The 72,089-nt window shown below is 34.9% G+C and overlaps 1 protein-coding gene across 1 annotated transcript; it reads left to right on the forward strand.

The window, feature by feature from the left end:
* The first annotated feature begins 31,239 nt into the window (after positions 1-31,239).
* LOC149175858 (uncharacterized) lies at positions 31,240-31,716 on the forward strand. Its single transcript, XM_089421264.1, has one exon. The coding sequence runs from the start codon at positions 31,240-31,242 to the stop codon at positions 31,714-31,716; it is 477 nt and encodes a 158-aa protein (XP_089277390.1).
* The last annotated feature ends 40,373 nt before the right edge of the window (positions 31,717-72,089 follow it).

Here is a 72,089-nt window from a genome sequence, read left to right on the forward strand (position 1 = left end):
TATGGAGGTAAAGCCACACCTTACCTCCAACACAAAATTTATAATCATGCTTGTGTTATTCATGTATGGATTTATTCTATTGTTTGCTTCTCAAATTTCTCATATACCTTCATATCTATCTCCTAATATTCTCCATAAATGTTATTTCCTTCTTCTCATATCCTTGCAACTCTAATTCATCTTGTTGTTGTCCATACACAATTCAAAATAATGAAGGAGGTAAACAATTAAAGAAAGTCTCAAAATCTATTTTTTTAGTGGAAAAATGAAGTGAATCATGGTGTGAATGGTGCACATACACCAACTACTTGTCCCAAGTCCTTAGGTGCTTTCTATTGTGCCCTCTCAAGAACTATACCAATGTATGGTTGGAACCTTACATTTTTTCATTAATACAGAGATGAAACCTAGTAGAATAACTTATCTTGGCATCCATTCTCTCTCAAAGTGTTTAGGAACTACCCAAAAACCTGTTATCTAGATAAGATATGATGGAGCTTGGAAATTCAAAATGTACCCAAACATGACTGAAGAATAAATCAACTGCCTCTCGTCTAAATATTTTGTTCTTGCATGGAATGAGCACAAACATCTTGCTAAAGCTATATACCATGACAAACAAGTAGTCATGGCCATTGTGAGACATAAATGAACCTCCAAAAAATTCCATGGAGATGCTCTCCCAAGGCTTGCTTGGTACTAACAATGACATATATATCTCAATATCTCTATTGTTTGGCTTTATAGTGCTACAAAGAACACATCCTATAACAAATATTACCATCTATTCTTGCATCATTGGCTAGTACACATATCTTTTAAAATTTTCCAATCTCTTCATTAATCCATAATGTGCAACAATCCTGGAAGTTTGAATTTACCTCGTCACTTGAAGCCTTCTATTATAATATATGCACAACTTGTAAAACCTACACATCAAGATATCTTAGAGGTGATATTCATTTCTTTCCATGGTAATGACTAGTCTCACCTTTAGTTTCTTGTAGACTCTAAAATCTTCATCTCCCTCATAGAATTCACGTACTAGTTCATGAATGAAGGGATACAACTCCATTGTGACTCTAGCTACTACAATCTCCTTCAATAGGAGAAACGAAAGAATATTAACTTTATTGTTTGTGGCTCCTCTCTAATATGATATTAGTATATGGAATAGTTGCATGAATTTGAATCACTTCTAGTGTCTCACTTATTGCATCTTTCTTTGAATTTATACGTACCATACATATTGATGGTTAACGTGTATAATGACCTCTTTCCCTATGTTAATGTGCTTACACTTCTTTTTAATTTGCATAACCACATATATCTATTTATCATACATGATGGATCAGTCCACGATCAATCCAAGTATTGGTCCATGAAACAACTATGGTTGATAACACACAAGTCTTCCTTGTTGCATAAACATTCCCCTTAATGCATATCCACTATAGTTTGTCTCTAGTTCAATTGGTAATTGTAAATTGGACATGGATAGGACCAACATATTGTTGATATTCCTCTTTAGGAATTTGAGAGATAATCATTGTGTCTTACCCTAATGGAATTTATTTCCCTTAGTTGTCATGACATGTAATAATGTTGTTATTGCTAGAAAATTTGCAATGAACTCCCTCAAGTATTGAGATATTGCCATAAAACATATAACACCTGTCAAGTTGGTGAGAATAGGCTAGTGGCTAATGGTTTGTGATATTATCTAGATCCACCCTTATCTCTCCTCCATTGATCATGTGTCTAAGATAAATCAACAAATCCTTCCTAAACTCACACTTCTTCAAATTTCAATCAATTGATTATTTTTTAATGTCTCTAACACTTGCATCACATGTGAGATGTGTTATTTCCAAGTATTATTCAATATTAGTATGTCATCCAAATACAATATTACAAATAAGTCAATACAATAATTCAGTACATCATTCCTCAATCTAATGAAAGTTGTAGATGCTTTAGATCAACTAAAAGTCATCAACAACCACTTGTACAAACATAATATTTTCATGGATGTTGTTTTCCACTTGTATTCTACTTCAATTATGACTTGATGGTAAGCTAATTTTAGGTTTGGCTTGGAGAAGAACTTGTATTGTTGTATTTATCCCAAAATGACATCTATCCTTGTTAGAGGATATCTATTGTTGATGATGACTTTGTTTATGGTCCTTCTTTGGTACCATAGTGATGGGCAAGTCACATGATGACATGTTGAGATTAATGACTCCTTGCTCCAACAACTAATATAATTGCTTCTTCACTTGATGATATATAAACTATCATGGATATTCCACTAGAATAGTTCACTACAATAACTCTTTTAATTGAAATCTTATATTTTGCATAATTATTTTCCTTAAGTTCCAAATTAATTAAGTATTAGCTATGTTCAAATTATAAATAATTCATTTAAGAAATGGAAAGAACATGCAAAAAAAACACCATCCACACAAATGAGCACATATTTATCCTATGAAACCCAATCTGGGGGGAAATCTAGCTAGAAGGTGAGGCTTATGCTCTTCTCTCTTTGCATCAGTTATAAAAATGCACACACAAAGAAATGTGAACTCTTATGGAGTTAGGTTTTAATAAAATGGCTTGGACTATTGCTACAAGATCATATTAATCCTCTGTTATGTTATGAAAATACCACTCATACATTTTTTTCTCAACTATAGAATAAGTATAATGTGAAATAATGGAACCCCTAGTCCTTTTAGTTGCTTGGTGTTTATAATAGCGCAATAGCCATCTACGGTTATGGGTTTGGGTTTTTATACCTTAAATGTGATAATGTTTTAGACATTCTAGAATATTATTTAAATTATTCACATGGCTATCTCCAAATGTGTGAGTAAAGGGGGCTAAAGTGGGATCCACTCATATCGCAATGGTCAACTTATAAGAGACATAAATTTTGCATACAAGCATTGGTTAAGGTGATTTTTACACCATTGGAAGGGTATTTGAGTTTAGAACAAATTCATGGGGGTGATAGCTATTCTCAAAAACTTTTGACCTAAAAAAATTCCATTTGATGCTTCAAAATGGCTTTGAAAGGTTTCAAACCCTAATTTTTCAAACTGCAACTTACCACTAAAATGAGCCCTACAAGCCAACCCCTTTAGTTTTTCAATGAAAAAAGTATTGATATGGATGATAAATTATACGATGATCCTATTTGGATAAATTTATCTATTTCAGTGATGGACTACCTATACAATCTAATGTTTGGCAGTGGCAACACTAGCAATCACTAAATCTCATACTCAACCTATTTATTGGGTGGCAACCTTGAGGTCCTTGGAAAAAATCCTTGTGGGAATCAATCAATTTTTGTAGTTGCCATTGTTGCTAGCCACTACATACTTCCAAGGATTCCTTCATCTACAACTAACTACCTTCTCCTTGCTACTTTCCTTCTTGCAAAAACAATAAGACAACCTTCTTATGTTACCAATGATTCTCTTGGTCTAATGAGCACTTATGAAAGAAAGTTTGGATTTGTCCTTTTGTGCATATAGGGCAGATACATTTCCATCCTTGAAAATCCTATAATAATGTTCTCTCCTCTTGAATATGGTAACTCTCACATGCAATTATGGGCACCACAAGACACCACCACACATGTCCAACAAAACCACAATTGCTACCACTTCTTCCATAGTGAATTTCTAGTTGAGGGAAAACTTGAAATTTCATTATTTATCCACTCTCAATATTGTGTCCGTCTTACCCAACATGGGGGGTATGGTTATGGATGGTCATGGGCCTCTAAGCCAAGCTTCTAAACCAACTCTACAAGGATAAAACTATTGTGAATGTGGATTGTGAGCAATCTACCTTACTTTGTTTCGTGTGGATCTTGATCCAAAACAACTCTACTATCTCCTTCTCTTACTCGTGATTGAAACCAACTAGTGTTACTTCTTTCTCAAGAGTAGTAAAATCAAATTTTCTAAGCTGCATAAGGCATAATGCAAAATGAAACTAGATATATTCAAGTTGTTTTGGCTCCTTTTTTTCATATTTAGTATTCAATAAAGTATAAATTCCAATATTGAAAGGAAAAGAAGGCCATATTTTATTTGAATTCATAATCAAAGAATGATTGATCCCTATAAACACCATTTGGAATGCTATTTCTCTTAATGTCAATGAGTCTAGAACACACATTGGCATCAAAAGAGGAGCTAATGCATATCCAGAAAATTTGACATAGGATCAATTTTCTCCCAAGAACCAATCTCCAATCTCCTTGATGGAATCCCTAGCTTCCTCAGTAAGTCTAGGAGCTAGTTGATTAAAAACAATATATAGAGAGGTATCATGAAATTATCATGAATTTCATAAAATTTCTTATTATACTTGTGGCTCTAGAGTATTGAAGAATGTTGGGTATGTGTTATATTCTTTATGTGACTAGGACCAAGTGTTGTTATGCTGTGTCAGGTGCAACAAGGGGGTTGCAGAGGGGGTGAAAGCCACTCGATTTTTTTTAGGTGGACCCAAGGATGGGGGGTGGATCCAAGGATGGTGGGTGGACCCACCCATGGTTTTGAGTATGGTTTTGGGCATCATGATTTTTCCCATGGTATTTTGTAGATCCCGTCAAAGGAACTATGGTTATGTTCTAATCCAGGGTTAATGGATTGTGGGTTTATGAATGCTTTGGCATGTATATAATGTATTGTAACATTGGAAAGAATATAATGAAAAATAAATTTGGTTTTCGCAATTTTGGGTTCTAGCAGAAAAATCTCTATGTTTAGTTTCTATTCTTTCCGTTGTATATTTTCTGTTTTTATTAAGAATTTGTTTGCAGGTAATTTCTATACATGGTTAACACCTTCAAAGAATACACATGCATAGTTGTCTCGAAAGGAGACCAATGCCATTTCACAAGTGTAAAATGATTTCTCATGCAAACAACATTAACTAGTTAGGCAAACATGAAAAATATCAACACCAAAACTAGGTGGTGGTTCTAGTGATTTATTTACAACTCGCTAAATACTTGAAGATGAAATTTGAGCCCAATTTTAGATTGAACCATTTTCAACAATCTAATGAGTAATAGGTACCCATTCTAACCTAAAGAGTTGAGAATTCTTTTCACCATATAATCTACATAGCATGGTCGCTACTAATATATAGAATTCTTTGAGATGTTGGATTGGATATAGTCTAATTGACTTTTCCTTAAATGAAATAGAGTCATACTACCAATATTTTACTAGGTCAACCATATCCAAATGTTCATCTTTAAATTATTCTAATAATCTCTTATTTAGATTGATTTCTAATGGCCGTAGTTTATGCATAGATGTTATACCCTCATGTCTAAATGATTCTACAAATTGATGGGATGCGTTCACTATTGTAGGTATTCTAAGATCAACACATGCACAAATCTAGTTTACCATGTCATAATAGGGAACAATTGTAGGTCATGTAGCTATTTAATGAGGATTTTATTTTTGACATGCATATATGCCTCCTTATACACATCAACATCTTCAAGAAAATCTTCAGTTATAATTTTTTTTTTTGAATTTGGTCCCAATATGAGCATCATTTGTGTCATATGTTGTAGCTTGTGTCTGAGAAGAAAGAAACAATACGGTTTTTGTATTTATCAAGTTTCTTATTTTCCACATCCTCAAATTTAATTTACTTTCTTTTGGTTTTCTTAGACATCTTGCCTACATAAACCACATCTGCAGAGAAAAAATACAAAACTTCAAATAAATTTCAAAGAGGGATTTTTTGAAAATTGTTTCTCACTAGATTTCATTAAAGCATTAATCAGTTTTTGATATTGCCTAATTATTGGAAAAACTATGAACACAACAAATTATCACTCTTTTCAGAGGAATTAATAGAAAAACAAGGGTTTCCTAAAATGACTAAGTGCAGGGGTGAATGGACCTTCGGCTATTTCACTAAGCACCATTAATTTCCCATGCTATGAATTTAATTCATTTTGGTAAGAATTTAAATAAGCATGGTGAATGAATGTTTTAAACCAAAAACCAATGGAAAGACTCAATAGCTTTATCACATTGAAAATCCATGCTACCGAAATTAGAAATAAGTGAAGGTTTAAAACTTGACCATAGCCACTATTGGATATCTGCTATTTGAATGGACAAGATATAGCTAAATGGAAGTTAATTAAATTCTTGAATCCAGTTGAGACTTCGGTTACAAGGTAGGACAGTTATAATTTGTTGGGAGCAAGCATCTGATATCTGGATATCACTTTAGGGAGAAAATGTGGATTTATCCTAGTCGAATATTTGGCATCTGGATTGAAATAGACCAGGAACTAAGTGGATAACCAAATTCCAAATCCATATAACATGTCAAATTACCACATCCGATTACCATGTCATATGATTTATATTAATTTATGTGATATCTACACTTTCACATTTACGGTATCTAGTGTAAATTATATGCAGGAATTAAAGTTTTGTTGTGGAATCTAGAATATGGAAGAAAAACTTTTATAAAAGAATGATAATCCCATTAAAATAAAACCTAGATATAGATGATGAGGGTTCAAATATCTAAAATATTCAAACAGTTCACTTAAATATTTTTTCTAGATCCAAGTATAGGCAACTATGAATCATGGTAAAGTTAACTTGGGATATGCAGATCCAGATACCTAAACTTCAAAATATTTAAAATAAACATATTAAAATAAGCCTCGGATCTGCATGACTAGAATTTGGATACCCAGGATTTAGTTAGAACATAGTATAAAGAGTAATCTAAATATAGATCACAAGAATCTAAATACTTGGAATGCAAGTAAATGAATATAATACATGATGATAAGGATCCCAGATATGGATATTATAGATTATAATAAGGTATTAATTTTTTTTTTTAATGGATTTATAGATGACAAGAATATGAATACTTGGAATGAAAGTAAATGAATTGCATTATGATAAGGATCCCAAATATGGATATTATAGATTATACTAAGGTATTTCTTTTATGGATTTTTAATGGATTGTTTCTAATCAAAAGGAAGACATTGTCAATAAATCTAAAAATAAAAGTAAAAGACAACAAATAGTAGGGGTGCCAATATTTTATGAAAATATAATAAAATAATCAGAATTGTTGTAGAGGCCCTAACAACGTGGAAGCAATTTTATGAATATATGTTACATTAGTGTGGAAATTCAAGTAGAATGAGTTTTAAGGAGGTATATACAATTGTGTAGAATGAGTTTTAATAAGGTAGATACAATTGTGTTGGATAAGGGTGACATTTATATAGAATTTTATGGTAAGGATTAAATGCCATGTATTCTTGCAATTTTTGGAATATATGATGAGATATATATTATTTATATGATCTAATCAAAATAAATAATTGAATGGTGTATATTTAATCATATGTTCCATTGAATATAAGACTACTATATAGTGAACTATAGTTCTTAATTAAATGTAATTATTTTGATGATTATTGTTCACTAAGACCATATTTGTTCTATCCAAATATAAGAAAAAAAGATAATGAATTAATTGATTTGATTTTTTTTCCTTGATTAAAAAAATTAGAAAACAACGTTATGAAGTTTTTGGTACATGGAACAGCTCTATCAATGCATATAAAGTACATTTGGATACCTTGAAGCCTCCCATAAACGAGACTTGATCATCTCGCTTGTTGAGAGACAAAGAGAGATTTTGGTAAACATAAGAAAGTAGCAACTACTCTATTTTAGATTTACATTGGTATAGAAACATCTCGCCATACTATGGAAGTATTATTTAACTAAGCCAAAAGTGAGGGGTATATATTATGCTAAAGCAATATAGGGCTCACACCTACCCCCATATGTTTTTGCAACTACAAGTTCAACAAAAACAATCACAAACACGTGCATGTCATAGTATATATAATTTTAATATGCTCTAGCTAAATTTCATCTTCCTTATAAATTCAATATATTTAAAAGTTACAAAGAAAGACCCAAGAATTAGCACCTTACGCACCCAACACATAAATGAGGAAAGGGTGGAAGGGGCACCTTCCATACCAAACATGAAAAGAGAATAGGATGTGTCACCTCTATGAAGATGCCACTCGAAAAGGGAAAAGGTCAACTTAACCTTTACAAACATGCCACCCAGACTCACCATTATTTCTTTGCTAACAATTTAAACTCTTTGCATAAATTCTCTATATAGATATCATAATTTGTAGATATGCCCAATTTTTTTGGTTGAAATCCCTCCTATAATTTTCTTGCAAGATTTTATATTTTTTTCCATTCCAATGGCTCATTTCAACATGTTTTTATGTTATATATTCATTATCATGCCTTGTTCTTTCTACTACAGGAACCTCACATAGTTGGTAAGTGAATTGCACTTCCTTTTGCATAATAACACATGCATAAGAAGGTGGAGGTAGAGATAATGAGAAATATGGATTAAAATAAAGCACAAGCTTTATGCACTCAAAACAATCCCTCAAAAGGTTCTCTCATCTCTTTAGAGTATCACTATGCATGCAATCACATTGTCACCCATGCCTTCATAGCCATGGAAACATCCATGTATCCCTCAAACATATGGGTATATATCTACATTGGTATGCATACCAAGATATATATTAATGGCTATATTGGATATGCATTGACAAACAATAGGAGTGTCTATACTAGTGTATTACCTCCCAAATTTGTACTAAAAGATATTCAAGGACTTGAATAAAGTGAACCCTAGAGGCCATTAGGAAGGATGTCCACCTTCACCTCAACAACTCTTCCTCTAAATTTAAGCATGCTCTACTCTGGCATAAAGTGGGGGGACTAGAAAATGCAATTATTTATGCTATTCTTTAGAAATATAGAGACAATGGATTTCCAAGGCTGATGGCTATCCAATTGTGTGATGGAGTCAGGAACAACAATCAAAAGGGTTTGAATAGTATGGAAGGAGGTGTATTTAGGTTGTTATGAACGTTCTCAAGCTTAAAAATGAACCTATTTTATATAAAAAAAAATTAGGGAGAGCCCTTCCAAAGAGGCTCCTCACAAAGTAAAAATGTGCAACCATGAATAATTAAAGGAAAAACACATATACAACCAAAAATGAAGTATAGAAAAGTAGGAAGACTTCTTTATTGAATGAACAACCAAAACGCACCATTCTTCAAGTATGACTCCACCACAACATTATGAGAGCCTAGACTTTGCCTTCAAAGAGTTTAAAAGAGGTGACAATGATATTCTAATCCATGGAAAATGTCCTTCAACATAGGCTACATATAGTTAGGGATTTCTTTAGGTGATTTAAGGCGTATTAAACCCATAGAACTCCACTTAGAGAGTTATCTAAACCCTATTTCTCCTCACACAAAGTGTAAATGATGTTCCATTTAGTTTTCTTTTAGGTAGTAGTTCAAAATATTTACTTGGGACCTCTTTTTCCTTTGCATAGGTGCACTTTATAGATGTCGTCTTTCAATTCTTTAGAGTATTAGTTCTTTGTTTAGGGGCTTGAACAATGTAAACCATGCCACATGCCTCAATCTCAAAAACATAGAACATGCCTCAAACAAATTCCCCTGACCAAATGTCTCAAGGGTATAATATGCCTCCAAATAACAAAATATGTTGCATAATGAGTAATGCACCATAAAGTCACTATAATATGCTTTAAATGGATTCTTAAAAAAATGATCTCTCCTACAACATGGTAGACTTATGATCAAGCAACAAAAATGCTCCCTTGAAGTGGAATGTTCCTTATCAAGTGACCTTTGAATGAACAAGTGCTTCCACCCCACATGGCCTCATCCAATCTAGGGTTTCGTCTTCCATCATATTTTCTTTTGTGACATGTCATGCATCAGTGAAACCTCCAAGGTAGGGAATTTTTCTCCTTTGGACATTGTATTTCCAAATGCCATACTACAAACCTCTTATAATGTAGGGCGTTCTTTCTTTTGGCCATATTTGACTCCTTAACTCACAATAAATCATGTTGTAAACCTCTAATATGGTAGGGTGTTCTATTCTAGGGCTCTCTTCCTCAATTATGCTAAGTGTGCCATAATGAATCCTCTAGTGCAACATTCCTTTGGAAAGTATCCATCAACTTGTAACTACTAGTGAACTCTAATGGTCTTTTTTTGTGCTTGCTGAGAGAGAAAAAAACCCATCGAAATGTGAAACAACCCTTGCATTTTCAAGGTGTAACAATAGTGTATATATATGATCTTAGGTATATATACTACTATATTAAATTCTTAATTAATTTTATCCTGGGTGGTTAAGAGGAATGATTGTTATCCTCTCTACCCACTCTCAATTCCTATAAGTGACATGATGAACTTTATTATAATAGTTTTGAGCCTTGATATTCAATCTGAGTAGTCCTTCGAAGACCAAAACATATATAATCTTCATATAGAATATAAACATATTTTTCATGAAAAAAATACTACTTTATTAAATTTGATATACACATTTGATATATCTATATATATTACTACTTTTCTAACATTAAGAAATATATAGATAACATACGAATATATATAGTTGACATTGATGATATTAATGACATCTTATATATCATCCTATCATTACATGCTCTATAATGGTTGTTGTTATTGTTTTTTTTTTGAGAATCCAAGTTAATAAGTGTTTTATGAATATTATCCCATTATAAATTATATATATTTCGACTCTCGAAGGAACTACTTTTCTACTCTATAATTTCAAAAAACATGAAGTGAGAGCCATTCCATTCCAAAGGAATCATAAGAGGGAGATCTTCTATTTTTATAAGAAACAAGTGGAAAACACGCAAAGCATTAAAGAAGATTAATTGGTGCAAGGCACCATTACTTCCCTTCTACAATAATTTTGAGATAAACTCTTATTAGTTTCCAAGTACTGTGAACTATACATTTAATCCTAACAATTGGTGCTATCAAAATTATGTAGAAAAGAGCAAAAACATGGGAAGTTCCCGAGTAATGTGAGTTTCACATTTAATCCTAACAATGGGTGTTAATTGAAATTAAGAGGAAAAGAGCAAAGGCATGAGAAACGATGCTTGGTTGGTAGCAATGTGGTGGTTAGCATACTTGTGACAACCACTTCTATAACTGTGAATTCTAGATTAAATGCATGAGAAGGTTTCACCTAAACACATGGTAGGGTAGGTAATAATATGTTAATGCATTTGCAAATCAAAACCATCCATGAAGTAGTTTAGGATAGAGGTTGACATTTTTGTAATAATCATTACTATTTAAACTGGTACATGTAAATCCAAATGTGTATCTAATTTTCATGATCGATTGACACTAGTAATACATGACTTTATGGCTAACATTATATATGTAGTTTAATAATGAGGTGCAATGAATTTTTGTCTCGTGGCATGCATAACATTTAATAATTTTGAATAATGTCATGATTGAATGGTGTTATGTGAACTATTCCATGTGCACAATTGGTTATCTGAAATTTTGAATTAGTTGTGTATTACCTAAATTCTAAATGATGACTAAATTTGTTATTTTGAATGAATTATGGAATAGTTAATAAACAAAACATATAATGTTAGATAGTGAATCATTTGTATGGGCATTTATAAATTTGAATGATCTTATGTTATTATTAAATAATAAATGAAATATGACATTTTAATAAGTGAGTATTATATATTGATATAAGTTTATGGTTATGTAAGGTGTGATTTGATATAATTTAGGTTGAAAAGCTAAAGATGATATGTATCTTATAGGGCCCTTATTTATGATGGATTTTTATTAAGACTTATAAATATGGGTTGAGAACATATTAATACTTTCATTAAATATATATTAGTTAACATATATATATAAGGTTAGAAAATTTTTAAGATGCTTGGGATTGCAAATCCTTATGAGATGTTGAATAAAAGTAGAGCCTTGATGCAATGTTGCACATTTTAATATTTGTTGTGATCACTCCTATGATGAGTTGTAGAACCATCTCACGAGGCATGACTTATAAAGACTAGTATGAATAGAGGGAACCTTGTCATGGCAAAAAATATTATTTGAGTGATTGGAGGGGAATACATAGGTCTACAAATGATAATAGATTTGATAGACCATTTGAACACTAGGAGGAGGATGACTAAGGGTTGCAAATGATATCATTTTGGCACTTAGGGGTAGGAGGAGGATGACTAAAGGTTGCAAATGATATCACTTTGGCACTTAGGGGAGGATAATTAGAGGCTACAAAGATATGAGATTGAAATGATCATCTAGGCTACATTAGAAGGATAATTGGGTTGCAAATGATAATAGATTTAATGAATACTAACTCATGATGTTAATGCACTTGTTTTATTATTGCTGATTTTGTATATTTTGATGGTGTGATTGCACAAGCATTTTGTATTATGAAAAGCATGTAGATTAAGATTAATTGTTGATAAGTATTAGTATATTTGGCAACATACACATGATAGCTAAAATGGAGTGGCCTCATATGTACACCATTGTAAGAACAATTAAATAAACAAATATAGTATGGATTACTAGAGTAGAATTATTTATTATGTCGTAAAACATGGATTTCTATTGGAGTAATTGTATAATGTTTGGGAAAATGGAACTATTTAATAAATATCTTAGTATAAAAATTATAGTTTTAAATTACGATAATATGTTAATAAATAAAAATAAGTAAATAAAACTATCATATCTTAAAATAATATAAGATAAGATAAATTTATTAAAGAGTATTCAACTTAATTAATATTAATTGGGGATTAACGCATGTAGCCCACTTAGTATGTGATAAACTTTCATATTAAATAAATAATTTTCCAATAATGGAAATGAAAAAGGGAAGGGGGAGCTAACCAAGGATCTTCTTCTCTCTTGGTTTGGTCTTGTTAGTTAGGAAAGTAACTTTCTGGGTGTGCTTATCATATCTGGTCTATTAAAAACGAAGGAATCACGTACTCGATGTCAATGAATCAAATCCATACAACTATTAGGGATTGACTAGCTAAGAGGGAGATACAGACTAGTAAAAGTTTAGTAATGACATTTAGCTTAATAAACTAATTGGAAGAGATGAAAGGTTGGTATAATTTTGATAAAATTAGGTTTGAGGGTTGAAGGGTTTGGTTCGTTGGAGAGTTTTTATGCTCTACCAATTGCTCATTAACTTATTATATTCATTAAAATATATTTGATATCGATTATTTCAAAAAACAAATAAGTGGAAACCATAGGATTCTTGTTATTTGAAGTATTTTGGTTCACAACTTTATAATAAATTGTTAATTCATTGAATACATTATAAAAATATATATATGAAAATGATGGAGTTAAAACATTTGTTTAAATTTTTATTTATGATGGAAATTAATTAATTTATATATAAATATTGCAAGCTTTTAATTATAGTAAATTGATAAATTTTATTAAAAACATTTAGTTAACATCTCAAATTTAAATTAAACGTAATCATAATATTTTTTTTTTAAAAACACCTTTACATTTTTTAAATTCATCTTCCTAATTACATGCATTAAATGAATTTATTTATATATAACAATATATAACACCCCAATGATTTTTTTTTATATGACAATATCTAACAATGCACTATAAATGGTAAGAGAGAGTCAATAAAAGGATACAACTATCAAACATCATGGAAAATATAATAGAGTCTACCTTTTCAACGTCCCTATAATTGCAAGAACATTTAAGTGAAATCTGAGACTTAAGTGCTCAAAATATTTTAATTATTGTTTATTAATAATATTTTAATTATTGATTTATGAAGTGTAAACTAGTTAGTTTTTGTGGGGTTTTATCTTCACAAATTTTAGGTTCAACTTTCATGGGAGGGGTTGAGGATACAAGTCACTTTGGTGGAATTAAAACTATCCCAAGGGGTGCCTAAGCTCAACCAAGCTTCATACATTCTTGGTGATAAGCATCCCATTGTGAGTTGGTTGTTTTTCTTCCATCCAATAAGCAGGTTGACCCTAACCTAAGTTCAACCTAATCACAAATAAAAACCCAAATTTTTTTCCCCAAAATTTCACTAATTAAACATGGCATGAATTTGGCTTTAGGAAAAAAAGAGCTTGGAACATTTGTTTTATTAGATGAATGGAAATAATATTCATATAGAAGGATAAAGGCTGTAAATGAGGAACCCATTATGGAACCTATACTTTGACTAGACATGATCCAAGCTGATACGATTATATGGAAAAGAATTATATAGAGAGTAAGTTTGTCCAACATTTCAGGTGGATACTCCACCCATCATCATGGACAATAAAGCATTGTTTCTAGTGCAAAATTACAATTGTTTGCATAGTAATAAACCTTTAGTTTATATATATATAACCTAATGTTTATTCCATATATATATATATATATATATATATATATATATATATATATATATATATAACCTAATGTTTATTCCAATAGATTAAACCATATTTCATATATATATAATTTAAATTATGGTAATATAAATATTTTAGAAGTAACTTGGTAATAATTTATTTTATTTTTTTTTGGCTTAAGTAGAGAAATTAAAAATATAAAAATTAAATTCTATTTCACGGTTATTTATGCATGATTATTATTTAAATAAATGTGGTGTAGAGGATTTATTCTCAATGATTACTCATATTTCTCTTTTACTACATTAAAACTAGGTAAATGTGTTGCATCCTCCCTTAAAACACCATCAAAACCTTGAATAGCCTTAAAGGTGATATCTATCATTTAACCATTGTAACTCTTTTTCCTTAATATGATGCAAAGTTGTATTTCTACCTTCTTCCACAATGCCCATGTGAATAGTGATAAGTTCATTAGTGTGCTAGTATGAGTCCCACGTAAGGGAGTATATGGTGTTCTAATTCCTAGTGAAACATGTATCAGCCACAATGTTGCCCAATTATTCATTTGCCTTGGAGCTTCTATTGGCTCTTCTCATAAAATTTCTCCTCTAGCTTGAACCTGTGTCTAATTAAAGCCTTTGTAAAACCTCTTGGCTTCAATTTGCTTTTGAACCAACCTAGAAGGACTATTGCTGGGATTTGGCAATGGTTTGTGGGTTGGTGAGTAACCATTATTCTCTTATAAGACCTTTCTTATATCCTTTTTCCAAATTTATTGTGTTCTCTTTCCTATAAGCATGACCTCACTTCTCATTTGAGCTCTATGGTGGTTCATACACCAAGATGAGCACCTTATAATTCATAATATATAGTTTTCTCGAAATGTTACTCTCCCTTTCACTTTCTCTATCAACTACAAAACTTAAAGCCAAAGCTACCTAAGAGGCCATATTATATCAAAAGTTGATTATTATTATGAAAAGAAGTAACGTAAAGAGTGACCCTCCCACTATTATAAACTAAACTAAATAAAAAGCCTTATCAAAATCTTCATTACTAAGCATAAGTGTGTTATCAATTTCTCCTATTCCAAAAATTTTGAGCAACATCTTACCATGCTCTTTCCTATTCCAAAAAGTTTGAACAACATCTTATTATGATCTCCCTTTATCCCCTTTATCACCTATATGTGAGGAATGCCTAAAAAATAATTCATGTACCTAAATTTCACTACATTCATCCTGTCATGTGACTAACCCTCTATATATATAATATATAATAATAATATGATGGACTATGTCCAAATAACTTAGATGTGCATATTACTTCCCAAATGATAAACTTATTGCATGACAAGCTACAACACAACAAACATTCTGATATTCATACGAATGACAACAAAATTTGGAAGGAAAACTCATTTTCAAGGGAATATACTCCAACTATGGTTATCCTATCGCTATATGGATTTCTCAAACACGTTGCTTAACATTAGAGAAACTATAGAATTAAAAACACACGAATACGATGTCCCGACCAAGAAGATATACATAAATCATGAGGACGGTTACCAACTCTTTTTAAAATAATAAATACAATTATTTAGGGATCCATAAGTCAAGGACGTGACTATGTACCTTCTTAGAGAAAAATACTACTTACCTTTAAAACAAATATATTGACGATTCTCATTTCTAAAAAAAATTGTAGATAAATGTTATTTAAATACATATATATCAAGAAAAAGACTGCTTACCTTATCCATAAACAGTATATTTATGATTTTTAAAAGTTATTATTTAAAAATATACATAGATCAAGAGGAAGATGACTATATCATCAATAAATAAATAAATATTTTTAGAACATAAAATAGAACTTCTTCAATTTTTTAATATTATATATAAGTTTGTACAGGGTTTAGTTTGGATGAGATTTTAGGTTATTTTGAGTGTGTTTAAGGTTAATGCATAATCTTAATAATAATATTTTATTAGTAAATAAATTATTCTTAAATAGTAAGCTTATTCTCCATTTAAACTATACTTTACCTCTATATAAAATTTGATTATGATTATATATATATATATATTTTTTGTTTATATATAATTTTTTAATGAATAGTATTTATGATATTTAGAAAATTTTGTAGTAACATGTTTTACGTATTATATATATATATATATATATATATATATATATATATATATATATATATAGTTTAACATGTGTTTCTTTTTAAGTGGTTACGGGTTAAAAATCAAAAAATAGAGTAAGTATATTTTTGTTAGACTTAGCCATCAAATTATTGCGTGGAAGTGAATCCCTTGTCCCACAAACAAAAAAACCTTATACACCATTTTAATATCTAACTTAATCTTTACCTTAGAATTAAATAATCATAATAAAAGATATAAACAAATTGTAATAAAAATATTTTTCCAATAATTTAAATAGCTAAAAATAAATTCTTATTTAATATATTTTCTATTTAATAAAACTATATATTTCAATACTAATTATATAATAAACTCAATCAAAGATTCCACATTATTTTTTAACGATAGTAGAATAATACAAACTCTTTACTGCCTCTCATTACGTGATTATCCCCGATTTACTTCGATATCCCACTCTTTAATTATGAAAATATGCTAAGCGAGATCCCTCCCATATTAGTATGTCATTCTATGTTCACTTGTACAACAAGGGAGCCATTGTTGTAGCAGTAGTCCCTATCGGGGTTGAGAAACTCTAGTTGTTTGAGTTGCCAATGTATTCAGTAGCCTCACTCAGGAATTGACCTGTCCAATGTATTCAGCAGCCTCAACAAGTTGTAGCAGGCGGTTCCACAAAAACCAGGACTAACTAAAATAGGTTCTGAGTAATGATTGTCGTGTATGATGCGTATACATTGTAATAAGAGATTGAAATTAACTCAGTTTAACAACTTTTGAAGTCATCATTTTTAAAATTACTGTACAAATTTCAAAAGAAAAAATATATGTAAACCCATGTGAGCAATTTGTGTTATTTTTCACCAAAAGGGAGGTGTTGTTTTCTTTTCGAAATACCCGAAAAGAATATACAATTATGATCGATCTTGTCCCGTTCTACGTTTTCTCTTATAAATAAATATTGTGCCGAGAATCTAAAGAACAATCATCCTTGCCCATTGTGATAATATATTGATTTGAAATGCAAAGTCATGGATGCAGTTAAAATACACTAATATGCATGCAACCAAAGACAAATACATTGGCAATCCACCTGAACCTACAACACTACATAAACATGTGGCGTCAATCAACGGAAAACTTGTTGGTAAGAATTCGGGGGCTTGCATGAAGCCCACGTGCCCCCTCTAGCCGGTGTCGAGTGCAGGTGTTTCTAGCATGCGCAAGCTTGCAAGAAGATCGGCAAGCCTAAATGGTGGAAATTCAGGGCCAAGAGTTCAAACTCTCACCGAACTGTAGCAGAAAGATCTAGATTCTTGGGTAAGAATCACGCTATGATATCACCTACCGCTTGAGGTTGTCTCATGGATGGTACACAGTGAAATACATCCACATTTAGAGGTGAATTTTATGGCAGAACAAGACCAGTCCCAGTCGCATCACTGCTAACCATTTCCATATCGAGGAAGCATTACCAACTTCATTATATTACGAGTTTCTGTCGAGCGGAACTTCTTTTGGAAAACTATCTTTAAGAACTCTGTTTTGCCATCATTTTTTACTGTAAAAAGCCAGTCCCTAGGTTCCAATCTTGATCCGCTGTAGTTCTGAGACATTTACAACAAATATCCATGATTGCAGGTTCTAGTAATGTTTGCGAAAGAAATGCAAACATCCGGCCTGACGTTGTCCGAGCTAGATGCCGATGCAGTGGACTGCTGTAGCTGCTTCGCATTTCTGAGAAAGTCGAAGAAGGAGCTAAAGGCTGATTGCCATTTTTATGGCAGTGATTTCTCGCAAGTTAGGTTGTCCAGCGGCCTCTTCGGGTATTTCGGCAGTTCGTTTCGAAAAGATAGTCTATCGAGCGGCCCCTTCGGGTATTCCAACAGTTCGTTTCGAAAAGACGGTATGCTGAGCCTCTATGGCTCTTTGTTGAATTATTCAGATAACGGAGTGCAGCAGGACTGTAAGGCTTTGAAGACATCACCCGCGACTTCGAACGCAGTTAATTGTAGAGAGATCCCCGTGAAGGAAACCCATAGGGTTGTTCATACCCCATAGGGTTGTTAATTGTGCGCATGGAAGGCATTACATGATTTCATCTATGTCCCGTTCATTTGAGTCTTCAGTATTTTATCCTGATCGGTTGCAAGAAAAAGTATCAGTGAAAAACTTGTCCTCGCTCTGTAGCTATGATTTCTGAAATTTTTACAGTGTTTTACTATCAAGTTAAAACATAGTGTTTGTGCAGTAAAAATGAGAAATGAATTTACAGAACATGGCACAAAAAAATGCTATTGTTTATATATTCATGAAGGTAGATAACATTTACAAAACATAAACTAGAGGGTTCAACTCCATACACCATGATAAAACTGGAAATTTTACAGAGATTTAGAGCTTCTCTATTTTTGGGGTTTTGAAATTTATTGCTTGGTAAGCTTGACTGAGCCCTGTCGAATAAATATTTTGTTTCAGTTTATGCAGAACTTAAGGGAGGAAATGCCAGAAAATGCATAAAAACATTCAGAAATTTATGGAGAAACATTAAAAAATTTACTAAAAAAAAATGTATAGTTGCATTGAATAATAAAGCTCAGAAATTTAGGGATGGTCATGAATATAAAGCATAAGCTTACCCACATGTTTTTCTCCTTTTTGATGCAGTTGGAAGAATCAGAATAACATGCTTTAGACCTGAACTTTGCCTGGTGCTTGGAATACCAGGCTTTAGACCTGAACTTTGTCTAGTGCTTGCAATAGCAGGCTTTAGATGTGAACTTTTCCGCTTCAGCGCTTCTTCTACAGGTGAGTCTGTAGAAATCCAATAATATCATCTGCAATAAATAGACACAGTTAAAGCACAGACACTGTTAAAGTACATAAAATGGATGCATTTAAAGCACAAGAAATTAAAGAACGAACTCGATGCATTTTCCATTGAGTTTTTGAGTAAGATTTTGGTAAATTCACCTTGAAGTTGCGGCATTAAATTTACACTTGAATAGGGTTTGCAACATGTTATTCATCGTTGTCTACAGGTAGAGGAATATCATAGAACAAGAGAGAAATATATCTCAAATATTACAATCAAAGCAAAATACTAAATTGCCTAATAAAGGAACAAAGATCATTTCAATAAACGTGCCTAGAACAGAGATCATTTCAATGAATTTTCATCCCGGCAGCCTGAACAAACCTGAGTGGAAGCTAACATGCAATGGAATGAAGAGCGGAAGAACAACATGTTTGCAATGCAATGAAGAGGGGAAGAGGGTGTAAGAGGGTGGTCGAATGAAGTTGGCAGTTGTAAACAATCCTGGCAGCCAGCAGTGACAAGTGTAAGCTTGTAAGCTCGACGGGTTTATGCAATGTTGTCTCAACAACTTTGAAAACTTTGCTTCGACCTTTGTTTCAAAAAATTTAAATAAAATAACTTGCCCCAACCTTTAGATTAAAAACTTAGGATAAAATAGCTTTTGAAAACTTTGCTTCGACCTTCGTTTCAAAAACTTTAAATAAAAGAACTTGCCCCAACCGTCAGTTAAAAAACTTAGGATAAAATAGCTTCCCCTCGCTAAAAATAGCATTGGGGCACATGAAGCCTGCAATAAGAGGCTAAATTCAGAAGTTTGGTTAAAATTTTCATAACGCAAAATTGTTAGCAATAAACTTTGGTTAAGCACTGAAAATTTACAGTCAACTGATGAATTAATAGGTGGTCAACGTTCGATCGAACGCTATAGTCCCTGCTATGCTGGAGGCAGGGACTAATAACCCCAAAGATACATATAATACTAACAATTAAATACATTTGTGAACTAAGATATGTGTGGGGAGAGTTAATTAGCAGTTCTGCTTCGAGATCCATCCCTAAAGTGGCATACTTAGGGATGAGTAAATTAATAGATAAATAAATCCAAATCCAATATGTCTATAATATATGAGAAACTAGTTATAATTTTGCTAGTGGTTAAATAAATGTACTTTTGGGAAGCATATATATAATATAAGGAAGATATATTAATAATATTGGTGATGATATTGGCATCATATCTATTGAGATCATGTAACATTGAGAAGCCGAGTCAACTTTGTTTTTCATATATATATATAACTTTGTTTTTTATCTTTTAAATAAAAAGAATATATATATATATATATATATATATATATATATATATATATATATATATATATATATATATATATATATATATATATATATATATATATATATATATATATATATATATATATATATGATGATGATGATGATGATGATGATGATGATGATGGTTAACGTCCACTCAGACCAAATTGGTCTATCGGACCTACAATTTTCTTAATTTTTACTTGTCTGGCTCCTCGTCTTTCTTGGCGAGATTGGTGTTGTAGCTTTCTTTCTTTTCTCTACGGTCTTCCAACTTCCTTTGTCTTGCATCTCCTTCATCTCTTCTGGTTCTTGGGACATTGGTGTCTTAGCTTCGCGATCTATTGTGTTCGTTCTTTTGAAAATAGTTAGAGAAGAAGTTTGGTTTAGGAGATCTGCTTTGCTGTTAAATGAAGATTTATTTTCTGCGGTATTCAAATCCTCATAACTGTTGATTTGTTGGGGCAGGCTTTCTCCTTGCTTGTTTTGAGAGTTGTTTCCTTCTTCCTTGATTTCTTGTGACTCATTTTCTCGAGAATATTCTTCTTCTTTGATGACAGTGTAGTGTTCTTTTTGTGCTCCTTCCCACCATGTAGATCTGTGGTGGTTTTTTCTAGCAAAATTTTTCTCAGAGGCTTTTGGGCAATTTTTGGCTAGATGCCCCGTCTCAAAGCACGATCGACATCTGAAGAGGACACTTTCATAATCAAGCTTCTGGTTCCACACATAGTCTTTACTTGTTAGGTTTATTTCAGCTGGGAATCCGGCGCTGAAATCCATTTCCACACAGATGCGTGCATAGGTGGTTCTGGCATATTCCTCTGTTTCTGGGCACCTGCAGTAAAATTTAAATTATAGTTATGACGATTTATTAAAATTATTAGTTTGATTAATATGTTATTTAATAGATTGCCTAATAGTTTTTTTGATTTATTGAGGACGTCTGAGGGTATGGCGACTTAGGGTTTCTGCAGAACCTGCAACGACAGACCTGAGTAGACTTCTGCAATACTGTCATACCACCAGCAATACGAAAGGCAGCACATGACAAGAAGCAGCGCGAGCAACATGAATACCCCCCAGGGGGAGGACGCTGCGCCTCCCCCCAACGCAAATGATTCTCCTCAGAGGCGTGAGGAAGGAACTAGTTCAGCTGATCAAAATGGAGACAGAGAGAAGATAGATCCACAAGATGCCAAGGTGAACGACAGGGAGAACCCCCAGGTCACCTCAAACACCTGTAGACCGGTCGCTGCTGAACGCCCAAAAATAGAGCTCCCAAGTCATCAGATCAATGCTCAGATCCAGTACATGAGAGATCATGCATTGATAGGCAAATTCATAGGTATGTGGCCAACAGAGAAAGCATTGCATGGCTAGATAGCAGCGAAGTGGAAGCCGAAAGGACACATAACGTTGCAGCTAGGACCTAAAGGGTTCTTCACGGCCATCTTTAACTGCTTGGAGGACCGAAACAGAGTACTAGATGGCGGCCCCTATTTTTTCAACACAGCTGGCCTATATTTGAGGGGATGGGTGGAGCGCTTTAATCCAGACAAAGAAGATCTCAGCTGGGTGCCAGTCTGGATCCATCTCTACTCACTCCCAATGGAATACTAGGATGAAGAGACATTACAAACCATAGGAAATGGTCTCGGTGAATTTGTCAAAATGGCAGAGGAAACAAAACTCTGAAGATATACCTCCTTCGCCCGCATTTGCGTTTATATGCACCTTAGCAAGGCACTTCCGGATGCGGTAAGTATTTTTCATGACGATGTTGAATGGGTTCAGTTAATTGATTATGAACATGTGCCGTTCAGATGCAGGAGATGCCATGCACTGGGTCACCTATTTCGGGACTATCCTCTAAACCAGAAACCCTCGAATACCACTGCCTTTGAGGAGCCGGATCTGACTGGCTTCACTAAAGTTTCCAATCATAGGAAAAATCACAAGAAACCTGCTACAATCCCTAAGAAGCCTCAAGCCAGTTCATCAAAACCCTCTACGAGCAATAGTTTTGAAGTGCTAGCCCGACAAGAAATACACAACCCTGAGCCCCTTGTCCCATCTGAGAAGGATCCCATGATGAACAAACAACCTGCACATTCTGATCCCAAAAAAATCCCAGAAGAACCATTACCCACAGATCCTTCCTCCACGGCTCTGCGCACAGTCCCAACCTGGTACTCGCAAGGAATGGAGGTAGACAACTCGCAGCCTGACCTTTCTAGGGCAACAGAAACAACAGAAGACATAAGTGATACACAACATATGGAAGAAGAACCAGAAAGCATAGACATTGGGGATTTGGACATTCTTGGTCTAGAGCAGGCATGCAAAACAAAAAATTATGATAAAATCCCAGAGCGACAGTTGGAGAATCTGGAAGTAATTCTCTCCAGAGCTCAAAGGAAAAAATCCCTAGGTATTCAAACTGGAGGTCTGTGGGATGGGAAAAGCATAATCAAAGATAACAAAAAGAGAGGGAGGAAAACGGATCTTCAACGCACCATCCGCATTGGGGAAATGCTAGTGGAGTCAGGCAGGTACTCCAAGCTCACAAAGTATTACAACTCTCTCTCCAACCTTCCATCATGAAGCTAATCTCATGGAACATCAGGGGGCTCAATAGCCCTGGGAAATGCAGACTGATTAAGAACATGATAAAGCAAGAGAAACCCCAAATTCTCTTTCTACAGGAAACTAAATGCAACTCCATCTCTCTAGATCGAATTGTTGCAAAAGTCTGGCCGGGTAGTATAGCAGCAGCAGTAGATGCTTCTGGCGCCTCAGGAGGCTTGGCAATCATCTGGGATGCACGCACCATCGAGCTCAACAACATTCATGCAAACAAGCATTTCCTTCAAGCTACTTTCCACATTACAGGCACCAGTATACATGGTCACTGTTGGGCCTCAAAATAGTCCCTATTTTCACTCCATTATTCACCAATATTTTCACATTTTACCTTCATGTCACCTCCATTCCACCTCCATATCGTTCCATTTACCTCATTATTGGATTATAACTATGCTTTTCCAAAGTTTATTAATTCTTAACATTTTTAAGTGAATTTATGGCTAAACTTTAGAAAATAAAATGCTTATACTTATACCTAACAATTAGCATGAGTTTGTTGACATGTGTAGGCACAAAGGAAGCTTCCAGGGCATCTTTATGTGGCCATGAATGATCAAATTCGAATTTGAAAAGATAAGCTTCATGGAGGAGATCATGGAGGATAGGGTTATGTGTCATCATTGGTTGAGAAATATGTGGGTCAAAGGAGAGAATTGTGGGTCTACATTTATGAGGTTGTTATCTTAGTTTTTGTATAAATAGGAGCACCTCCTCCATTCCAAAGGGGAGGACTCTTAGAGCATTGTATCCAATTGATGATGGAATAGAATAAGGCTTCATTTTTCATATATTTCCATTATGTAGTTTTAGAATGTAGGATATGAATTTATGTAGTTTTAGATATAAGTTTTCTTAATATAGTATATGGAATAATTTGTCTTGTTCTTAAGAGAATTGAGCTCACTCTAAAAGGATGAGAGAAACATGTTATTTCATATTAGATCTTGTTTCATTTCATTGTTTAGATGTTTAAGGATTTGATTGGTGAATGAGTTTTGAATTAAAATCTTATCAGCATGTGAGAGAACAACCAAGGGTCTAAGTTAGACTCTCTCTCCATTTGATTTGCATGATAACTAAAATTCATTCTTTTGCTTTTATGTTTCAAGTATCATATGAGGAGATACCAAGAGTCTAAGTTAGGCTCTCTCTCCAATGATTTATATGGTAATTGAAATTCATTCTTTTGTGCTTTTATGTTTCAAGTCATTTACTTTCTTATGCTTATGAATGAATCTTAGTTTAGTTTGGATTAGTACATGAGAGGACAAACAAAAGACTAAGTTAGTCTTTCTCTCTTTGAATCTAAACGACAATTAAAGTTCATTCTCTTGTCTTTATTTCAAGTTTTTTTGATTTTATCAATGGTTTCTCTATGATACTGTAGGGAAGGACAACCAGGACCTCCTAAGTTAGGAGCCTCTTCCTTTGCATATTATATTGAATCGTAAATGATTTAGTTAGACATAGAGTTAGTTGCCTAGTCCTGCATATATATTGTTGGCACCATCACAAGCTCACGAGTTTCCCTAGTTGATAATTAATGAATCAATTTAAGTCCAATAAATTGCCCAACATTTTGGCGCCGTTGCCAGGGATGGTGCTAAGGGATTAGGCATTAGAAATTTAATTTAATACTAGTATTTTTCTTTAGACACAATAACTTGTGAGACCTGGTGACAACAGGATCTTCACAAAGAAAGTTTAAGTTTGAAGTTTTCTGATGGTTTAGAGTTTAGTTAGTTTTAAATTTCGTCTTTTCAAAAACACCCCCCTGCATAGATAAACACAAATCAAGCGATGAGTATGCTCTCTTCCTGCGCTTCGTGCGATCAGGAAGATCAGAAAATCCATTGATTTGGTTCAAATAAAAAAACTCTTGTTGGAGAGCTAATTTGCAAAAAGACAATAAAGAATTTTGTGAAAAAAACATCTTTAAAAGTTTTAGATGAAATTTAGTTTTTTAATTTTAGATTTTTAACCAATAAAAAATTAGTTTTTAATTTTAGATTTAAAAAAAAAATATATAAAAAATTAGTTTTTTTAGTTTTTAATTTTAGATGTAAAAGAAATCCACAATATCTAAAAAAAAATTTAGTTTTTTTAGATATTGGAAAAAACTAATCATTTTTGTTGTTTTTTTGGATATTTAAAAAAAAAAACCAAAACAAAATATATCATTGAATGGATATTGAATAGCGTTGAATGGACACTGAATAGTGTTTTCACATTGAATGGATGTTACAACATTACACATTGGATGCTCAATCGTCCCTACAACACGGAAAATGAACATTCGACCTGGGGAACTTGATATTGAATGCAAGGTTGGACCAGTGAGACCTACTATCGCTATCCCTCAGCCCCACAATAGCTATCAGATACTTCAACACGTGGGAAGGTAGAGAAAGAGGTTGCATAAGCCCAAGGGTGTAGGTTATTGAACAATGTTGGACGATGGACAATGTTACAAATTGTGTGTTAAAATATATAGCGTGCATCAAATGCAGCATATACAGTTCATTAATGCAGTGTCGATCGGTTTTATTTTGTTGAAGCAAAGGTTATTTCTCTCAACCATGAAAACAAGTGAAAACTAGGAGTAATGCAGTCTCAACTAAGAACAAGAACATGCTAATCATCAGTTTCTCTATCGAATCATTCTCACATGGGGTAATTAAAGATTAAAAAAATCCAAAACAAAGACTTGTTCAACGATTCCTCCAACACAAAATCTCTTAGAAATGATTTCATCGAAGGGGATTTGCCTAACGATGAAGATTTGATATCAGAGTCGTTGATGATCTTGCAGTTCTCTGAAGTTTCAAATGTTGATATTGGTGCATTTTGAGCCATATTTAGTCTATTTTGCCTTCCATCCGATTTTTTTAAGAGAGGGGCTTTAGAACATCGCATTGGTGCCCCAACGCCGAGCCCATCGCCACATTGGTGTCCAGATGCCGCAGAGCAGTGCCGCGGCTCTGTATGATTACGGGGTTTCCCTGCAAAACATGGGGAGCTCGATCGATTCCAGCGATTCAGTCACGGCTCGCTGGCTTCAGTCCGCTAGTCTGCAACATCTGGCCCCTATGGCGTCTATGGGCATGGATCACCGTCTCCTACCGAATCTGTTAATGCAGGGTTACGGGGCACAAACATTGGCTCTTGGATCTGCATGCCATGGATGACACATAGTTGTTTAGTGAGCATGCAATTTCAGAACCTTTTGAAACATCACCATTTCTCCCAATGGTTGAGAAGGATTCTGGTACAACGATTGATATTGGAAAGCAACTAAAGGCACCAATGGATAATTCTTTCAAATCATAGTTGGTTGACAAAGAGCCGAGTGGAAAGGAGAGCAATTTGGCAAAGATTAAAGTTGTGGTTCGGAAAAGACCTTTGAATAAAAGGAAGTTGGCGACGGCGGCAATGAGAATCTGAGATGGCCGTAACGTGGGTTGTCGACGACGATGTTGCGGCGCTGTTGGCAGACCTAACGAACTTGGACTCTCTCATTTCGGATGGCTGCCAGAAGCTTGCACCCAATGCCTTCCTCACGCTTTGTTGTGTACCACCGCCACGCCTTTCGATGTTCTGGCTGATTCGATTCATGGTGATCGGTGGATCAAGTGCTTCAGCGGAACCGGCCACATCAATATACATCGACGATAAAACCTCCATATCCCTTCACCCGCCAACATGCACGTTTTGTTTGGATTTTGTTTCCATTTTTAGTTTAACTTGGTTTTGTATTTATTGTAATATTTAACGGTTGGATTTCTTTTAACTTGGTTTTGTATATTTTTAGTAATAATTCTTAATTTTTTTTGATTTACATTTATATGTTTTTAGATTTGTATATATTTAGTTATAATCGGTTAACGATTGATTTGTTTTGATTTACATATTTTAATTATGATTCTATTAATATATTAATATGATTAACTATATTCATATATTAATACATTAATATATTATGATTATATTAATATATTAATTATATTAATATATTAATACAATTATATTAATTATATTAACCGTATTAATATATTATTATGATTATATTAATATATTAATAAATTAATAGGATTGTATACTAAAAAAATGTTTATTTTTAAAAAAGAAAAAAGAAAAAACAAAAAGAGCTAACTTTAATTTAGTAATAGTTTTTTTATTAGGTTTTAACAAATAAAATTTTGTTCGTTTTTCATTTAAAAATACAAAAATATAAAAAATATAAAAAATTTCACTTAAATAATGAATTAAAAATCTATGTTTTTAATTTATTGTTTAATGAAACATCTAAAAAATTATGTTTTCATTTAAAAAAAAAAAAAAAAAAAAATCTAAAATTTTTTCACAAAATTCACAGATTCGAAAAATGGAATACTTGGAAACAAATTTTAAAAATCGATTGAGAGGATTCTTTCGATAGCTTCAAAATTGGCTCTTTGTGTCAGTTAACTCATGAAATGCTTTTATGTGACATATTAATATGCAGAAAGGTGCCCATACTTCTAATGTCAATCTTTTTGCGGAGCACATTTCATGACTTATCTGACAGGGAGTATTATTTTACATGGTTGTTTTTAAGAATGGATTGAAATTGATATCATGAATTAAGTTACTTTCAACGCTTTGATTTTCTTCGCTCTGTTTTATTTGGTACGGAATTTTTGCGTAAGAATCATGAAGGATATGCGCAATTCTTCTTGAGCACACTTATGTTTTCTTTGTACCAAGTTTTTTTACAGGTTACAGGATAATCAAGTGATCATAAGGAGATTACATTATGTGCACAATTGGTCTTCCAAAGACTAATTCATGAAAAAAATTCTCAAGACAAATCCATCTCCACAACCACTACCTTCCACCTCCCTTTCTGAAAAGATTTTGAATCCCACCAATTGTACATCCATAAAGCATGACATTTCCATATCCATTTTTCACAGCAAGAGTTCTTAATCATCCAACATACATTTCCTTACATTCATTTCTTACAAGCTTATTGTCATTTCCATTGTCTTCACCATTCCTCTTCATTTCCACCAATAAAACTCTGCTTGAGTCAAAGTCCTAGAGTCTATGTATCATTGAAAAAACACCTAGAGGCTTGCATGCCTTAATGGCAAGTACTCTTGCCAATGAAAAATGGGAGTACATTAATATCCCTTGTTCGTTGGATCTTGTAGGTGACTCGACTACGACAAATTTATTCGTACCTACAAAGATGTGTTAGGCATCCTGACTCCCATTGGAATCAATGGTGGGAGCTCTTGTGTTGGCTAGGGGCATTCATTAACGGCCACTAAGTCAACAACTTCTTGCTATGTTTGACATCGACACATTTAATCACATAGTAAGATTTGTGCCATCGAGCGTTGAAGACTTGAAGACCCATATTTTGTAGCAGATGAAGCCAATTTCCATTCATTGTATTTCCATTCATTGTATACATTGTATTTCACTTGAGGACAAGTGAATAAATAAGTCTGGGAGGAAAAGGTAACTTCTATATTTTGTATACCTTCCAAGCCTTATATATTTTCAACCATGTTCAGCAGACTCCTCAGATTTTTCATCCAGCAGCCGATACAATAACACAGATTCATCTTTCATCCATAGCTTGAAGAAGAAGATTTAGAGCAGAATTGTGGTAGCTGCACATGCATGATTCATGCATGATTTTTCCAACCAAGTAAAGAAGACCATGAACAAAATTTCTTGCAGCCACACGTGCACAGCTCTCATCCATTTTGGAAGGTTAAGTTAAGGTATGATATTTTCTAACTTTTAACCATTAAATTCCTTGAAAAGTTAGAATAATAATTTTTGGAAAAACTTCACTTCCTTTTTCCTTGCTTTCCCCATTTCACATAATTTCCCAAATCATCCGTTTAAGGGGAAGGATACATCCACATTCATATATCACATTCATATAACATCCACATTCATATATCACATTCTTAACCCCACTTACCTTCAAGCTATATTCACTATTACATGAGCATACAAATAGCTTTGTCAAAAGTATTTAAAAGTTAATTGGATGCTAACAGAATCATGGTTGTTACACAAGAACCAACCATGATGCATTCCAAAAAAAATACTCTGATATAAAAAGCACATTATCATTATGCAAAGGTCATACATTGAATGCAACAAACAAAATATGGTTGAAACACAAGAACCAACCAAGTTGTAATTCATCAAAAATGCTTTGCAAAAGTTAAGTAAATGATATCATGCAGAGTTCGAGCCAAAGCTCAAGTACCAAAACGTAATGTAATAGATTGCATGAGGACATGTAATACCATTGATTGCATGAGGACATGCAATATCTTGAGTTTGGGGGAGATGTTGGGCCTCAAAATAGTCCCTATTTTCACTCCATTATTCACCAATATTTTCACATTTTACCTTCATGTCACCTCCATTCCACCTCCATATCGTTCCATTTACCTCATTATTGGATTATAACTATGCTTTTCCAAAGTTTATTAATTCTTAACATTTTTAAGTGAATTTATGGCTAAACTTTAGAAAATAAAATGCTTATACTTATACCTAACAATTAGCATGAGTTTGTTGACATGTGTAGGCACAAAGGAAGCTTCCAGGGCATCTTTATGTGGCCATGAATGATCAAATTCGAATTTGAAAAGATAAGCTTCATGGAGGAGATCATGGAGGATAGGGTTATGTGTCATCATTGGTTGAGAAATATGTGGGTCAAAGGAGAGAATAGTGGGTCTACATTTATGAGGTTGTTATCTTAGTTTTTGTATAAATAGGAGCACCTCCTCCATTCCAAAGGGGAGGACTCTTAGAGCATTGTATCCAATTGATGATGGAATAGAATAAGGCTTCATTTTTCATATATTTCCATTATGTAGTTTTAGAATGTAGGATATGAATTTATGTAGTTTTAGATATAAGTTTTCTTAATATAGTATATGGAATAATTTGTCTTGTTCTTAAGAGAATTGAGCTCACTCTAAAAGGATGAGAGAAACATGTTATTTCATATTAGATCTTGTTTCATTTCATTGTTTAGATGTTTAAGGATTTGATTGGTGAATGAGTTTTGAATTAAAATCTTATCAGCATGTGAGAGAACAACCAAGGGTCTAAGTTAGACTCTCTCTCCATTTGATTTGCATGATAATTAAAATTCATTCTTTTGCTTTTATGTTTCAAGTATCATATGAGGAGATACCAAGAGTCTAAGTTAGGCTCTCTCTCCAATGATTTATATGGTAATTGAAATTCATTCTTTTGTGCTTTTATGTTTCAAGTCATTTACTTTCTTATGCTTATGAATGAATCTTAGTTTAGTTTGGATTAGTACATGAGAGGACAAACAAAAGACTAAGTTAGTCTTTCTCTCTTTGAATCTAAACGACAATTAAAGTTCATTCTCTTGTCTTTATTTCAAGTTTTTTTGGTTTTATCAATGATTTCTCTATGATACTGTAGGGAAGGACAACCAGGACCTCCTAAGTTAGGAGCCTCTTCCCTTGCATATTATATTGAATCGTAAATGATTTAGTTAGACATAGAGTTAGTTGCCTAGTCCTGCATATATATTGTTGGCACCATCACAAGCTCACGAGTTTCCCTGGTTGATAATTAATGAAGCAATTTAAGTCCAATAAATTGCCCAACAGTCACATAACCAATGTGTATTTTCCCCAGGAAGTTATGCATAAGGTAGAACTTCTGAATACCCTTTCCTCAATCAATACTGATAGGTCTCATCCACTCTGGATCACTGGGGGCGACTTCAACATGATAACCAAGATGGAAGAAAAGCGAGGAGGAAGGAATAAGCTGGACAAGGAAAGTAACAATCTAAAAGATTACATTCAAAGCAATTGGCTTATTGACATTCCATTCAACAATGGCCTTTTTACCTGGAATAACAAAAGAGCTGGTTCGCACCAAATTGTGTCTCGCCTGGATAGATTCCTAATCTCTGACAATGCAATCCACTTAGGGGGAGACCTTTCAGCTTCAATCCTGCCGCTGACAGGCTCAGACCATTGGCCAATTTCTCTCCAATGGTCTCGACCAGGAAATGCTACCCACAGGCCATTTCGCTTCGAGGCTTTTTGGATGACACATCCAGATTTTGTCAATCTGGTAAATTCGGAATGGATCAACTTCTCTTCGCCAAATGGTACAAGCATGTTCAAATTTCAGCAGAAGCTTAAATACCTCAAGAGTAAAATAAAACAATGGAACCATTCTTCGTTTGGTAACATTTTCCAGGCTTAGACTGCTCTAGATCAAGAGATGAAACAGTTGTAGCAACGGATCATCACAGAGGGAAGATCAGAGGAACTTTCGGAACAGGAAAAGTCTCTTGAAACTCAGATCTCAGAGAGGGCCAAACAAGAAGAAATGCTCTGGAGGCAAAAATCAAGAATCAGGTGGCTAAAGGAAGGGGAAAAAAATACAAAAATTTTCACCGTTCCACTATTCAACGCTGAATGAATAACAATATTACTCACATCCAAAATGAGTAGGGGGTAAAAGTGGAAAAACATGAAGAAATCGAGCTCGAACTTCTCAACTACTTTAAGCAAGCTCATCAAGAACCACAGGTGGACAAAATGCAAGCTATAGGAAAAATCACAGAGAACATCCCCAAACTCATCACAGAAGAGCACAACCACCTCTTACTCAAGTCGATCGACTTAAAGGAAGTGGAAAATGCAGTTCATCAACTAAAAGAAGGCAAGGCGCCGGGGCCAGACGATTTACCTCCAACTTTTTCCATAATTTCTGGGAGCTAATTAAATTGGAAGTCTGGCAGATTGTTGAGGAATCAAGAACCATGAGGTGGATGCTTCCAGCTATGAATGCCACATTCATAGCCCTTATCCCAAAGGAAGCTCATTCTAACACCCCTGACAAATTTCAGCCCATTGCCCTGTGCAACGTCATCTACAAGATAGTTTCCAAAATCGTAGCTTCAAGACTTAAATCGCTGCTACCACTTCTCATTTCGCTGGAGCAGTCAGGATATGTAGAAGGCAGGCAGATTACGGACGACATAATCCTCACTCACGAAATCATCCACTCCCTGAAGCACTCCAAGAAATCAGGTATGCTACTTAAAATCGACCTCTCAAAAGCCTTTGACAGTTTAAGTTGGATGTATATTCAAAAGACCCTATCTGCCTTTGGTTTCTCCCCAACTTGGATTCGCTGGGTCATGAGTCTCATCTCTTCCTCTTTTTTCTCAATTTTGATCAATGGTATCCCCTCATCTCCTTTCCAGCCTTCCCGGGGTATCAGACAGGGGGACCCTCTTTCCCCCTTCCTCTTTGTGTTAATGGCGGAAGGTCTTGGCCGCAGTATTAAAGCTGCTCTGTTTTCCCAGAAACTAAGAGGCCTGTCATTTCCTAACACTCCAGCCTTCACTCATCAACAATTTGTGGATGACAATATGCTTTTTGGTCACCCTTCAGTCCAGGAAGCTCGACAATTCAATTCACTATTGATGGACTTTTCGGAGGCCTCTGGCACAAAGATAAACAAGGCCAAATCTCAAATCTTCTTTTTTCATACCCCCGCTGTCACCCAAGCTTCTATAGCTTGTATTCTTGGATTCTCAATTGCTGTTCTCCCTTCCAAGTATCTTGGCGCTCCTATGACTGACTCAGCTATGAAACACTCCTCTTGGAGAATGCTCTTAGAAAAACTGGAGGCTCGATTATCTTCCTGGACTCATAGGGCTCTCAATATGGCCAGTCGCCTTGTCTTAATCAAGGCGGTTCTGCAATCCATGCTGCTGTATCTCTTCTCAATCCTAGCTGCACCCAAATGGGTTCTAAAAGAGATCAAACACCTACAGAGATCCTTCCTGTGGGGCAACTCAGATCAAAAATGCAAATGGGCCCTAGTCAATTGGGACACAGTTTGCCTACCAAAGCTTGTTGGTGGAATGGGTCTGAGGGATCCTTACCACAACAATATGGCTATGGGTGCCCGCATCTGGTGGAAATGGCTTACTATTCCATCCACCCCTTGGGCATCCCTATGGACTGCAAAGTATGCCAATAGTCGACCCACCGAATAATTAATCCGAATTTCATAAGTCAACCTAGGTTCTCTAATCTAGAATGTGGCCAAGCAACACAAGCTCTTAATTTAGTAGCATAGCTTTTGGGAAGTGAAGAACAACAATATAACAAGGTTCTGGGACAACTCTTGGCAGCAGCAACCCAAAAAAAAGGATTTGATCTTACCTCATCAAATCCCGGAACAGGAAATTCAAACCTATAATACTGTCAAGCACTTCTGGCTTCCTTCCACATTGCAAGGGCACAGACAATGGTGTAGCACGGACCACATAATAAGACATGGAATGGACTCAGCTCAATAGATTCTCAGTACTGAATTAGCAAAGAGAAGAATACAATACTCAGAGGAAAAGGATATTCTTAGATGGGGCTATAAAGAAAAATGATCCTTCACAACTAAGGAGGCCTATCACATCATCATGAAGGAACACATTGTCAAGGACCCTCTCTAGAATAAAAAATGGGACCCAAAGATTTGGCCGAAAGTCTTGACCTTTCTTTAGCTCTTATGTCACAATAGAATCCTTACTTGGGACAATCTCAGGAAGAGGAGTTTCCAAGGCCCCTCCATTTGTCCCAACTGCAAGCAAGAAGAGGAAACCACTCAGCATCTTATGAACTCTTGTCCATTAGCACACAAGCTCTGGGAAAAGGTCATCTTTAGATGCCAAAAGGATGGAATGACACAAGGAGATACAGTTTCCACTGTTTGCAACTGGGCAAGGAACCCATTCAAGAGCAAGTTGTTAAACTCCTTATGGAAGCTTATACTGGGTTTTCTCATGTGGACACTATGGAAGGAGAGAAACCGGTGAATCTTCAAGGACCAATCTATGCCCTTGGAATCTCTATGGAATACAGTATGTCAAAATATCAAGGAAACACTACTTCTTCAAACATGGTCTAAGGAAGACTTTCCCTCTCTCCCGTTGGAACGAACCATATGGACAAATTGGAATCTGCAGTGGAACCAAGAAATGATAATCAACGGAAAAAATCAAGCAAGAAGCAGGACACCAGATAAGTGGATTCCTCCTCCCTGTCACATGTTCCAGCTAAAATTTGATGGAGCCTCGAAAGGAAATCCAGGAAAGGATGGATTTGGAGGAATATTCAGAGATCATAAGGGAACTCCTATTATAACCTACTTAGGCTCAACTAGATGGGACACCAAAAACTTGGCAGAGTTAGAAGGATTATGGCAGGGACTCATTATAGCCCAAAAATAGGGTATATTCCCGCTTGTTATAGAGGGAGACTCACAAATTCTCATAAATATGATCACCAAAATGTTGCAGGGAACAACCTCAAGTAAGGTGAGCAACAACAGGATAATGGAGAGTCGAATAAAACATATCGAAATCTAGCTCTCCTCCCACAAAGTGATCAATCTCAAGCACATACGCTGGGAGGGAAACAAAGTAGCTGACCTATTGGAAAATATAGGAGTGGAAAGCAGAACAGATCTCCATACAGGTACACTCTCTACTCTAGCCACTGAACAACAGATGTTGGAATATCAGGAATTGGTAAAGAATGAAATGGCTCAAGAGGAAGAAGCGCACCCGGAGGCGGGTGATCTCCAAGAACATTAATGGCCACCCAATGGATTGCCGACGATCGCAGAATGGGGAGACCAAAGGGCAAGGCCTTTACATATAGCAATATGCGATTACGAACAGATCGCATTGCAATATCGCATCGGCGGAAACCAAGGGGTGGAGCCTTTACTTATAGAAATATGCGATTGCGATCAGATCGCATCACAATATCGCATCGGTGGAAACCACAATATCAGTCCTACATGTATCGTTATTGGTGGCATACTTTAACGTACATGTGTCATCATCCTTAAGTTTATCTCCCTTCAAGTGGACTTATCTATTTATTCTATCATGGCTCTGATTTATTGTAAAATGTCTTGCCTGCGACGCTCTTCACTTCAAGCTTGAATATGGAGTTAATTCTCTTGTCTTACAATGGGTTCTCGACATCATTTCTCTACCTTGGAGTGAATACCATGAAGATTTGGGTTTATTTGATTTATATTGGCTCGTGCGAGGCTCCTAGAATCAATTATTTATGAAACTCCTGGGACTTGCAGCCTCCACACTTGCTCCTCCTAGTTTTTGAAGTTAATTGTGTGATTTATTTTGTCTTAAGTAGTGAGGATTCAACCCTTTCGCTCATACAATTCTCATCTCTTCTCTCTTTTACTGAGGGTCTAAATTAATTTGAGTTAGGATTTAGTGATTCAAGCTCTTGAACTAGGATGGCTAGTAGATCTTGGAATCAACTTAGGCTTTAGTTACTTCAATTGTTAATCTCGAAGATATCATTGAGTAGCAAAGGCGCTCTTTCCAACTCTTCGTGGAAGCTAAGTTATTAGCTCACCATGCAGATATGGAAGACTCTTTGAATAGGTTAAGAGAGGAAGTTTGACAGTTCAATGCTCATGTGGTTGTGTTGTAAGTCTCAACCTCCCATGGTGAGAGAATCATAGATGGTGGTATGGACTCTGATGTTCATGCGGAAAGAAGGAGATCCTGGCATGCTAGGGGTTCAAAAGCGATTAACCATGGACCATTGTGAATCCTATACCTTGTTCCTTGAGGTATTTTTGGCTTGTTGCATCTAGACTATGGTTTTCCCCTATCAATGCGTAAATTTTTTCTTCTACTTGGGACCTTTTGTAGATTTTACAGTGGACATATTTTTTTGTTTTAAAAGGTTAGTTAGTCTAGGAGGTAGTAAACACTTTGTTTACTCTATTGAAGATTTTCTTTTTCTATCAGAAAATCAATGTAAGGGTTTTGGGCCCATATCCAATTTTTATTAATACAACAACCCTTACCCGTTATATTGAAAAAAAATAGAAAGAGAACAAGTATATTGCAGCCTCAAATATAAAGGTGAATTAGATTCTTCACATTCCTCTAGAATATGCTTTGAGTCCTAATGGTGTTTAGTAAGAAGAAATATTTTTCATTAACTTGGTGTAGCTCCTTTTGAATACTGCTTAGAAGGGTATTGCTTTCATTTAATGTTGAGCCCATATGATAAGATATCATTTATTTTATTTGTGAATATAAGTCAAGGGTCATATGATACTTAGTAGTTCTATTTTGGGAAAATATTGTATCTATGATGATGTATGACAATTCATTATCTATATTCATATTGTTGGTGGCATCATTGTGGCCTTAAACCTTATTTTCTAATCTTTCTAATTTTTTGCATTGTGATGGTTTTGTGTCTACTTGGAAAATCCCAAGTTATGCAAAGTTCCTCCAAATTATGACCTCCAACATAAATAATTTTGGGCATGGAATCCTTCAAATCCCTTTATTTAAGGGTTCTTGTCAGTCAATTCAATTATGTTAGAATTTTGTTACATTAATTTGTCAATTCAAGTTTGTAAACTTATGTAGTGTAAAGCCAAATATATGTAAAGACTTAGCTTCTAATTCTATCAAATGTAATTTGGCATGAAAGAAAATATCAATCTATGAAAGTGATTGAAATATAATCTATGAAAGCGAGTAAATTGAGATGAAATGAAATTCTATTCTATGAAAGCAAGTAAACCTAATCTATTTGAATATGATCATGGATCTAAAACATTTATAGATCCTCATCCATGCAAAAATTCAACTGATTTTGAAAAACAAACTTTTAAAAATCTTTAAATATAATTATTTGAAGTCTTTAACAATTTGATCCTTGTTTAGTCGGAAGTTCTATACACTCAGTCTACATCATATTGAAACACTGCAAGTAATTGAATTCACATTGCAAGAAATAAGTCTAAGTGATCATTGATTTACGTATAAATTCTTATTGGTGGAGTTTTTAAAGTGCTTGATTGATAAATGTAAAAGAAAACCAAGAATTGGTTAAGAAATAGATTATATAAATCAATGTTGTAATGAAAATAGAGCACTACTGTAAAATTGAGTACTTAAATCGATGCTAAGAAATCAAGCAAGCAAGAAATAAATAATAAAGAAAACTATACTACAAAAGAACAATGTCACACATCTTGTACAGGGGGTCATCTTGGAGGTCACACAAACCTTAAGAAAACATAGAAACTAACTTTAAATAGAATCAGGTATGCATATACATACGATGAAACGCAAGCTCAACTTTACGTAATTATATTATAGAGAAATATGTTGTACAATAATTCAAAACTTAAAGTCTTGTCTCTCTCGCTCTCCTAAGCGAGATCAATACATAGAGCTTATGAAATAAAAATCTTCAAAGTTTAAATGCTACAAATCATAATAAAAATTGATGACTAAGTCCTTTATCGCTATCATTGAGATTCATAGTTTATGACTCAGCTCATTTGTGAGTGTTTATGAACACGCAGTCAATGAAATGATATTTCTTGGTGTTTTATAATGCTCAATTATGTGAAGATATCTTGATCTCTTGATGCTTGACACAATGCCATGCCACAATCCTCCAATACTTTGCCTCTACATTATGCCACACGAATGGTTGCTACATTAACTAGGACTTTGACTCTGTCATCATGATGACAAATTTGCTTCTTTAGTGCACCAAGTAGGTAAATAACCATCATGGTATCTTTTTCCATCTGTCCCTATGCTTGGTTTGGTTGAGTTTCTCCTAGAGATGCGTCAACCGATGAATTTGCTACAGGTTCATAGAGGAGCTACGTAATTTGTTAATTTATGCAATTATCACATATTAACCTATTTTTATAAAGAAAACATATAAAACTAGAAAATAATGGACACATTACCTTTGAAGATCCTTTGTGTAATCTTTTGTATCTTTGATGGAATATATACATGTGGATTGTGACAAGGATATGTAGAAAGGATAATTATGGAGGCATATAAGAGGTGGAAATGGCAAAAATTATGGTAGTGAGTTGACAAAAAAGATGCTAACTTCTCATCACATGATTTCCCCACACTTAAGATTTTGCATGCCCACATGCACTTGACAAAATTTTCAATTTTGTTTCATCTTCTATATAGGAGTACAGATCCGATAGCCTGAATAAGGATATCCAATCTATTTTGAATGCCTTTCCTCTTCATTGTGAATGACCATCTTGACTTCGTCATGAGCATCTTGGAATTCACATTTTTTTTTTTTTGATTGTAATGCCCTGTTGGCCTTCTTCAATTCAGAGTTATTATGAGACCAATGATAAATTTTCTAAAGCATTTGTGATTTTGTTCCTTGAGGGTTTCATTTTCACTTTTAATATGTCTTTCTAAGACATCGAGCTTTGTATTTCTTCCTTCAATGATTTTATTATATCCTCTTCCAAAGAAACATTAAAAGGTAAATCATAATGTATTGGACCATGGACTAGAGATGTTTTCATACCATCAGTAATTGACCATGGACTTGAGATGTTGGTATACCATAATCAAGAGAATATTCAAGAAAGTGAGAGAAAGTTTGTTTGACCTTATCATTTTGAGATTCTTGTTCCAAATAGCTGATGTAATCACAAACCTTTTGGTAAACCCCATCAACCTCTGGACTTTCTTCTCCTCGCTTTGATGGTGATGATATAAGATTAGACACTTCTCAGATTTTTATTATTTTTGGTGAAACATGGCTAATCTTATTACCCTCTTTTGTCATACCTTTGGTTATCCTTCTGTACCTTTCTTTTGCATTCAAAATCAATTATTTCCTTATAATTTTTCCTCTTGTTACCCTTTTTCTCTGGAGTCTTTTTGATAACTGCATCATGCTCTGTTTTCTCTACAAGGGTTTTGTCATTTATCTTCACTGATTGTTTTCTTTACTTTATACTTAGTCTTTTTCTAAGTCTTGATTTGTCATTTTGTTCTTGTAGCTCATTCCTTGACTTTCTTACGGTTTGATGATTCATCTTGTTCTACGGAGTCAAGAATTGGGGCTTCATCAATCTCAAGGACATTCATAGATTCCAGTTTTGAGATTTCTATATGCTTTTTGGGTTCCACAAGTGTAATTTCCACTGATTCATAGGTTGGCATTTCCATTACTTCCGCATTCTTTGCAAGCTTAGGGTTTGGAGCTTCTATAATAGAAACCCTAGCTCGCTTGTGTCTCTATTTAGAGCCTTGGTTACTTATTTCTTCAGGTGATTCTTTAAAAGGAAATCCTCCCAGTTATCATTTTGAAGCCTTAATTCTCCCTCAACCAAAAATTTTATAAGACCAAAATGATAAAGACTTTTGTATATATATTTTGAATTCCTTTGTATGTTAAAGGCCATTTTTCTGAGACTACTAATAAAATAATAAGCTAGGTTAATTTCTCCACCTTTATAAAAATGCATAAGAACCCTAATTTGGTAGAAGAAAGCCATGTCAAACCTTCCTTCACATGTAATGAATTTATGGAGAATCCACATGGCTTATGATAGATGTTGAGGTGGCTCTTAAGGGGTAAATATTAAAATGAGTATAACTTTGTGCCCAAAGCTCATAATGAAATGAAATTTATATTGTTGGAAATATTTTGATGAGAAGAAGAATATGGTGGTATTAGAAATATGATTTTAGATGATGGAAGAAAGAGGAAAATTTGGAAACCCCATCTTCATAATAAACTTTAAACGTTTGGTCTAGTTAAATTTGACAACCCTAATACAACATTAGGAGGTTTAATGTTCTACACATACTATGTCCCATGTACTTAGAGTTGATTTAGTGGAGTTTGCATCCATTCAAACATATCTTTTTTTTTTTTTTTTTTATATTAAGCATTGTGTTAGAATTGCCTTTGATTTCTTATAGAATCGTAATGTGTGAACTTTCTTGTATTATTTTGTTTCCTAAGATATGATGTTTTTATTTATTGTTAAAACCTTTTGAATTCCACTGAATGATCTTCCTTCCAACTATTAGGGGGTGTATTAGAGACTTGTTTGAGTAGGCCTTCGTTTGAGATGAGGTGATCTAAAGGGATTATATGTCTTGGATCTTTTTCTTATTACTCTTCCTTCTCAATTTTCACTTCTTCTTTCCCTTATTTTCCTAGGTATGAGAGGGATTGTGTTGATTTTAGGTCCATGTGACTACCTTGTACCAAAGGTTTATGTTCCCCTTTGGCCATTTTTTCATCACCTCTTTGTAGAATTATGTGGCTTTATTTATGAGGAGGCTCCCGAGATATTCCTACTCAAATTGTTCATGGAGTAGTGTTATGCTCATGTATACCATGTTTGTGTCTTCTTAATTATAATTAGCATCTTCATCTACCTCCCTAAAGGATGTTTTATTATTGTTGTCTTTCCCTTCAGTATCCTATATATGTATGGAAGTTAATTATTCTACTTCTTCTGCTTTCTAAACCATCTAATTGACTTGGGCTAGGTTTTCTTACCTTCCTCTTGAATTTGACTTGTAGGGGTGATATCTTTCTCTTGTGTTTTGGTTACAACTACTGCCCCTTATTAGATAGCTTCCTTTTAAACAGGGGTTGTTTTCTAATTGAAGGATATAAAAACTAATATTTTCTTTTGGGGTCTCTAACTCTAGGATATGGATTTTATTTTTGTTGATCTTTTGATCTCCCTAGGATTGTTGGAAACCTTGCTCTTCCTTTCTATTCAATGATTTATCTTTATTGATGGTCGCTTTTTTGGGGTAGTCTAGGAACAAATGGCTATGCTCATGGTGCTTTGTAAAAAGGAATAATATGTGATCATAGTCAACTATCCAGATCCATTCAACATCTTGGTAGTTTATTCCAATGGAATATAGGGGAACCCTTTGAGACACTTGTAATGTAGATGTTGGAAGAGGAGGTTTACCTTCCATGTTTTAATACTTTAGAGGTTCTATAATACAAAATTAGTGTGTTTCCAATGCCATAAATTGTTTCTTGATCCCAAAGTTCATGTGGTTTCAAGTACATGCAAATCTAGGTTACTGTTTCAGTGGAGTCTTCTTTTTTAGGACTAAAGTGTTGTCAAATATTGTAGGTGGAGGTCAACATAGCTACAAAAATACGGGTCATTCTCAAAGATGTGTTATCTATACTCTATGTTGGTGAATATTACCATGAAGTATCCTTTTGAGTCTAGTTTAATTTCTATGACTCCCTTGAGATTCCATCAAGTTTTGACCCACCAAGTTAGGCCCTTCGCCATTGGCTAGATACTTCAAAACATTTAAATCAAAATTATCACTCGTGTTGGATGTAGTTTCCAAGACATGCACAATTACTTCATAGTAAATATTTTCAACTATTTTTCACTAAAAACTTGTTGGTTCTCTTTTCCTATAATTTTTTGGGTTGTGAGGGTAGAGGATCCACATGCTGATATTACGACGGTTGCTTCCTTTTTGTAGAAAATTTCTATAAATCTAGCTCTGATACCATGTAGAAAAATTTCTACAAATCTAGCTCTGATACCATGTAGAAAACCCTGTAGATTCACAAGTTCATGTAATCTTCTAAAACAAGAGACAAGAATCTACTTCTACTCTTTACAACGGAAGCCCATAAAGATCGAGCAAAACAATAATCAACAAGAGGAAGAACATCAATGGTGCATAACGCAATAAATATCCGGGGAAAGCCACAGCTCAAAACCCCACTATATGTATTGCATTAATAAGAAAATAAAGATGAGATTACAATGCTTGTTCTCACAAGAACAATCCCAACACTTAGTAAAATCAATCTCCAACTCATACGCAAACTCTTGGCCAACACTTAGCCAATTCTCCTGCTCTCCAAGTCCCTATTTCCTTGTGCCCTTGGTCAAATAATTTGGATGAATCAATATGATCTGCTCAACCTTGAGCTTAACCTGCACAAGTATTTACTATCCTCCACCTAATGACTTCCTTTGGCCAATACTTAGCCATATTTATAAGCCTCCAAGCTTCTAATTCTTTGCACAATTCCTGAGAAAATTAGCCCGTATTTAAAGGGAAATTCCTCATCCATAACTACGCAATCCAAAATTAGGTCCTTCTCTGATTGCATGCATGATATTTACAACTCAGTAAATCATACAACTGATAGTAGACTGTCCTTGCACTTTAGTTTCAACTAGGTCTTTCTCAGAATCGACATGCATGAGTTTCTGATGAGGGAATCTTCAGTTAACTAAGTAGCACTAGTGAATGCATTAGTGCATCAACTGATTGTTAATTATCTATTAGTTCCACAAATAGTTTGGAACTATTTTAACTGAACTTAAATAAGTAAATTGAGTTATCTAATTACAACTCAACTCACAATTAACTCATCTTGAACCCCTAAAATTTAGGGAGAACATATACATGACTTGAGAAAGACTTCCAACTCGAAATTCCCAAGTTAATTAAACTTAATTAACTATTTACAAGTTGTTATGAGAATAGAATTCAATTTTAATTCTCAGTTTACAAATTAAACTAGAATTTATGGATTCTATTTTTAACATTTCTTGTTGCTATTTTCAACACTTTTATGACCTTACCACTCCCATTTTGGAGGCCAACCCAATTGGATATTAGGTTGGTGTTATTAAAACCCTAAACCTTCAATTGCTAAAGTTAGCTCTCCATTCCTTCCCAAATTTTTAGTCACTATGAGTTGATTAATATATAAATGTTTATTTATGGATTTATAAAAAAAATCTGGTTTTATAAATTTAACATTATTTTCCTATTTTTTTAATAGTTAGTTATACCTTATATACAAAAACACCATGCAAATTGAGTATTAAGCCAATTTATCAAAAACTTAAAATTGTCATTACTAAGATTAACACCTTATTCCTTCCCACTTTTTAATGTTTAATCACTATATATTAGTTAATATATATTTATCTATTTATAAATTATAAAAAATATTTTTATTATTAATCATTAAATTATTTTAATTTTAATTATATTTTTAATTTTTAAAATTTAAAATTTATTTATAAATTATAAATAATATTTTATTTATAATTTTATACCAATAACCTAAAATATAATATAGGTTTATTAAAACTTATTTGTTATTATTTTAAAATTTATATGGATAATATTAAATACTTCGCCTACGAAATCCCATATTATTTGTTAAAATTATAAAGGAGAAACACATGTATTTCATTTATAAAATATTGATTAACAAATTTTATAAAACTACACCCACCATGGAAATTCTGATGTAAGAAGAAAGCAATCTCGAATATAACCTTAATAATGCTTTGAATTAGAAAATCTTAAACAACATTGTACACATAATAATTTATTAATAAAATTAATTACTAAAAAAATGTCTTAAAAGTATAGCTTACATCTACAATCATATTTTCATATCTTATTTACTTGTATTATTTCTTCCATATATCTGAGATGGCATGATTTCATACACACATATAATTGTTTTTAACTCAGATGAGTTTAGGTTTGATGTTTTTTTTTTATAAATTATCATGAATGGGTAACTCGTTAAAGTATTTTAATCAAAGTTTAAATTCAAATTTTCAAATTATCAATATAATAATATGCAAACTAAATATATCAATAATTATAATTTAAAATCATATATCTATATCTATATATATAAACAATATAAAATTGTTTTAATAGAGATGAGTTTAATTTTAGATATTTTTAGTTTTTTTATTTTTATTTTTTTAAATTATTATGAATGAATAACTTGTTAAAGTATTTTGAGTAAGATTTAAATTTAAACTTTCGAATTATCAATATAATAATATGCAAACTAAATATACCAATAACTATAATTTAACATGAGTCGAAATGTCCCAAACTCCATGACAGAATTCTTTCCTATGGATCACTTACTCTTCAAGCCTTATTATAATGGACCAACATGTCTCAAGAATTGAATCTTGATAGAGATGATCTCAAACAATTTTCCCCTCCATCTGAGCTAAACCCAAGGGATTAGATTTGGGCCAACTTCAATATTAAATGCAGTCCACTTATAAAATATTGTGACAAAGATTATATAAAATTTGATGAAATATTAAGACACCGTGTAACAATTTTAAAATTCCTTATAAGTGTTTTCCACCATCATTTTCTTTTATAAATCATTAATCAAAATGAAACTTTTCCCAAACCAGCTCCTATAAACTTCATAAATATATTATTTTTTATAAATATATTCTTTCTTCCATATATCTAAAATGAAAAAATGTCGATTTCTTAAATCTCTAATTTCTCTCTTTTATTTATTTATATAAATATTCTTTCTCCATACATCATTATGGGTCATGTTATAAAAAAATATCTCATAATATTTCTTCATACATCATTTTAGAGGTCTATTGTTACAGCTCACATGTGAAAGAAACTAAACAGAAGACCAAAAAAAATGATTTATTCCCTAGAGGAAATAAAGAGATTTGATTAATAAACGTATTTCAGAAATGAAAATCACTATCACTATATCTTTGAAAGAGTCATTACAGCTTCGGAGTGCTAAAAAAAAATTTATTTATTCCCTAAAGGAAATAAAAAGATTTGACTAATAAACTTATCTGAGAAATGAAAATCACTATCACTATATTTTTGAAAGAGTCGTTACAGCGAGTGCTAACTTACGCAAGGGGAGGAATCAATATCTTCCCACGTACAGCCAACCATTTAATATAGCTTATAATCTCCACGAAATTATTGATTAATTTGACCGTAAAAGGTCATGAAAATGACCAGTAAAAGGGTGTGCTGCTCAATCAAATGATCATTATTTATTTATTTAATATATTTATTTTTATATTAATTTTTTTTTTTAATTTTTAATTTAATTTTATGATTAAATAAAAATGATGTTTATTATTATTTTAAAATATAAATATATTAAATATTATAAATAATAAAAATATATTTAAATATTATTATTTTTAATTTTAAATTATTAATTATATATATAGAGTTGAGATATATGAAATTTTGAAAATGATTATAAAACATTATATAATTTATTCATAAGAAAATAAAATTAGTAATAATTATTAAAGATAAATAGAAACAATAATAATAATATTTGTTTTTAATATATTAATAAATTAATATCATAATTTAAATATTATTGTACAAATACAGGCGTTATTTGAAATTATGTTCTCTATATTGCTTTCTATTTAAGCCTTTGCCATGGTCTGTCTCTCCATCTAGTCCTCATGATGAACCACACTGGTTGGATATGATTTCTACCGAAAGACTTTGCTTAATTCTTTATGGGTCACAAAAGCTTGAATATAGACAATATTATAATTTGTAAATATTCAAGTTGTCTTTAGTGTGATTTTTTGGAGTTTTCTGGTAGATTTTTCTGGCCTAATTTCTCTAAAATCCCGCAGGAATTTATTGAAATCACAAGCTTGATGGGTAATCCCTGCAGAATAGAACTGCCCTAGAGGTTTTTCAGGGTGCTGAAAACAAGTTTGATGGGTAAACCCTGTAGAACAGAGGTGCCCTAAAGGTTTTTTAGGATGTTGAATCCATATATATAGTCAAAAAATTAGTTTAGATAACACAAATCAAGGTTTCACCTTAATTTTTTCCACTAGATTCAGACACCAAAAACTTCGAAAAAATCACACTAAAAACAACTCCGTAAATATTTGGTGTGAAAAAACCTTTCCTTAATTCTAAATGATAATTTGTAAATTCTACAAATTATAAGTAAGATTAGTGAGGATTCGAATTGAAGTGGCACTATCCTAATGAACCTTAGGATGTTAATATTATATTTGATAATGTTGATCATTGTCGAATCATTTTTAATTTTTTCTCTCGCAGTTTTAATTAATTTTAATATATTTTTAATTATAGTTATATATTATATTAAATTTGAAAAAAATTATATATTTATATCTATATAATTATTTGTGTATTATAATTATATATTTATATCACTCGATGCAATGAGTGTTAAGAGAACTATTCAAAAATCATGAGAAATTAGTCAGTTACGACTACCTCTCATGGAAATGGTCATAGATGAATGACTTACTTAACGCAGTTGAATCCCAAAAAATAATGTCTAATATAATTAAAGTATTAAATAATAATAATAAAATATAATATTGATTCAATTAAAAATATAATTAAAATAATAAATAATTCAATTTTATTTTATTTAAAAAATCATAATATTTGTATATGACAATTAATATTGACAAGACTAAAGTTATGATCATTAAATACAAAAAATATCACTCATGGCAGTTTTGTCTATGATAACCATTGTTTAGAGCAGGTTTCTTCTTACAAATATTTGGGTATTGACTTTCCTCATCAGCTCAACTGGAATTATAGCATCGAGAAAAAGATTATTGGAGGCTGGAAAGCTTATTATGAGCTTGAAAATAATTGTAAGTCGGTCGATCTTTGCATTTGGAGTAAAAAAATGTTCCTCTTTGAGACTCTCGTCACCCCTGTTGTCTTATACAAATGTGAAGTTTGGGGTTGCAATATATCCAGAGAGTCGTGGAGAAAGATTGAGATGATTCAAAAGCAATTCATAACCTACAACCTAAAGATCAAGGGAAATACTCCCTATCCTATCCTCTTGATCAAAGTTGGTTTGTTCCCCATTGAAAATACATCTATGTTTAGATATATGATGTATAAGAAGAAGCTTTACAACATGGAATCCAATAGGATTCCTAACATTTCTTTTAACTTTAGTCAAAATCCCCACCTTCGCCTCAAGCGCGGGTAGCATAAGGATGCCCAGTCTTAGCTCAACCATTGGGGGATTAAGGAGGAGATCATCATGGGAAGCAAGATAGTGTCAAAGATACTATTACCTCCCATTTTAAGGACAAGTTGTGGGATGATAAGGAGATGGAGGGTAAAAGGAAGCTAAGATACTATAAGGAGGTGATCAACCCCACCCTTGATATTCAGAATTATCTCTTTGTGTTGACAAGCTCTAAGAAAAAAATGAACATTGCTAGGATAAGAACTAATTCTCATGAGCTTCAAAGTGAAACCGAGCGGTGGTCAACTCCCAAGACTCCCTAGGATGATAGAATCTGTCAGATTTATGATACTAAAAAGGTGGAAGATGAAAAACACTTCTTTTCAGACTTTCTGACTCTTGCTTACATCCACTCCCAATTCACTAACATTTGCCACACTTCCAATCTTCTTGACCTATTAAGCTAGCCCAACTATAGCGATCTTGGAGCGCTTCTTTCTCTTCTTTTTGCTCATAGAAACAAGATTTTGAAGAATCACAATTAAATCTTTTCTTTTCTTGAAGTTTGATATACCACATTGGTCTTAGTGTACATTAATCATCATCATTATTTTTAATTATAACTATGATATTTAAAAACTTATAAGAAATAAACATATAAAACTTAAATAAATTTAACTAATACAAATATTTTATATAGATATAAAATATAAATAATAATTATAAATTAATATTCAGCTTACACTAGAAATTAAAATAATAATTTATATTAGTAATTTTCCTATTTCATTTCATCATTAAATTTAATTAATAAAATAAAAAAATTAATATTTACAATAAATTTATTTTCCAAGTTATATATAATCAATGTTATACCTATTACATTAAAAAATTATGTATATAAACAAGACTTACAAGTGGGGGTAGGTGAAGAAAAACATAATGATGTTTCAAGACATGTCCACAACTCCAAGGACTTAGAGGTTTTGCAAGCTTCAGGAAACAACAGGAGAAAATAGGCAACAAGGGAAAATGGGCAACAACCAAGGAACACTCTAAACAAAGAGAACACATGCATCTAAAAGTTCTGATTTAGATAAATAAGTACTAGCAAATTAGGCCCACTCAAGCTAAATGGTACTAGTAAAATCATATTGTAAATTTATTCCTTGGTTGAATAAAATTACAATCTTTTCCTCATAATATATGTATCTATATCTATATCTATATCTATATATATATATATATATATATATATATATATATATATATATATATATATATATATAGATATAGATATATATAGATATATATATATATATATATATATATATAATGGTTTTAATAAAAATGAATATGTGTGTGTGTTTTATATAAATATAGTAAATATTATTAATAATTAGTAGAGATTTATTTTAATAATTTTCAAATGAATTAAATTTCTGGAGGCGGATTTTTTTTTTTTAAGTTTTATATTCAAAAAAAAGTTCAAATAGTGAGAGATTTGATCCTTCTTAATTATTGGTAGAACTTTAGTTAAGATGGATTTGTATTAGTTTTTTTAATACATAAAGAAGAATGTACTTTTTTCTATGTGGTTCATGGACTTCACATATCAGTGACCACTATGCCCATGGAACATTTGTAGTAGGAAGATCCACTTGATGCTATCACAAAACCTAAGTTGTCTAGAGAATTGAATCCGTGACCTCTTAATAGTAAAAATGCTTTAACTATGAAGACTCAACCAATTAAACTAACCCTCAAAACTTTTAAAGAAAACATATAATATATATATATAAAAAGATAAAATTTAACAAAATAAATAGATCAATTTCATATAATTAAAAAAAATTATCATAGAAATTAAGTTTAAAAGATTTAATAATTAATTAAATTTAAATTAATTATGTTGTTAGTTTTTATTTTGGAATTAAGGTGTTAGAGGGCATTTTTTTCTAATGAGAAGTTGATGTGTATGAAGGATTGAAAAGTAGGTCCATGTGGTTCATGGACTTCACAGATCAGTGACCAGTATGTCCATGGAACATTTGTAGTAGGAAGATCCAGATGATGCTATCACAAAATCTAACCTCAATGTTGTCATGAGAATTGAATCCATGACCTTTCAATAGTAAAAATTCTTTAATATAGAGACTCAACCAATTAAACTAACCCTCAAAACTTTTAAAGAAAAAAAAAAAAAAAAAAAAATATATATATATATAAAGAAATAAAAGTTAACCAAATAAATAGATCAATTTCATATAATTAAAAAAAATTATGATAAAAATTAAATTTAAAAGATTTAATAATTAATTAAATTTAAATTAATTATGTTGTTAGTTTTTATTTTGGAATTAAGGTGTTAGAGGGCAACTTTTTTCTAATGAGAAGTTGATGTGTATGAAGGATTGAAAAGTAGGTCCGTGTGGTTAGGGTTAATGATGTTTGAAATATTTTTGTCGTTTTCGAATGGAAGGTAAGGATTATAGTGGCTCGTGGCTCAGGAAATATGATCCGATGGGGAGATTCATCCGGGAATCAATTATACAAAATGATTTTATTGATGTCCTGCCTGTTGATTAGGGACCTACTTGGGACAATGGAATATCCAACAACTCCTATCTAGCGAAAGGATTTGACAGATTTATCTTCCACGAGCGACTATTATAAAAATATGGGCTTCCTACTATGAATATCATCCCATCCTTCATATCTGATCACCGTCCCATTACTATTCAATGGAAATTTGCTGGAAGTAGATATGGATATCCCTTCAAGTTCAATCGTACGTGGCTTGTTGATGAAAAATTCAATAAATTTATAAATGATACATGGAAGCAAACTCCCATGCAGGTAAATGACTCCTCCCAACAATTCATTGACCGCCTGCAATCCCTTCGAAAGGAGGTTAAAAAATGGTAGATTGAGAAAGCGGCCTCCAATAAAAAGGTGCTAAAGAATATAAGTAAGGAACTAGAGCACTTATCTACTCTTTCTAAAACTCCTTCCATGCTGTCCCCCATCAGAAAACGTATTTGGGTTTTAGAAAAAAGAAAACAAAAGATTTTAGAAGAAGAAGAAGCTTCGTGGAGGCTCAAGAGTCGTGCATTATGGCTCAGAGAGGGAGATCAAAACACCAAGTTTTTTCACAGGTATGCTAATAAGAGAAGGGAGACTAACGCTATTTGGGAGATTAAGGATGAGCAAGGAAATTCTCACTCCTCACAGGGGGCTATCTCAAGAGAGGCTGTGAAATTCTTCAAAAAGGCTTACAATGATGATTCTGTCTGTGACTTTGAAGATATTCTATGGGGAATAGACCCATACCCCACTATGTTTGATGAAGATCTTAACAGGACTCTTATTGCTGAAGTTTCAGAAGAAGAATTATTGGCTACAATGAAATCATTCCAGAAAGACAAGTGCCCTGGGTCGGATGGGTGGACCATCGACTTCTTCATCCACTTCTTTGAATTATTTAAGACAGATATCCTTAAGATGGTCGAGGATTCGAGAACATAGGGCACTATAAGCCAGAAGGTCTCCTCAACATATATCGCTCTAATACCAAAGAAAAAAATCTCTTCCACATTTTCAGATTATTGCCCAATCTCTTTATGCAATGTATTATACAAGATAGTATCAAAGATTATTGCTATTCGTATCAGAAACACTCTATCTCTTCACCTGTCTCCAGAGAAACATGGGTTCCTCAAAGACAGAAATATCTTAGAAGCGATGGCTCTCACCCAAGAATGCATACACTCAATGCACAGCAGGAAAATAGATGCGGCCCTATTAAAAATCGATCTAAAAAAGGCATACGATTGTGTGAGCTGGGGCTTTATAAGATGCCTACTGGCTAGGATTAGCCTAGATATCAGGTGCATTAGATGGATCATGGCCTGTGTGGTGGATGTAAATTATGTTGTCCTAATAAACGGTGCTCCAACTCCCTTCTTCAAAGCAACCAGGGGCTTACGACAGGGCTGCTCCCTATCTCCACTTATTTTCATCCTTGTTATGGAATCTCTGAGCTTACACATTAAGATAGCGATCCAACAAGAGAGATACAAGCCACTCCTCATTTTCAAGGATATCTTCATGTCTCATAACCTTTTCGTTGATGATATCCTCCTGTCCGCCATTCTGTGCAGATCGATATGGATATGTATCTATGAAATCTTGAAGAGATTCCAAAAAGCCACCGGCATGCATATCAATGACTTAAAATCTTCTTTCCATGTCGCTGATGTAAATGGTGATACAATCACATTTCTTGTAGATCTATTCAACATCAAAGCTTTTCTTATCCTGAAGGGTTTCAAATATTTAGGATTTAATTTGAAACCTGTGGGCTACAAACTGGCTGACTGGTCATGGATCCCAGACAGGTTCTATAAGAAAATATCAACATGGGAATACAGATGCTTAACAGTTAGAGGCCGCACAATTCTTACCCAATCTGTACTGATACAAATCATGGTTTATTGGGCTCTACTTTTTTATATCCCTTCATCTATTATTAACAATCTAAATAGAATGATAGCCAATTTCATACGGGGGGGACAGAAGGAGAAGATTAAATATCATCTCAGCAAGCTTTCAAAGTTGACTCAGCCAAAAAGTTTGGGAGGTTGGGGCATAATGGATTTACACTCCTTCAGAATGGCCTTTCTATGTAAATAAATGTGGAAAGCAATTATGGGAGAATCCATCTGGAGAAAAAGTATTAGAGCTAAGTATATGGATGATCTAGACATAACTTATTGGTATAGGCAGCGTTCCACTGGTTCTGCCAATGACTCATACATATGGAGGGGATTTAAAATATTGGAGCCATTTTTCAGAAAGAATTTGATTTGGAAATTCCAAACAGGTTCCAATATTATCATTAGTATTGATGAATTCATAGGGGCGGGAGAAAAGATCCATATCTCCCCACAACTTCTGAGACTTTTATATAGCAGGGGACATTTCTTTTGGGCCAGTGTAATTAAAAAATGGAACGGTGCCATCCCAATCTGGAAAACTTCTTCTGATATGCAATTAACCGGTGCTCTGGAATCTCAATGGAACACTATCACCTCTTCCCTGCAATCGCGTGGTCTATATCGCTCATTAGACAAGGATTGCCTCATTTGGAAAGGTCTTGGTGGCTCTTCGGTTGTATGTGCAAGGCATATATATCTTCAGATGTTAATATCAGAAATCGGTTCTTTTGATAACATCTTTCTGCTAGCGTTCTGGAAATCTGGATGCCCTCTAAAAATCACTATTTTTGCCTGGTTGGTTTTTCATGACAGGAATCTCACTTGGGAGAATCTCCAGAAACGCAAATGGTGTGGGCCTGCTATTTGCTACCTCTGTAGATCGAATACTGAAAATAAGTTGCATATTTTCCTACAGTGTCCTTAATCCCTGATGATTTGGCAACACTTATCTGCACACTTTGGCTTCGCCATTGTCAACGCTTCTTCCATCTATGAGGCTTTCAAGACATGGAGCAACATGTGCTGTAAATGGAGGCCAATCCCTTTGTTAGCTATCTGGGCCATTTGGAAATGGCGGAACCGAATGATTTTTGATTCCAAAAGGGAACCTTTTTATAAAGTCTTGGAATCTATCCTTTGTTTACATGAAGCACTAGCTCGGCCTCGACTTCCCAAATTCAGACCTGGAAAGGACCAATAGCCCATCGATGTATATGAATTCCCCTATGCTTTTTTTGATGGCGCTGCTCAGCATGACTCATGCGCCTGTGGAGTTTATATAATTCCAGAAGAAGGACAAGTTTTTGACATATATTGGAACAAAGGACCTGGAATTAATAGCAAAGCAGAAATTATGGCCTTGGTTGGTCTCATTTGTTTCTCTGACTTCGTTGGTCTGAAAAACCTCCATATTTTTGGAGACTCAAAAGTCACCATCGAACATGTCTTGTCTAAAAGCAACATAAAAAATATACATCTCTGGCTGGTTGAACAGGCTTGAGGCTTTGTGGCACAACAGGAAGGACTACTCAATCTCCCATATCGCCAGGGATAAAAATCGGAGAGCAGGTGCTTTAACATCGCCACAGGGTATATGGAGGTTGCAGATTACAGTGGACAACATCTCTTGCCAGATCCAAGACTTTTCCATGGCGGGTACATATTTCTCTACTTTGTAAAGTCAAATCTAGTATGATTTTCTATTTCCCAACTTTTGACTCATATTTCTGTCTTCTTCTCATACATAAACTCAGCTCAAGGGATTGATTTTGGAATCATATATGTATATGCACAGTATACAATATTTTCCTCATACCCTCTATGTTATAGATCTGATATGGAAACATTTATCCTTTCTCTCCTCATGGTTTTGAGCCACACTCCACTTTACATATTAGTTGATCCCTATATCTACATTGCTGTACATTTCTATTTTGGATGAATATAATATAACTATATATCTTTTTTTCGTGCTGAAAAAAAGGTGGACATGGGTTCATATAGGGACGTAGACATGCGTTAATTGGGGATTGAATTAATAGCTTAGTAATATTTTACATGACATTTTGTTTTACCTATTTTGTTAAATGATTTTTCCAATTTAAATGAAAAAATAATAATTAATATAATTAATTAAAAAATTCAAGTTTTTATTTAATGTAATTAATTAAAAATTTTCAAATTTTGCATTATAATTTAAACAAGTAGAAAATTATAAAATATAAAAAATTTAGTTAAAAAGATAAGCCAATTTTAATTGTTTTATGTTTTATTTTCAATTTTTTTTATGGGGCATTTTAATTGTGTAAACTTCCATCAAAATTTTGGTAAAATGGACTGAAAATTTGTAGAAAGGTAAATAAATTACCTCATTAGATTACTGAATTTGAAATTATAAGTGTATATTTTGGAATAATATTTTCATAATTTTAATTTATTTATTAGTAACCGATAGATAAATAGAAGAAATTTAACCTTTACACAATATCTATGGAAAACTTTTAGTAATAATCAAGATAAAGGGTTGATATTTATGTTATTTGAAAGCACATGTATTTACATTATATTAACAATGAAGAAATAGAAAGTGTATAGTCTTGAGAACATGGGGGGGCTGAGCATCTCACCCATCAGAAACCTCTACCCTTGTACCAGAGAAGAAGTCACGAAATTCTTTGGGAAACCAAAGATAGGATCATGATGAGGGTCGAAGAAAAACCTTGTGAATTTGATCAGAGGTTGAAATGTCAGATCAAAAAAGATAACATGCAGATTGTAGATAGCTAATGTCACGAATGGTTTATAGCGTCACTTTTTCCCCACTTGAGAATTTCTCTCTCACAGCAAAAGATAGAAACACAGGCAGAAGCCTTGGATATCGTGATGAGGCTACATGCATCACCTATTTAGAATATGAACTTGGGAGTACATTAGATCCACTCACAGTTAGAAAGCCTACACTTAGAAATATAGAGTTTGAATAAAGACAAGGAAATTAAGCCTGAGGTGTGCGTAGAAGTTTGGTGTTTGAAGTGCAAGGGCCATGGACATGATAAGGATCATTGTCCTATGTACATGAATTATATTACAGGAGGAGGGTCGATTCCCATAAAACCAAAAGCCCCAACAGGGCTGAGCATGGGGGCTGCTCTATGGTGCGCCATTTGACAAGTTACTCTGCAACATGCGATGGATAATTGCCATTTACTTAAAAAGTTCGTTCAGACACCCCAACAGTTGTTTTGTAATTTCTGCAAATTCGTGGACCACGATGAGTGCCAATGTCAAAGTTATAAGATGGTGATGGAAATAACCGCTATGTACCATATTCATGCAGAAAATCAACCTCCAGATCAAGGCACCGGAGGAGCGCCAGAGGTTATCAGGGTTGAGGACGAGACCAAGGAGGAGGAGGACCTGGTAGAGGTCATGGTTAGATTATCTTCTATAACTGCAAACATTCGGGTCACTATGCACAAGACTGCCAAAATCGTACACACCCATCATGTCAATACTGCAGACAGTTTGATCATACTATAGAAGAATTCCCGATGCTAATAGCTAAAATACAAGAGAAAAAAACACAACCTCAACAGCCTATGCAGAATTTACAGATGATGAGGGCTAAGCCCCATAAAGAAGATCAAAATGTTAATATTGTTCTAAGAAGTGGAATGACGACTGGCACTGATAAAGGTAAACAACCTCCAGAAGAAGGATCAGTCTGTAAAGTGCCAGAGAAAGAAGCCGAATTTGATCTGGACCGAGCTAAGGAAACTTTTTTGTAAGCTAATAAGAGCTTTGTGGATGTTGTTGGAACTATGATAAAGGTGTTGTCCTTGATGGCAACTCAATCACAAGTCTGTTCAAAATTGATAAAGGGAAACTCACATTATAACAGGTCAATTTAGAAGTAACAAGGCATTGGTATAGAAGAATAAGAAGTTGGAACAAAGGTCTACTGATCAGAATCAAGAATTTGAAGGGAAATGATGTTTTAATATAGTTTAAGTTGTATACATAGGTCGACTTTGTCAAAGAAGTGTATACACACAGGTTCACAGAACAGAAAGAGTGTATACGTATCCATGCACTTTCGCAAGAGGAGAAGTGCGTATGGGTTGGAAAATCAAGGAAATTTAAGATTAAATAATACCAAGGGTCAATACAATGGTATTAGCCCATAATATTGAGCGGAGTAATGACTATTTGATCTCATCCAAGAATACCATAGGTTCTAAATGTTGTTTTGGACCGAGGTATTGAGAAATGCCAAAAACTATATAAGGAGGAGAAGATCAAAGGGCCATGTGTGCAAGTGAAATGGCTTCTTAGGAATACTTCTACCTTAAGTACATTTTACGTTGTAGGGGTTATGATTATGATATAATCTGAAATATTGTGTGCACGTTGAATCCAATGTTGGATCAAGATCATGAGACCTGAAATGAGTTATCATTGAATGTTCTAATATTGGTTGGGCTAGATATGATTGCTTACACATGTTTTAGTCTTTAAATGTCATGATATGGGTATGTATGAAACCTGGAATAGCAGCAAAGTTGTAAGTTAGTATTTGCAGATATATACATTGGTTCTCCTTGGTGAAGGCACGTATACACGCTGGTTTGAATCTTCCAAGTAGCGTATACAAAAGAAAAGCTTGTTATTCAGAAATGACTGATCTATCTGATCAGTGCTATTGGTTTACTATTGTCTGTCAATGATGTCTTCTTAGATCTGAAAGTAGAACTGAATGCATAAGGAGATTGAGTCTGATTGATTGATTGATTAAGTGAGAAGGGTGATCTTTACTACTGACTATCTAGATCTCTGTAATTTGACAGTAGATGTTCAGAATATTACTGGTTGGTACAGATTTGATTCAAAAGTTTTTATGATTTAGTAGTTTTGGAGGTATATGCATGTTTGGTTAAAGGAAGTGGCGTATACACACATGTTGGGTTCATTAAAGTAGCATATGCATTCTGATGTATGATTTTTGAGGTTGCAGCTAGTTTTGAATGATGATGCAGGTTTATGGGTTCAACATAGTGTTCTGGTGACAATGATCTGACTATTCAGATTGACTGATTGTTGGTTGATGCAATTATTATTATAGAGTTTGAGCTTCAAAGTTTCTGATGGGTCCAGTGTGAAAAATTGATGAAACGAGGCCTTCATATTGTGTTGTTGTGTACTAGGAGCATCCAACTTGAAAATTTATGAAATGTGGTCCCTAGAGGAAGAGAGAAGGTCGTAGCCTTCTGTAGGCTAGTGCCTACGTACTAGTAAACATATCGGCTAGTACAAGAGCTATGGGGTTGTAGGTCCCTTCCAGTAGAATATGGAGAACGAGAGAATGTTGTACCTTTCTGCAGGTGGGTGCCTGCATACTAGTATGAGTCTGCACTAGTACAAGATTGTAAACAAATTTTCTTTATATAAAAAAGAATACTGAGACGACAACAGCAGGTGCTTTTTCTCCCGCATTGGGTTTCCACTTTAAATCTTGGTGTTCATGTGTGTTTCTTATGTGTGATGGTTTATTAATGCACATAGTTACTGTAGAATAAATTACTGATGCATTGACTAAAGATCAACACATGATGAAATAAATAAATCATAAGTTCTCTTGTTATACGATGGTTTCTTTAATCACAGTTGTGTGCACACGCAAGTTCGCTTCACTAAATTTGCATATATAAATATGATTGGGAAATAAAAAATTATTGATATAATTCACCCCCTCAGTGTTATTTCCAACAATTGATATCAGAGTAGGTCCTTCAGAAGAAGCTTGATCACTTGAAGGGAGATCTTTCAAGATGAACAATCACGAAGGCATGGGGTCTATCAGACCACCAATCTTCAATGGGAAAAACTTGGTATATTGGAAAATAAGAAACAGAGCCTAACTTCAGTCACCTGGAGCCGATGTTTGGGAAATTGTGGAAGGAGGATACCAATTTCCAACAGCAATACCTAAAGATACAACAGGTAAGAAGTTATACGAAACTAATGCCAAAGCAGTCAATACTTTATTGGGAAGTATGTCATAATCAGAATTTATCAAATTCATGCACCTCAAGACAACCAAAGAGATATGGGACAAAATCATTCAGAGCTATGATAGAGACTCCCAGGTAAAACGTGCTAAGCTCCAAACTCTCAGAATTCAATATGAAACTCTTAAGATGCATAGCAATGAAAGTATTGCTAGTTACTTTTACGTGTAGATGATATTGTTAATTGTATGAAGAATCTGGGTGAAGAGATAAAGGAGGCTACTTTAGTAGAGAAAATTTTGAGATCTTTGTCTTCTAAATTTGAGTCAAAAGTATCTGCCATAGAAGAAAAGTAGGATCTTCAATCTATTACTGTTGTTCAACTTCATGGAATTCTAACTACCTTTGAAATGAGGAAAGGAGGTCCATCAAATATGAGAGAAGCCACTTTCAAAGCTTCAACAAAGGGAAAAGAAAAGGAAGAGCACAATGAATCATGATATATTTAAGAAGAAGAAGATGAGGTAAACTTTGTCAAGAAGCTTCAACGGGGTTCCAGAAGATTCATAGGTAAGCTACCATTCAAATTCTTTGCTTGTGGTAGAGTTGGTCATTATGCTGCAAAATGTCCTCATAAAGATAATCATGAAAAAGGAAAGGAATTTGCAAAAGGCAATAGAAAACAGGTTGTTAATAGAAGAAGTTACTATACTCATGAAGATTGTAATGGATTATCTAATAGTGGTGAAGATGAAACTGAACAAGATTATAAACTACTCGTAGCTTATGAAAATGATGATCTTTTGGATGCCTTAGAAGAGGAATACTTTCTTGAAGAAATCACTAAGCTCAAAATATTTTTGGAAGAAAATAATATCATCATAGTCACATTGACACTTCAACTCACTGAAAGAGAAAAGCACATTGAAAAACTAGAATTTGAATTTCTGGGTCTAAGAAAAGAACTTGAGAAGACAAAATTTCTTAATCTTAGATTTGCTAAAGGATGAAAAACTTTAAATGAAATCATAAAGGTTCAACATTCTCCTCTTATAAAGACTGATCTTGGATATACTGAAGAATCATCCTAATCATAAAAGTTGTCAGCCTCCACCAAAAGCTATCTTGATGCAGCAAAGACTAGTGAACAGTATGTCAATCATCAGCAAAAACCTAAGAGTACTCATTAGTGTTATAGGAAAATTTGGGCACATCAACCCCAACTTGCAGATCTATATTATTAGGGTCTATCTACCCCTAATTTAGTTGTTTTCATTCCCTAATGAAGTTAACCTACATCATGCTTTCTTCCCAAGAGTTTCATGACACGGTTCATCCAAAAAATGTCCCTAAGTAGACCATCGTAGGTGGACTTCTATTTGGTTGCAACGAATGGCAGGCACTACACTGTCAGGGTGCTATGCATAGCACCTGGCCTTTGTATCACCTACGATGGGTGATATCCATCGAATTTTTCCAATGAATCCATTGGATTCCTCATCCAATGGATGCTTCTAGATTGGGCTCGCTTTTGGATGAGGAAGGAGATGAATGAACCTTAATCCATTATCCCTTCCTCCATGGAACCACTTCCCAAATATGGCAAAGCATTCATGAGGGCCATTAATGGCCTATCCTCCTCTTTTCAACATAAAAGGACTAGGCATTCAAGGCTGGTCTAAGATTAAGACTTTTTAAGCTAAGGAAACGCTGCTTGGATGAGATTAGTAGAGAGAGTAACATTATCATGTCAAATTGTTGATTCATGAGAAGAGAAGGGTTTGAAGCTGGGAGGATGATGCTAAATTGGACATGCACCTACATGGGTTGTAATCTTTCCTTCTATGAATAAAAAGTTCAATGCATTTTCCCATTCATCTGTTATGTGATGTATATTGTACTTTCGATTCTATAATATGTTTAGTTAATAGATCGATATGTATGCTTTCATGATTTTCTGTCTCGGCTTGTATGCAGGTACCTTTCAAGCGAGTTAAGTACGGAAGGGAGTGGCGAAAGTAGTCAAAGGGAAGAGGGATCGAGCGAGAGATACAGGTTGGTACTTTTTCTCCTCTTTCTTTTATCTGTTAGCTATAGGAAAAGCAATGGAATTACTTTAACTGTTGTTCTAGACTTGCTACTAGGTCTAGGAGTTAGTTGTTCAAAAAGACACTAAATTTGCCCATAACAAAATGGTGACTCTGCTGGGGAGCGATTCCTATCCCTTATAGTAGCTAATAAATCTCTTAGAACACTTTGACATACTTTACCCTCTTTTTCTCATCGACTTCAAATTCAATTCACTGAAATTTGAGTCAATTTTGAGCATAAAATTGTCATTATGAAATCATTGCAGCTCTGTAACTGACAAGGTGCCATGCATTGCACCCTTTGCATAGAGACAGTGCTATGCATCGCACTGTCCCTCATTCTGGCCTGCGATGATTCCTTTAGGATTAGTTTTCCCATCTAGGAGCTGAAACCTTAAGTCAATTTTCAGTTGTTTGAATTGCTTGTTGGATTTAGATGAGTTCTTGTCTCTGAAAATAATTGTTGTTTCCTTGTTTCAACCCGATTTAGATTGGATTGTTAAATGTTTATTTATGTATTTGTTTTATCATTTGTAGTCCATTGTTGAAAGTAGTTTCAGTGGATTGTTTTGTCAAAAAACGAAGTGTCATAAAATCTTCCTTCATTACATAATCGATCGGTCTATTTTGTGCATTTAATTCATATTTTTGTTTAAGTGTCGAAAATCTTCGTTTCCTTAAAATTGAAAGTGTCATTTAGTCTTCCTTTATATTTAAGAGAAATTGTCATAAATCGACATTTTTGTGAAAAAGAGATTTTGAATCATTGTGCATTTGTTTTTCTTAGTGCATAATTCACATTAGGGAGAACATAAAAGAAAAAGAAATACATGTAATTGCATTTTATAGTTTGAGTTTGTGAGCTTAAAAAGAATGGTTTAGGGAAATGCATTAGCGAGTGCTCTTTGTTGTTTGATCCAAAAAGTACTTGTTTTCTCTATCCCTTGCAGCTAGGATTTTTCATGTTGAAAGAAAAATTGAAAGAGTGCTTCTCATTCTAGTTGCATTCTTAGGAATGTTGGAAAACATCATGTGGTGAAAACCATAGGCAAATTTTAAGCAAGATCAACCTAAAATTAACTTCAATTAACCTAATAACGCATTGGAATTTAATGCAAACATCTAGAGGTGTCTAGGCTAGAGATGTGTTCCGACGTCTTAAAACCTAGTGGCTGTCGTTTCATTGAGGTTGGGTGATTCCTCCTCTCTGAACCGGTAAGTACAAGTACAGACTTGTGCTCCCTGTACCATCATGTATATAGTGGGAGACACCAATAGGTTTAAATCCTTTATCCCTAGGAAGCTGAGTCTGCCACCTTGCCGATCACAATGCACCGAACAAAACATTCGGGAAGACTGACTGTCATACGGTAAATCCTTGGTAATTTCTCTTTAATTTACCACCAATGTGTGTATTGTGGTTTTGTGATTAGTTTGGTAAACCCTCTTGCTTAGTATATCTAGGGTAGTCGCTTTTGTTCCTTTTTGACTCCTTAAAAGAAAAGGTCCATCTGAGCACTTGTCCTTTCAAGCTCATTAAACAACGAAAGCGACTAGAGTCATATTTTGCTTTTTCTTGACTCTTAAAAAATGAAAAAGCAAAGTTAAGTTCTTGTGTCGTAAAAGTTAATTGACCGTAGATAACATCCTCCATGTTCGCTTTTTAGTTGATCTTAGGTTGAAACATATGGCGACCAATCCGGAGTCCACCAATCAAGGAATTCCTTTTTATGGGAATCCTAGTCATTTTCCTCCTTTCGGAAATATTGGTGCTCCTTATATGGCTACATTGTTCCTTCTGGGATTTACCATTGGCTTGCTAGTATCATTGTTTTCAACCTCTTTGGTTCATAATGTCATGATTTCTCCGTAATCGAGTACTCCAACTGGAAAAAATCAACCTCTAGTTGATCCTAAAGTTGACCCTTTGGATTCTTCCTCGGTTGTTTCTTCCTCCCCTTCTTCCTCTTCGCCTGGTGAAAGTATTGGTACTAGTAACGAGGTGGCTAAGAAGAAGAAGAAAGGGAAGAAGAAGAAGAAGAAGAGGAAAATTCAGCAGAAGGGCAACCAAGAAACCATTGATTTGAATGCAACATTTGATGAGAAACCACCTGTCAAGCCTCACAAAGTTTGATATCCATGCAAACTTTGTGCAGGAGACCATCTTCTTCGAAATTGTCCTGATATTCCTTAGATCTTAGAAGAATGGCCTTCTCATTCACATCATATGGTGTCATCAACCTCTGGAGATCATATTGGTGACACACCATCAACTAGTGGCAGTAAAGATCATGGAAAGAAGGGAAAAGTCAATTTTCCTTGTAGGTTATGTGAAGGGAATCACCCCATTCACCTTTGTCCCTATTTGGATGAAGCCAAAAGAGTGTTGGATAACCGCCCTCCTTCACCGTAACAATTTCCATCTGGTTACAAGAAACTTTCCCTAAGTGCTTCACTAGTTGATGAATTGACTGACTCAAATCAACTGTCAGTCAAACCCACTCTCTCTGAAAGTGAATCCTCTGAGTCTATACCCGACCCAAATCCATAGGTTGAGGTAACAATTGACCCAATTTCACCTTCAGCTAATTGTACCTTTCCCAAAGAGAGTGAACATGATACCACTCAAGTTCTTTTTGTTTCTTCAGATTCAAATGACCTTTGGGGCAATCCGCCTATTCCATCAAGACAGGAGGAAAATCCTCCAGTTCTCGTAACTCAAGGGGTTAACTCTCTCATTTCTATGGTACCCCCTCCAAGTAGTCTAGTCACTTCCTTTGATTGGAATCGACTGGTAGCTTTCAGCGTTCCTTCTTATGTGCCTTTCCAAATAATAATACAAGTTTGTAATATGATTGTATCGGGCACTATTATAGATGAAGGTGCATCAGTGAGTATCCTTTCCTCAACTGCTTGGAAAGCGCTTGGTTAACCACCACTTGTGCTTATTACACATAATCTATTGGGTTTTAACATAAGAACCAGTCAACCATTAGGGATCTTGCCTCAGTTACCTATTACTTTGGGAGGAAAAACCGTTTATCTGAACGTGATGGTAGTCCCAAGCCCTTTAGATTACAATTTACTTCTAGGGCATGACTATGTTTATGGCATGGGAGCTATTGTTTCAACACTCTTTCGAGTGATGTTTTTCCCACATGAAGGCAGGATTGTCACTGTTGACCATCTTTCATTTCCCAGTCCAAATATGGCTCCTAGTCAACCATCTTCCCTAATTGGTCCTTTTATACCAATGGTATCATCCCCGCCACGGGTTAATTATGTGGCAAACTGTTCCATACCTACATCAACTGACGATCAATTCAATGATGTTTTACATCATGTACTGGGGGCATTGGAACCAGATCTCTCCTTCATGACCTCTTATGAGTTGTGATTGAGTCTAAGGATAGTTCGTTGTCTTGTGTCAACCTCGTTAAAAAATGAAACAAGGAATCCGAGGATAGTTCGTTGTCTTGTGTCAACCTTGTTAAGAAATGAAACAAGGAGTCCGAGGATAGTTCATTGTCTTGTGTCAACCTCGTTAAAAATGAAACAAGAGGTTCGAGGATAGTTCCTTGTCTTGTGACGACCTCATTAAAAAATGAAACAAGGGTCTGAGGATAGTTCGTTGTCTTGTGTCAACCTCGTTAAAAAATGAAGCAAGGGTCTTCGAGGATAGTTCCTTGTAATGTGTCGACCTCGTTAAAAAATGAACCCAGGAGTATGAGGATGGTTCTTTTATTGTGTCAACCTCATTAAAAAATGAAACAGGTCCTATGAGGATAGTTTCTTGTTCTGTGTCAACCTCGTTAAAAAATGAAACAAGGAATCTGAGGATAGTTTGTTGTCTTGTGTCAACCTCATTAAAAAATGAAACAAGGACTCCAAGGATAGTTCCTTTTCTTGTGTCAACCTCATTAAAAAATGAAACAAGGGGTTCAAGGATAGTTCCTTGTCTTGTGTCAACCTCGTTAAAAAATGAAACAAGGGGTCTGAGGATAGTTCCTTGTCTTGTGTCAACCTCGTTAAAAAATGAAACAAGGGGTTCGAGGATAGTTCCTTGTCTTGTGTCAACCTCATTAAAAAATGAAACAAGGGGTCTGAGGATAGTTCCTTGTCTTGTGACAACCTCGTTAAAAAATGAAACAAGGGTCCGAGGATAGTTCATTGTCTTGTGTCAACCTCATTAAAAAATGAAACAAGGGTCTTCGAGGATAGTTCCTTGTCATGTGTCGACCTCGTTAAAAAATGAACCCAGGAGTATGAGGATGGTTATTTTACTGTGTCAACCTCGTTAAAAAATGAAACAGGTCCTATGAGGATAATTCCTTATTTTGTGTCAACCTTGTTAAAAAATGAAACAAGGAGTCTGAGCAGAGTTCCTTGTCTTGTGTCAAGCTCATTTAAAAATGAAACAAGGTCCCTCTGGAGCAAAGTTCTAAGTCGAGTCTTTGAATAGATCTCGTAAAATCCCAGTCGAGTCTTTCACATGATCTTGTAAATGAACCTTCATTCCATCCACTTGATAGCCATGAGTAGTCTACTTAGGTGCATGTAATGAAGCTTGGGGGGCATGCACCTAGTGGTAAATTTAAGTTTCCCTATAGGTTATGTGAAGGGAATCATCCCATTCACCTTTGTCTATTTGGAAGAAGCCAAAAAGGTGTTGGATAACCTTCCTGCATCACCACAACAACTTCCATCTGGTTACCGGAGACTCTCCTTTTCATCATGCTGGGGGCATATAAAATAATTCAAGCATAGTTTTTCATTTTAAGTTTGTGTAAAAATGAAACTGAATCCAAGCATATTTTGTCATTTCAAGCTTGTGTAAACATGAAACTGAATCCAAGCACCGTTCCTTATGGTTCAAGCTTGTCTAAAAATGAATCCATTTCAATTTTAACCCTTGTGATTTCCATTCTATTAGCCTCTTTCGTTAGATGAGCCTTGGTTGTTTCATTCCATCACCACCATCTCTTTGGCCGATCATACACTTTCACTTGGTTGTTTTACCCTTTTTGAGGAACAATTGCAATGAGTGGTCTTATTAGCCAGCCTCTTCACATAAATCAACATGTTTTGAGAAGTTCCAACATCACTGGAACCAGTTGCTATCCTAGACACCACTCATTCCTCAAAATGGAGTCCTCTTTAAGATCCTTTCAGACTCTCTAAACATGAAAAGATTGTTGAGCACTTGTCATTTCTATCTCGTTAATGGATTAGAATCGATATCTACTCAATATAGTTTTACCCCTTCTTTGGGTTGAGATAGATTAACTACGAAAAAGGTACTCATTGATCAAACATGATCAATAGGTTCTCTCTTGTATTGTTTTATGCTTTTTCGGGCTTTGTTATAGACATATTTGGGCACTGCAACCCCAAACTCATATGTCCATAAACTAAGGGCTCCTTAAGTCCCTAAAAGTGTTGCTTCACACCCTAAAGGATCATGGTCAACTGATTACATCATTTCCCAGAAGTTCCACCTGAAAAACTACTTAGAACTGGCCAAAACTAGACCATACAGACTGCTCCATGGGCAAGGTGCGATGCATACTGATTGCCTAACTGGCCAGCTGCGATGCATACTCAAATGGCCTTCCGTGGGGTGCGATGAGCGAGAATAGACAAATGGCAGAGACAGTTTGCAAGGTGGATGATCATGGAATCTTCTAGAAACTTCTCCCGTGACACTTTCCTCTCTGAATTCACCCAATGATGAGTAAGAGATCATGAAATCTACGAGTGGAACCAAGAACTATCAATGGAATGACACTACTCAAAAACCCAGAGTTGACTCACAGCCTTTCAAGACATCTATAAATGGATCCCTCATCTGAGAGAGCTGGAGGCTGGAATTTTGTATTTTCTAAGGAAGTGTTGTTGGTTTGTTGAGAAGAGACATTTCATTATTGGGTGATTTGCTTGTTCATGAGGTGAAGAGGGCTTCTACAACTGGGAGGATGATGCTGGATCAGACAGCTGGGTTGTAATCCTCTCTTACATTACTATTAATAAAGTTCTTTGAGTTTTCCTCCATATGATCTTTTATTTGTGAATCTTATTGTTTATGAATGCAATTGTATGGTCAATGTGCTTCTGATTCCACATTGTTTATGATGGTTTAGATAGAGATGCTTTGATAGTTTGATGTTACTTTGACTCTACAGGTACTCTTTGAAGCAGGACAAGTAGGAGAGGAGTGGCAAATTCTATCAAGGAAAGGAGAAATCAAGCTAGGATCAAAGTGAAAGATCCAGGTTGGTCCTCTATTCTTCTCTTCCATCTATCACACTTAAAGGAACTCTCAAAAAGCTTTCATTGTTTGTTTCTAAGATAGCTGCCCATCTTAGTGGAAGTAGCAGTTCGAATCGACACTAGTTTTCCCTAAAACAGGCTTGAGAGACAAATGTATGAAAAAGAACTTTTGGAGTCTCCTTTTAGTCCCTTTTCAGATTCTCTAAATGTGAAAAGGACCAAGTTATCTTTGTCATTAAACTCATTAAAAGCATCAAATAGCGACAAACTTGTCCATCTAGACAAGATCGAGTTTCACCTTCGCTAGAGTCGTTAAAAGATTAAATAGCGATGGATTCACCCGAAGGGTGGAATTATACAACAAGCATATGTTATCCTCCTCAAGATTGATTAAAAATAAAGAGGTATTGGTCATAAATGACTGGGGAAAATTGGAAAAAGCTGGGAACACTTTATGGTAGCAGGTTGCTTTTGAACATGACACTTTCACCACATCATCATGACTATGTGGGTTGGGTCATTCAGCTTGATGTTTATCACACCGTTGGTCTATCATACCATCCATCACTTTGTTTTGGGTCAATGCTACCAATTCACTTTAGTGTCACCGATATGTTCAAGAGAAGTCATTCAGTTCAAAACTCCATCCTTTGCAATATAGTAAACCTTCATTTTCATGCCTGCCATTCCTGAACCTTGTGTCATTAATCAATGTTTCATCTCCAAAAATCATTTACCTCATTTTGTGTCGTTGATGTGGGATACATCAAGGCCCTCCTACGACGAGTCGCTTCTTGTCGACATTGGCACATCATCCAAGAAGTTGACTTAGAAACACCCCTTCAGTACCTTGAGGCTTGCATACATCAATGGCAGGTTTCTCACTTCCGGCGATAGGTTGACATCAATGGCCTTTGACTAAAATACTTCGTTTGGTGTTCGACATCAAATCATTTATTCACACCTTGCGAAATGTATTGCAGTACCTTGAGGGTCATTATCATTATCGGTGATTCCTCTCGCATCTGTTAACGACTTACATCATTGGCTGGTAATCAGATGATGTCTCTCCATGTTCGACTTCGAATCATCTATTCACATGGTTAGACTTGTACATTGAGTGAAATATTGGATGATATTGAAGACCCCATATCTAGTTTCATCCATCCGGGCTGCGATATATTTTCAGGAGTACTATATCAAATGTACAATGGCCTTACATTCATGGTCATCCACTCATGGGTCTACATCTATAGATGACTATATTTGTACATGTAATGAAATTTTATAAGCTGAGCATGGGTATGCCTTCCCTCAGCTATTTTGTGAGAAAAAATCAAAGTATCATGATATATGTATTGTAACTAATGCAGGTCTCCTTCAGCTGCGAAACCTTCTCTCCAAGGTGTTAAAGCACCTCACTCGACATGGTTATTTTTTAATTCATGCTTTAGGGGGCATCTGTTATAGGAAAATTTGGGCACATCAACCCCAACTTCTAGATCTGTATTATTAGGGTCTATCAACCCCTAATTTAGTTGTTTTCATTCCCTAATGAAGCTAACCTACATCACGCTTGCTTCCCAATGTTAGCCTCCTACTGCAGCAGGTTAATCATCTTTCATGATCGACAGTTTACATGCCAAATATGTCATGCTATGCATGCTGCAATGCTCCATATTTGCTACAGATGGCCAAAAAGTATCCACCAGAGTAGGCTGGTCTAAAGGCCACTGCTGTGTTCCAATTTTAATAAAGCAATCCATTTTTGGGTAGAGGCACTTTTTCCGTTGGAGGTACTCAGGCTGGAGTTCACTAACATTTTTTCTCTTATCACCCTTATTATGTAACTCCCTATTAGTTTTTCCCTCCCCCTATTAAAATTATGTATATAATTCCCCCTATGTAAGTACCCCTCCCTGGCATTATAGCCATAATTACACTAAGTCAGGGAAATCTCAGTCCACCTGGGACTGTTTTTAGCCCATCCGAGTCATTGAGGAACTAGTTTGACATCTGGTCAGCTAGCAACCTCTCCCTTAACCCTAAAAACCCCCAAAAACCCACATTCCACCCCTAACCCGAAGTTCCTATGCATAATTATTAACTCGCCCCTTTATTTAACTCCGTAAACCCGTTTCCCTAAGTTCTTACCCATTCACCGCGCACATTAAATTTGGAATATTCCTGTGAATATTCTCGCCCGTTAACCCCATGTCCCGTTGCGTCCGCCGCCAGCCGTCCGATCCACAGCCCCGCAGATCTACGGCTGGCGGGCATCCTCATCTCTGACGCGCCCAGCCTTTAATGTCTGGGAGTTCGGCGGTTTTGCCGCCGTACTCCCGCCACGCGTCAGGCGCCGGGCTGTGGCGGAGCCCCTCCCTCCGAAACCACCATCCCCCATAAGCGGTGCGCCACATACCACTTACCGCCCGGTGACGTCACCAGCCCACGTCACCCTTGCACAGTCAACAACCCACGTCACCCCCCTTGTATAGTCATCTGCCTGCGTGGCCTCCTGCCACGTCACTGCCACGTGTCCCGCCACCGTACCTGCCACGTCATCATCCGTACGAGATGACATCATGATGACGTCATCCCACCATGTCGCCATGCTGACGTCACCTGCCGTACAATGCTGACGTCATCAGCCCGTTTTTTGGCGCAGAGGCGTGAAAGTCGCACTTCGGAGCCCTGGAATCGAATTCTGAGGCAGTTTTTGATGCTCATCGCAGGATGTTTTGGGCCAGAATGGAGAATCTTCAGGGAATCTTTAAGGAATCTTCGCCCCATGCAGCCCCAGGAAGCCCGAAAAGGCGCAGAAATGATCCGTTTTCTTCACAGAGCATACCAAAATGATAAGAAGACAATTCCTGATGATACAGAGGCCGAACAACGGCCATTTACTGGTGATTAGACATGCAGCACAGCAGATCAGCAGCCCAAATTTTGTCAGAGAGTATCAGTGGAAGAAAGGACGCCAGAAAGAATCAGTCATGATTTTTTTAGGAGCTCGAAGCACCCGAACATTGATGAAGCCCCCAGAAAATCAAATCAATAAGCATCAGCCCATCCTTGCTTTCAAATCATTGTCAAGACATTTAAGGCACCAGGACAGCAAGGAAGCCTAAACCCATACCCATTTATTGCAGAAAGCACTGCAGCAAGCCACCGAGGACAACATCATTCATTCAGTTTTGACACTTCGGCCCTGAGCACGGCCTGAGACATTCTTTGCATTTATTTCTAGATAGGAGTAGGTCAAGTAGTCATTTTTATGACCTAATTAGGTCAAGATGTAATAAAGGAACTCTGCAGAGAGTTTTGCCCTATATATACCACCCTCTGTATAGTTCTAAGGGTTGGTCAATTGATAATTTCCGCTAGAGACTCGCTGTGTATACCTGAATTCTTCTGTAATCAAAGATTGCTTAAAGCTTGGAGAGCGAACTGTCTATTGTTGATGAATGTGTTAAAGAGTTGAAGATGGAATTCCTGCGCTGCGGCCTGAAGAAATAAGTGCCTCTTATCTTTGTTTATGTGTTTGCCATTATCTAAGTAGCATGAAAAAAGAATAGCCTAGAATTAGTTAAATACTCTCTATGCTCAATTCCTGCTGCTTCTTGATGTTTTCTTCTGAATGAATTGGTTATGAACATTGAATTCCTTCTGGCTCATGTTTACCCCAGTTCACCTGTGCTGGCCAATTATCTAGGGATTCTTAACTGCTCCTAGGTAGCGCCCTGTTGTTTTCTCTGCTAATTTGTTCGAGAGATTCTTAACTGCCTCTCTTTCTTTAGCATTCTTGCCATCCCTTGAAATCTGAAAGTTTCTTCTGCTTCAATTATCTTGCTCCATTTTCCCCTCACTGTTATTAAGGAAAGACAGCAACAGTTTCCCCCTCCTCGACTCCACGCCCAATGGTTCGAAACATTCAGACTATACTCAGCCTCTCTACCCGAAAGTGTCATTTTTCCCACCAAAACTTAATCAAAACCCCTGTGCATCATAACTAGCCTAAAATCACCCCTTTCAACAAAGCTAAATCATAAAGAGAGAGCCCTCTCTGACTGCAGGTAGGCTAGGGCTTGCAGTCCAAAGTTGGTTTGTGGTTACCTCGGCCGTATCCCTTTAGGAGTCAAAAGGGACAACCTGAGTGATAACATAATGGCGACTCCACTGGGGAGATGAATCATGTGTTATTAGTGCAAATCCTCAATTTTGACCAGTTCGCCTCGTTTTCTAGAGAAAGTGTTCCTTTTCTTCAGGGTTTTTCATGTTTAGTTCTGATCTGTGACAGTGGACAGAGATCAGGCACTTCAAGGTTACATCATCCACCTGGCGACTCCATATCATCTTCATAATAAAGACTCCGCTGGAGAAATGAACCCGAATGAACTATATAAGCAGATCAGGTTCTTGATTTGGATGATCATCCAAGAGACCATGTTCTTTCTCTTGCACCAAATTTTGCTGTGCATATTGTACTTTAAAAGCGATTTTATGTCATATTTTTGTGTTTTTCCCTTGGAAAAGATTGTTGAAAAGCCTCCTTGCGCATCAGAGCAGCAGCTTTCGAATGCTATTGAGAATCATCATACAGTCAAGGAGGAACCAAAAATAGAGCCATTGAATATCAGATTGAGGAGGACCCAGAAGCAGAAGCATATGACCAGATGATCCAAGTGGATCCCCTGCCTCTTTGTTCTCAACCATCTAAATTATTCATAAAAGAAGAAGACCAGCAGCCCGCACAGATTAGTCTGGCCCCATTTGAGCCAGATTGTAATAAATTACAAGCACCTCTGCAAGTACCGAATGACCTATCCGCTGGCAGGCAGAATAATGAAAGAGATCAGTGCACGACGCCATCAACAGGCTGCAAGGCTCAGTATCGAGTTGTCAATGATCTCCCGACTCCAAGGCATGGTAGTGATCCTGAACCTTTGTACAGTTCTTTAATTCACCCAAAAAATTGTATATATATGTTGCAGGACAGTTTTGTACAGTATTTAAACACCGCAAATGAGGTCAGTAGCTTCCTGATCTTCTCAAAGATTGACAAAGCCATAACAAATTGCAGAATCTCAGCTGATGTCACTAGCAAGCATAAGCAACAAAGCCCACTCATGTTATTATTACTTAAGTGGCTGCATTGGTTATTTCACTTCACCTAACAGCAAAGTAAATGCTGGTTAGGGTAGGTAGGTAGGTAGGATCAATAAGGCAGCCAGCCAAGAGAAATTTGTAGAACACAGTAACAATTGAATACAAGGCAGTCTGACCTGCTGTTCTTGACTTTTCACAAGGAAAAGCCATCCCCAAGTGGAGCCACTGTTAGCCTCCTGCGGCAGCAGGTTAATCATCTTTCATGATCGACAGTTTACATGCCAAATATGTCGTGCTATGCATGCTGCAATGCTCCATATTTTCTACAGATGGCCAAAAAGTATCCACCAGAGTAGGCTGGTCTAAAGGCCACTACTGTGTTCCAATTTTAATAAAGCAATCCATTTTTGGGTAGAGGCAGTTTTTCCGTTGGAGGTACTCAGGCTGGAGTTCACTAACATTTTTTCTCTTATCACCCTTATTATGTAACTCCCTATTAGTTTTTCCCTCCCACTATTAAAATTATGTATATAATTCCCCCTATGTAAGTACCCCTCCCTAGCATTATAGCCATAATTACACTAAGTCAGGGAAATCTCAGTCCACCTGGGACTGTTTTTAGCCCATCCGAGTCATTGAGGAACTAGTTTGACATCTGGTCAGCTAGCAACCTCTCCCTTAACCCTAAAACCCCCCAAAAACCCACATTCCACCCCTAACCCGAAGTTCCTGTGCATAATTATTAACCCGCCCCTTTATTTAACTCCGTAAACCCGTTTCCCTAAGTTCTTACCCATTCGCCGCGCACATTAAATTTGGAATATTCCTGTGAATATTCCCACCCGTTAACCCTATGTCCCGTCGCGTCCGCCGCTAGCCGTCCGATCCACAGCCCCGCAGATCTACGGCTGGCGGGCATCC

The sequence above is a fragment of the Pinus tabuliformis genome, chromosome 4_1 (genome assembly GCF_031772625.1).
Source record: "Pinus tabuliformis cultivar Carrire ecotype Pingquan chromosome 4_1, CPIR1, whole genome shotgun sequence".
Lineage (NCBI taxonomy): Eukaryota > Viridiplantae > Streptophyta > Pinopsida > Pinales > Pinaceae > Pinus > Pinus tabuliformis.

Bases quoted from the DNA above. Each gene is read 5' to 3' on its own strand.
- LOC149175858 (XM_089421264.1), top strand. From the start codon at position 31,240: ATGGAAGAAAAGCGAGGAGGAAGGAATAAGCTGGACAAGGAAAGTAAC.